The sequence below is a fragment of the Humulus lupulus genome, chromosome 4 (assembly GCF_963169125.1).
Source record: "Humulus lupulus chromosome 4, drHumLupu1.1, whole genome shotgun sequence".
Lineage (NCBI taxonomy): Eukaryota > Viridiplantae > Streptophyta > Magnoliopsida > Rosales > Cannabaceae > Humulus > Humulus lupulus.
Window position 1 is genome coordinate 146,299,803 of NC_084796.1, and position 72,089 is coordinate 146,371,891.

Genomic DNA, 72,089 nt, shown 5'->3' on the forward strand with positions numbered 1-72,089 from the left:
AAACAAAAAGGAGTGAGCCTAATGCCCAGCAAGGAAAATCTAACATATAGCCATATACATAAAAATTCATAATGCAACATAAAAACATACCATAACACTTATGTCACATACATACTATAATGGCCATTATTACTTGGGGTCCCATAAACTAAACAAGGCATATGCCCATTAGATTAGTGGGGTCTTGCTAGCTAAGCAAGTCATATGCCCTTAATCTATTTGGGGCTTGTTAGTCATATAGGTCATATGCCCAAGTCTACAATCATACTTAACATAACATATTACATAACATAAAATCATAAGATAACATATAAAATCATATAACACATAAATCCTATCCTATTTTCCTTACCAAAATAACCGAGATATGAGGACTGATTTGGGACCTTGGAACACTCCTAAAAACCATTTATAACAAGGTGAGAATATTGAAGAAAAGGGATGAAAAGAATGGAAGAACTATACCATTGAGAATATACTTACCAAAAACTTATGCTTAAGAACTTGAATTTCCTAACCAAGAATAAGAATAAGGTTAGAAGGAGTAGAAGACTAAGAGAACTTTAAAGAATATAATACAGAAATGGACTAGAGTTTGTGATACCTTGAGTACTTCTATGATCAATCTAAACCTTGAACCGAAATGTGAATAAACCTTACTTCCCCAAGTGTTTGATAAGCTTATAGTGATCATGCTTATAATTCCTAACCCAAGTGTTTACACTCTCACACTCACCTAGCAACTTGCAGCCTCTGAACTTAGAGTAATAGATGAATAAATGGCTGGGTACTAGGTCCTATTTATAGATTTTAGGAATGAAAAGATCTTCATTTAACTTGAATAAAAATAATGGCTTTTTAAGTGAAAAACATTTGAATTATCGTTCAGCAAAGGCTGAAGACTCGTTCAAAAAGATGCTAGACTTATCAAGAGGTTGAAGGTTTGAATGGAGAATGATTTTGAAAACTTTCAAAATATGCTGAGAGGGGCGATATATCGCCTCCTGTAGGCGATATATCGCCTGGGCCAGTATGCTCGAGGCAATCGTGCAACGTTTCGTGTTTTTCGTGTCTTTGTGCTGCGATATATCGCCTCCTATAGCTGCGATATATCGGCATACGCTGATTATTTAAACACGAAATTACACATTTTTAGCTTAATTTAAATTGAGTAAACAGCCTTGACTAAGCCCTCTAACGTTTTCAAAGCTGCTGACTGACCTTAGAGTATTCAAATTTTAACCTTAATAAATTTAATCCTCAAAATACTTAATCATTAATAAACTCATACATAACATGTGCTATTTATCTAATTGGTTCTTATCTAAACCTTATAGTATAATAAATATTATCCTCAATATCAGTCATATTAATCAAACCTTAGGTTAAAATTAATATTCCTAAACTATAGGTTAAACTTAGAAAATCTACAAGTACTACTATGAGTGTCCAAATAAATCCCGGTCTGAACCAAAAATCCACAGTCATAAACATAATACTATTATTACTATTATACTACTATCTAACTTAGCTAAGTAAAGTTCTTGGACACTACATGGCATAACAAAGGAAGAAGTGTTCTCTGACAAAACCTGTTATCTCAACCACCTGATCTCTTCCTCTTGCCTCTACAATCTTGCTTGCATATCTATAAACACATGCTGCCAATTCTGAGGGGAAGGCAGAGGGCTCTAGCTCTAGCTATAATTTTCGGCCTCAACATGAACACCGCTAGGTACCATTGACTGCCTTGGATACATAACCTCTGAGTTCATGTAGTCAATGACTTGACCTATCAAGCATGATGACCACATCGAGAAGCCTTCCCACAGGAAAACCAACACAGCATCGCACTCACATGCAACAATAGTACTAAAATACATGCCCATAAAATTCATGCATCAATTAATAAGCCCTGCTCTTAACAATATAAATATCATGCTCTCTACTCTAGCGTGTAGGTAAAGCATTTATTTATCAACTAAGCAGGCAAGCACATAATCATATCAATAGTCAAGGACCAAGCCCTATCAAAATATCTCATGCTTCCTAATAAGGCATGCAGATAATGCATTTATATCCTATTTAAGCATTTAAACACATAACCACATAAATAGTTATGAAATCCTGAGTCGAGCTTGTCTTTAGTGGTGAGTGTACATGCCCAGCCAGTCTTCAAGAACCCTTAACCTTGGCACGCTCTAATACCAAGTTGTAACACCCTGAATAACCAAGACAGTTACGATGTGTATTTTAAATAGTGTGAGCTCGCTAATCGAATCATTTGGCCATAAACGTGCAACTAAACGTGATTAACGGCTTAGGGTTAAAAAATTAGGATGAAAGGAATGGTCATTTCATTAAAATGTTTAAGTGCGTACATGGGATCCCAAAATAAACATTTACAAGGTCGTTTACAGTTCCAAAAGGGTAATTACAACTCAAAAGTTACAAACACCCGACCTAAGCGGCAAAATAGGGTTTGACCCTAGTCCCTCTAAGAAACCCCGGCCGTGGTGGTCGAGTAGCCGCATATGTACACGTCGCCACCGAAGCTCTCCAACTCATGGCTGGTCCAACTTCCCTTTCCCCTTACCTGCACCACATAGCACCCGTGAGTCGAGGCTCAACAAGAAAACATAAACATGCTCATAAGCAGTTAATAACATATCATGGAATCATAATAAGCATGGCTAGACGTAATAACCCTACTCGTGAATGCATTTTATGCAGATAAGTGACTACCATGTCATAATGGGGCCCACTACCCTAAATAAATTATTAATAAGTCATACCAGGGCCATGCCCTAGGATATGGGACTAATAAGTCACCCCGAGCCCCATTTCCCTATCCTCTGTATAACAAGCCTTGGATACAGAGCATTCAAGCATGCTTAATCAACGATCACAGGCATAATCATAATCATGTTCATTCTTAGGGGCCCGAGCCATATTCATAACTATATTTAACAACCGAGCCAAGCCCTAATCACATATATCATGTATTGGATGCAGTTTTTTACCTCAGGTCCGAGTGTAACGTATAATAAGAATGGCCCTCGAGCACAAACCCAGTTCCCGAGCCCCTAGCGGTAACCTAGTCACAACCATAATATAGAATCCCATCAATAACTAGCGAATAAAGGCTTCTAGATCGAGTCCTAGCCTCCGAGACGTCGAATTCTACTAAATCAGGTAGTAGAATTGATCTTGACCCCCAAGTCTGAGTTCCCTTACTCAAGACCTTCCCGGGGCTCAAAAGCCCTTCAAGCGTCGCAGCCCGCCCCTTGGCAGAGAGCCCAAGGACACTCCTCTGGAACACACATGTCGCGGCACTCCCTGCAAGCATCGCGGTCCTTATGGAGGTTCAACACCTCCTCTGCCTTTCGTTCATGAGAGTCGCGGTGCCCCAAGAACAGGGTCGCGGCTCGACATGAAAACCCAGTTTTTCCCTCGTTTTCTTCAAGCCAACTCACCAAAATCCCAACCAAACATAGCCAAATCCCAAAAACAAAGTTCCCAATCAACTCAGCACTTCATAAGCCTCAAAACCATCCCCAAAACAAAGTTAAAACTCCTCACATAACCAAATTCATAGTTGAGTTTCCAAAACTCTAAAACTCAACTAAAACCAGAGAAAACATTAAGAGTTGAGGCTAGAAATCAATACCTCTGCTGCCAAAACAACGCTAAGCCTTTCCCCAAGCGACTCTGAGCCTAAGCTAGCTTCGATTCCCCTTAGATCGCAAGAAATTTCAAAGAATTCAGAGAGAGAGAAAAAACGGTTGGGAGAGAGAGAGAGGAAGAGCTAATAGAGTTCTAAGTGTTTTTGTCTTGGGGTTTCCTACAGCTAAAGATACTAGTGACTAAGTCACTACTTTGGCACAAAAAGACCCAAATGCCGATTGCCCTTAGCTTTACTCTCTTATGCCCCCAAGGGCAAACTAGTCCTTGTCACATGTCCCCTTAATCATAATTAATGCCTCATAATTCCTGTTACTTCCAATATCCTCGGATAATCATTAAATAGTTTCCCATTACCCGATAACCCCTGGTAATATACTAAATTACTAAAATACCCATAGTCTCACCCCGAGCCAGGTATTTGATCCCGTTATGACTAGACCACTAACTTGCTCTCTAGGATCGCCTCGTGCCGAGTAACCCAAATATATCCACATAATAATGTGGTCTCACACGTATATCACATATATTCCAAATATACCCGTAACAGGCCAAATTACGAAAATTGATCTTCTAATAAAAAATGGCCCACATGCATATTTAATACACCTAAACATGCATATCTAGTCATATTATAATATAACTCACGTAATCATATAATGATACACATATATATCACATAAACACATATTTCATAATTAAATCACATATATTCAAATAATTCTCCATAATTTGCCCTCCTGGCCCCCTAATCAAGGCCCAAGCCTTATTAGGTAATTTGGGACGTTACAGGGACGCTGCTCATCCCTATTTTGTCTTGGATTTTGCTTGCTGCCTCGAGCAGAACGCTGAGGTTGGCGCTGCTCGTTATGTCTGCCAGAATTATGTGGTTGTCTTTCTGGTTGAGCAGCTCGAGGCTATTCGGGTGATGAGGGTGCTGAGGTGTTGGGGGATTTTTGAGGTTGCTCAGGTTGTTGTGGGTTTTGTGCAGGCCGATATCCTCGAGCTAGCTAAATAGCAGCTTCCAAGGCAAAAATAGCTTTTCTCTGACGGCGGTCCATTTCTGTCTGCTTGGCATTTACCTCTCGCCGCTGTCTGTCAATCTCCATCTGCTGCATAATCATTGTCTCAACCACATTCTCCTTGTTAGCCTTCAAGGTGGCTAACTCATCATGCAACATCTCCATGGTTTGCTCACAAGGTTTTTGCACCAAGCTCCTCACTATCTTCCTCTAACTCCACATGAGGCTCTTCTTTAATGACTCGTGGGGGAGGAGGTGGATTTTGTGGGCCCTCAGACATCTGACTTGCCTGCTGACCTTGAGCCTTCTTATGCTTTGGGAGGCATGGTTCATTAGTTGATTTCTGATTGTTGATCTCCTTGAGTTCAACTCTCAATGAAAGCACCAAAATGTTGACCACAAAATTGGCCAATGGCACGGAGTCAAATAAACGACGTAAATGTAAGAGTTGAACTAGAATAATAATAAACGACACCAAAAACTTATAGTGGTTCGGCCTCGAGAATCGGTAATAACCTACATCCACTTATGCTTTTATTACTGTAGAAAGTCCCAAACCCACGATCAGATTAGCTAGAATCAATTGAGTTTTGTATGCCTAGGAGAATACAAAGATTAGTGTATAAAAGTCTTACATCCTTTCTCTAGAATATTTAATGGGTAAAAAATAATGATTCGCTAAGCTTCCTATTTATAGGCTTAGGAATTTACAAGATGGGTCATTGGCCTTCCTGAAATTGCGTAATAAATTGTAATAAAAATAAATAATTAATTAATACAGTTACACTTTGAATAGAAATATCGCTATAATAACGAATTCTAAGGACTTTGTTCGACATCATCGGCCAACTTTGCTCGTGTGACTATCGACCAGCCTGGTCGATGGTTTCTGTTTCCATGTTGGTTGTTGTTGACTAAAATATGTCCAGTTGTATAATAAACCTTCTTGCGATCTTCTGTCAGCTGGTCAAGTATCGAATAGACCTCTTTGTCTGTTACACCGTTGTTTAACTGCCACGTGTCTCATCTCCTTGCCAAACCATCACACTATTTTTTGGGTAAAACACATTGAAAACATGGTTTTTGACCCAAAAAATGATGCCTAACGATGCAGTTGCGATGCAAATGTGATGTTCTGCACTAAAATTTGATGAAAACTTTGGTGATGCATAACTTTTCACTCATATGTCAGTTTTAGGTGATTTTTGTTTTGATTTTTAGTATTTTTTTTTTATCTACAAGTTTATAATGTATAAAACCTTAAACTTTGGATGTAGAACACAAAATTTCGATGGGTGCTTCAATGGTAGTGTTAATGGTTGGAGGTGCTTCGATGGGTCTTCAATGGTTCTAATGGTCGCGGGTAGAGATCAAAAGGAGAAATGAGAGAGACGATTTGTGAGAGAAAAAAAGAGCTTCAATGGTGGTGGTGGTGGTGTCGTCATAGTAGAGAGAAAGAGTGTGAGAGATAGTTTGAGAGGGAGAGAAGAGTTGTTAATGAAAGGGCACTATGGTCAAAAATTTTTAAAATGCCTATTTTTGTGATGTCTAATAACTTTGTCATATTTTATAATTATGATATATTATCATGCATAAAGCATGGAATTTCCCATTCAATATACCAACCAACTTCCTCAGTTACTATAAAGTATTTTTTTTATTTCATATTTAAGAGTTACTAGATGGTATACTAAATAAGGCTACTTTATAAAGCAATTTCGATACGTTTCTAAAACAACTCATAAGGAAACCAAATGATATCTTAAACATCATAAAATCAGTTACATTATTAACAAAATTCATTGTAATAATTTTGCTAATAAGCTATATAGTAAATTCTTATACTTTATTGCAGCTCATTAATTTCTTAAATATGTTTGAAGGTAACGTAAATATTGCTACAAAATAAAATAAAATAATGTAAATGTATCTTAAACAACAAGATGACACAATATAACCAAAAAATGAAATCATGGTTTAAAAGGGGACTAATCAAAATAGGTAACCAAAATGTATATTAGATAATGTTATCTTAAAAGTCAAGTGCTTTAGTCCATAAAAAAAAAAATTTATGAAAATGTAACAAATTTTTATCTTATTAGCATCATAAGCTACCAAAAGGTAGCTTTTTAAAACCCATAAAAATGTAAAATTTCAGGAAGCAAAATTTTCCTTTTTTTTTTTTTACGGATTTTGGTAGTGATTATTTTGGATTTCTATATATGGTGCTGATGTGGAACCCATATTTGTATAAATAATTTAGTTGAATGTATTTATATAAATATTTTGAATTCTAGGTATATAAATTTAAGAAACGTTAATATTTTGGGCATTATATTTGCATCCAATAATATATATATATAGATATCTCATTAATTAAAAAAAATTTAAATCATTTTAAACACTTTTTCTTAATATTTATTTTAACCTTCTTAATATTTTTTATTAATTTCAATAATTTTATTTTATCTTGTTTTTTAATTTTTTTGTAAAAAATAATGTATACTTTCTTAGAAAAAAACTCATTTTTATATTTTTTGTTTTAATTTTTTTATTTAAATATTTTAAATACATATTATTTATACTAGATACAAGAAACATGCAATGTACGTTTTGCTTAGTTTTATTTATAGAATCTATTAATTATATTTATTAAATTTGTATAATTGTCATATAAATTTCAAATAAATAAACAATATTATATATAAAAGAATGACATAAACATATTAAATGAAAAAATAAACTAAAATATTGTTTATGATTTTATATATATATATAATATGATAACTTTTCTAAACATAAATGATATTCTTTTTAATAAAAATAAAAATTATGTATTATATATTATTATAATGATATTTTATAATATTTAAATTTATATTAATATAAGTATTAAATATCTAGTTTTGTATTAAATATTATTATACTAATAATATTTTATAATATTTGAATTCATATTAATATTAATAGTTAAAAATTAGGATTATATATTATTATCATAATAATATTTTATAACATTTAAATTTATATTAATATAAGGATTAAATATCTAGTATTATATTAAATATTATTATACTAATAATATTTTATAATGTTTGAATTCATATTAATATAATTAGTAAAAAATTAGGATTATATATTATTATCAAAATAATATTTTATAACATTTAAATTTATATTAATATAATTATTAAATATCTAACCTTGTATTATATATTTTTATAATAATGATATTTTTATAATATTTGAATTTAAATTTAAATTATATTAATATTGTTATACCCAGATTTCGAGAATGGAGATTTTTTATCTCGAAACTCAGGCCCGTAAGGTGTGTGCTTGAGATAAGCAAATTCGTCATGTAATCAACATTAATGACAAAGTCAAGGACAGTCTTGCTAAGCAGTAATGCGACAACATCGGAATTGGTGAGCACGGAAACTACGTGGTCTCGGAGGAGTTCTAAGGTTATAAGTTAGGCTCGAAGCCACAATGACAATAGTTCAACACTTATATAAATCTCCTACCATCAGACAAGTCGGTTCGAGCTCGGAGAGGATGATCTCGACAACATTACTTGTTGAGAACATAGGCGAATCGAGGTGTTGAGCTTGCAATGGGTGAACGGTCTCGAAGGCGTGTGAGTCTAGTGTCCACGCTCGTAAGCTGTGTGTGAACATGTTTATTGTTGTAAAATCCCTATGTTTAAGGGATCAGATGTAATCTGTTATTAAATCCCAAATATCATGGGATATATACGCGTACGTAGTAACTGTATGCATTTAATTGCATTGATTTAATTGATTTGTATAATAACTCCCCGAAATCTGTGGGAATATATTCGGTGAACTACACTATAAATAGAGTGGAACAATTCATTTGTAAGGACTGAGAAATTTGTATTGGGAAGACTCTGTAAAATTGCTTCCAGAAAGCTTTGAGAGTGCATAACATAGACTTGTGGAGTAGGCAGATTTTAACTGCTGAAGCACGTAAAAAATCGTGTCTATATTGTTTGTTTCCTCTGATATTTTTTTTAATTGCTCTTCATTTCTAAGTTGACGAAAAACGGCGTCAACAAATATAATTATTATATATGTAGTCTTATATTTAATATTAATATAATAATGATATTTTTTAAGATTTGAATTTATATTAAATATAAATCTATTTTTAGTTAGATTTAAAAGCATCTTCTGTTAAATATTTAGAATATTCTGTTAAAGTTAACAAAAGTGTAGCGTCTCAAATTTGCTAATATGGCTTAGGGCCTTAATTAGTGTGCTGGGAGGGCAATAATTGATTTAATTATGCTAATATGTGAATTAAATGATTATATGATTAGAAATATATGTTTAGTTGAATTAAATATGCATGTGGGCCCCATCTGGTTATTAGGGGCATATTTGTAATTTTGGTCGTTGATGGCATAAATGTGATATGTTTGTGTATTGTGATTGAGACCATGAGGGTACAGTGGTATATTTGTGATGCACGATCCAAGACGATCCTAGGGAGCAGTTTAGCTAAATAGTCACAACGGGGTTGAATATCTTGCTCGGGAGGAGCCTAGGGGTATTTTGGGAATACAATATATGTTCTGGAATTACTGGGTAACATGTAGTAATTTAGCAATTATTTGGGCACGTCGGGATTTATTGAGGATAAATGTAATGACCCACTAATCTAGACTCTTGGACCATTATCGAACTATACATACAAATTCTTACTAAAACATACATTTGCGAAAATACCATAATTTATTATAAACTTGTAGAACCAAAGGTTACTTTCATAAAATTAAGTAGGATATGGGTACCCATTGTCTTTAAAACAAAAATAACTTAAAGTGAAAAGAGTTACATAGAAAATGCGGAAAATACATGTAAAACCATAAAAAAATGTAAAATGAGACTACATCCTCGAATCGAATAACGCTCGGCCCCTTGACTCCATTCACCATCGATACACATCCTCTAAGCGTCACGAATCTTACCGCCTCTAAAGCTATTTTCCTGCACATAAAACAGAAAGGAATGAGCCTAATGCCCAGCAAGGAAAATCTAACATATAATCATAAACATAAATTTCATAATAAACGTAAAGACATATCATAACACTTAATACATACACTTATTATAATGGCCATTATTACTTGGGGTCCCATAGACTAAACAAGCTTATGCCCATGAGATTAGTGGGGTCCTACTAGCGAAGTAGACATATGCCCATAATCTTTTTGGGGTCTTGTTAGTCAAATAGGGCATAAGCCCAAGCCTACAAACATACACATTCATAACATATTCATAACATATCATATTTCATAACATAAGATAACATAAGCAATACACATATAGATTCTATCCTATTTTCCTTACCAAAGTTACCGGGATATGATGGACTGAGTTGGGACTTTTGGAACACTCCTAAAACCATATGAGAATGAGTGAGTCTTAAGAAGAAGAAATGAAAATGAATAGGAAGACTAAACCATTGAGAAATATGCTTACCACAACTTATGTGCTTAAGAACTTGGATTCCCTAACCAAAATAAGAATGAGGTTAAGGGACTGAGTAGAAGATTAAGAGAAGGGAAAAATAACTTAAAACAAATGAACTAGAGTTTTGGTTACCTCAAAGACTTGTAAGATCAATCTACACCACAACCGAAACACTATAGAACCTCACTTCCCAAAGTGTTTGATAAGCTTATGATTTTCCCAAATCAGGTGTTTACACTCTCACACTCACTTAACACTAGCAGCTTCTGAACTTAGAGCAAAAGGTGAATAATGGCTGGGTACTAGGTCCTATTTATAGAGTTTGGGAATGAAAGTATCTTGATTTTACTTGAATAAAAATAATGGCTTTTTAGGTGAAAAATATTTGAATAATCGTTCAGCAGAGGCTGAAGACTCGTTCAAAAGATGCTGGACTTATGAAGGAGTTTGAATGGCTGAAAGGAAAAGAATTCAAAAGTGTTTAAATTTATGCTGGAGGAGGCGATATATCGCCCCCTGTAGGCGATATATCGCCTGGGCTAGTATGCTCGAGGCTCCCGTGCATCGTCTCGTGTTTTCCGTATCTACGTGCTGCGATATATCGCCCCCTATAGCTGCGATATATCAGCATACGCTAATTAATTAAACACGAAATTACACATTTTTAGCTAAGTTTGAATGGAGTAAACAGCCTTGACTAAGCCCTCAACGTATTCAAAGCTGCTGACTGAACCTATAACATTCAAACTTTACTCCTTATTAAATTTAATCCTAAAAAATACTTAATCCTTAATCACCATTCATAACATGTGCTTAAAATCCTATTGGTTGATATCTAAACCTTATAGTATAATAAATATAATCCTTAATATCAGTCACATTAATCAAACCTTAGGTTAACTTAATATTCTTAAACTTAGAAAATCTATAAGTACTACTATGAGTGTCCAAATAATTCTCGGTCTGAACCAAAAATCCACAGTAACAAAGATAATACTAAACATACTATAATACTACTAAACAATTAGCTAAGTAAAGTTCTTGGACTCTACAATTCTCCCCTACTAAAAAGAATTTCGTCCTTGAAATTTACTTACCAAATAACTCCGGATACCGGTTCTGCATGTCCTCCTCCAGCTCCCACGTTGCCTCGCGTTCAGAACTATTGCTCCATAGGACTTTGACTATAGGAAAGCTCTTGGACCGTAACTGCTTCATCCCTCTATCTAGGATGCTAACCGGTCGTTCCTCGTAACTTAAGTCTTTCTGGAGCGCTATGGTATCGTACTTGAGGACGTGAGATGGGTCTGACACATACTTGCGTAGCATCGAAATGTGGAAGACGTTGTGACTATCAGCTAGTGTTAGCGGTAGGGCTAGTCTATACGCAACTGGTCCCACTTTGTCCAATATCTCAAAAGGACCTATGAATCGGGGACTGAGCTTGCCTTTCTTCCCGAACCGCTTGACACCCTTCATAGGAGATATCTTCAGGAAGACTTGATTCCCAACTTGGAACTCCACATCGCGTCGCTTGGTATCCGCATAGCTTTTCTGACGGCTTTAAGCAGCAAGCATACGCTGTCTAATAAGCGCTACTGCTTCTTGAGCTTGTCTAACAGCTTCGGGCCCTAGAAGCTACCTTTCTCCTACCTCATCCCAGTGCAACGGTGATCGGCACCTTCTTCCATATAGCAACTCATAAGGTGCCATTCCGATTGTCGACTGGTAGCTGTTGTTGTACGAGAACTCGATCAGTGGTAAGTACTTGATCCATGATCCTCCGAAATCAAGTACACATGCGCGTAACATATCCTCTAAGATCTGAATCGTACGCTCAGACTGCCCATCTGTCTGAGGATGGAAAGCTGTACTAAGGCTTAACTTAGTACCCATAGCTTGCTGTAAGCTTCTCCAAAATCTTGACGTAAATACTGATCCTCTATCTGACACTATCGTCTTGGGGATTCCATGCAATCGTACAATCTCTTGGATGTAGATGTCTGCATATTGGTCTGCCGTATATGAAGTCTTAACAGGCAGAAAATGAGCCGACTTGGTTAGTCTATCTATGACTATCCAAGCGGAATCATGCTGCTTATTCGTCTTTGGCAGACCCGTCACGAAGTCCATGGCTATATCGTCCCACTTCCATTCCAGTATGCTAAGCGGTTGCAATAATCCTGCAGGCCGCTGATGCTCCGCCTTCACTTGCTGGCATATAAGACACTTAGATACATACTCTGCTATCTCCTTCTTCATCCCTGGCCACCAATAGACTGCCTTGATGTCATGAGTCATCTTGGTAGACCATGGATGAACTGAGTACGGGGTATTGTGCGCTTCTTCTAGGATCGTCTTCTTAATACTTTGATCGTCTGGCACGCATACCCGATCCTTATATCTCAATAAACCTTGACTGGATATTGAGAAATCTGTAGTCTTGCCTTCTCTGACTGCATCCATGTGTGTTGCTAGTGTGTCTTCATGTCCCTGACCAATTCGTATGTCCTATAGCAGATTTGATTGGATAGACAAGTTAGCCAGCTTGCCTACAATCACTTCTATTCCGGCATTGATAAGCTCCTGCTGTAGCGGCTTTTCAATTCCGGATAAGGCTGCTAAATTCCCATAGCTTTTCCGGCTGAGTGCATCGGCAACTACATTTGCCTTTCCCGGGTGGTATAGGATTTCGCAGTCGTAATCCTTTACTAACTCTAACCACCTGCGCTGCCTCATGTTGAGCTCCTTCTGCGTAAAGAAGTATTTTAAACTTTTGTGGTCCGTGTAAATCTCGCACCATTCTCCGTAAAGATAATGGCGCCAGATTTTCAACGCAAAGACCACCGCTGCCAACTCCATATTGTGAGTTGGATAGCGTTGCTCATACTCCTTTAACTGACGTGAGGCATAGGCTATCACTTTGTCGTTTTGCATCAGCACGCATCCCAATCCTAGCTTTGATGCATCACAGTAGACAACGAACTTGTCGTTGGGTGTTGGGACACTAAGTACTGGTGTTGAGCAAAGCTTATCCTTAAGCAACTGGAAGCTTTCTTCACACTTATCGTTCCAGTTAAACTTTTGTTGCTTCCGGGTCAGGTTGGTGAGTGGAGTGGCTATCTTAGAAAAGCCCTCTACAAACTTTCTATAATAACCTGCTAGCCCTAAGAAGCTTCTTACTTCTGACGCGTTCTTTGGTCTAGGCCAATTCTTCACGACCTCTACCTTCGATGGATCTACTGCAACTCCGTCTTTTGATATGATGTGCCCGAGGAACGCCACTTGCAAAAGCCAAAATTCGCATTTCTTGAACTTGGCGTAAAGTTTATGCTCCTTCAATCGCGTCAAAATCAACCTTAAGTGTTCCTTGTGCTCTACTTCGTTTTTGGAGTAAATTAAAATGTCGTCGATGAACACAACGACGAATTTATCCAAATAGTCTTTGAAGACCCTATTCATTAAGTCCATAAACGCGGCTGGCACGTTAGTAAGACCAAAAGACATAACCAAGAACTCGTAATGTCCATAATGAGTCCTAAAGGCTCTCTTAGGAATATCTTCCCCCTTTACCTTGAGCTGATGATACCCGGACCGTAAATCGATCTTAGAAAATACAGTCGCGCCTTGGAGTTGATCGAACAAATCGTCAATCCGAGGTAGCGGGTACTTGTTCTTAATCGTTACTTTGTTCAGCTCACGGTAGTCTATGCACATTCGCATACTTCCGTCCTTCTTCTTCACGAATAGTACCGGAGCTCCCCATGGTGAATGGCTTGGCCTAATGAAACCCAAGTCTAGGAGTTCTTGTAGCTGCGTCTTTAACTCCTTGAGTTCCGTAGGTGCCATCCGGTATGGTGCCTTAGAGATAGGCTCGGTGCCTGGTACTAATTCTATCGTGAAGTCTATTTCTCGATTTGGCGGCAATCCTGGCAAGTCATCGGGAAAAACTTCTGGAAATTCTTGTATAACCCGAACATCTCCAACTTTAAGTGATGTCTCCTTCTCCACATTTGTGATGCTGGCTAAGAACGCTTGGCATCCTTTCTCCATCATTCTCTGAGCTTTGAGAGATGACACTAACGGGGTGCGTAGTCCTAAAGCTTGTCCCATGAAGCACAGTTTCTGGCCGTCAGGAGTCTCGAACACCACCTTCTTGCGTCTGCAGTCGATTGTTGCGCCATGTCGTGCTAGCCAATCCATGCCTAGTATAACGTCGAAGTCTTTGATCACCAACTCTATCAGGTCTCCTTCTAGTTCCTTGTCCTCAATCTTGATTGGTACGCCTCGTACAATTCGTGATGATAGAACTACTTTTCCTGAAGGCAACTCGGTTACAAACCTAGTTCTAAATCTTTCACTAGGTTTGTCTAGTTTATCTATCATTCCTAACGAAATATACGAATGAGTGGCACCCAAATCAAATAATACATGACATAAATTATTGAGGATGGAAACCTGACCTGTGACCACCTTGTTACTAGCATCCGTATCTCCTTGGGTTAAAGCAAAAACCCGAGCAGGAACCATCTTTTCGTCCTTCTTTCCTTCTAGTTTTTGCTGAGGACATTCTTTCTTGCGATGCCCCTCTTGACCACAATTGAAACACTCCTTGGTGTTGGCGCGGCATTCTCCGGGGTGCTTCTTCTGACATTTGGCACATGGCGGGTATTCCACGTAGCCCGACCTATTTCCCCCATTATTTGGTCGTGCCCTTTTATTACTGTCGGTTTGCTTGTTGTCAAGATGCATTCTCTTCTGTCCGTTACCGTTGTTGTTGGACTGATTGTTGCCGCTATTGCTAGACTGATTGTTGTTCCGATTGGCCTGAGGTTGGCTCTGCTGTCTGGGTTCCGGCTTACTGGCTTCTTCTTTGCTTACGTTGGCCTGTAACCTTTCTACTTCAATTGTCGTCTCAAGAACGTCGGCATATGAGGTGTTTCCCGGGTTTGCTAGCTTCACCCCCATCTCGATCTTTGGTCAGAGTCCTCTCACGAATTTGTTCACCCTCAGATAATCGGTTGGAACTAACTCTGCTGCGAACTTGGCTAAGCGGTCGAACTGACGAGCATATTCTGCCACTGTTAAATTCCCTTGCTTCAGATTGGTGAACTCCTCAACTCTCGTAGCAAGTACTGCTGAATTGTAGTACTTCTTGTGGAAGAGCTCCACAAATCGGGTCCACGTCATGGTGGCAGCATCGTGGGATTGCTGGACCAAGTCCCACCATATCCTGGCATCTTTCTTGAGCAAAGATGAGACGCAGGATATGCGGTCTGCATTACTGAGGTTCATGTGGGCTAGAATTGGCTCCACATTCCTTAGCCATTCTTCCGCCTCAAAGGGGTCTGTAGTCCCTTCGAAGTTTGGAGCGTGCTGCTTGCGAAACCTTTCATACACTGGCTCCACGTGCTGTACTGGATATGGAGCGTAGTTCGTCATAGGCCATCCCCCATATGGACCAACTTGTTGGGGTGCTGGGGCCATTGGCTGTGGCTGCGGCTGCGGCTGTGGCGGAGGCTGAGGCTGAGATTGAGCCTGTTGGCGTTGTTGCTGCAGAAGTTCCTCGACTTGCTGTCGCAGTTTGGCAATCTCCGCAGTGTTGTCAGCTGGCTGTGCCGGCGCGTTGCGGCGAGCAGTAGCACGCACTCCCCTTCGGCGAACTGTAGGGACCGCATTGGTCGCTGGAACATTGTTGGAGGCGTTTTCGTTGGTGCGTGCAGATCTTCGAAGAGACATCGTAGCAGAGTTCTAACAGTTGAAAGAAACATGTTAGAACTTTTCCTAATAGGCTCTAAGGCAAAAACTTATTCTAAAACAAACATATCTCGGGCCTATTTATTATGACTTCTTAAGAAAAATTATATAGGTCTTTATTTATTATTAGAGTGGGTTTCTAAACTTAGAAAAACAAATCATCTTTATTTTCTAAGTGTGTTTCTAATCATCCTATATGACTTAATTCTCAGGCTCGACTCTTATCTTTGTTCCAAAGTTAACCATATTGAGGGAGGACTGGGATCAGTAAAATCGTTCCCACTACTATGGCCCCCTAACTCTCAATAAGGAAACTCGGTTCATTGATTTGTATCCACCCTCACCGAACTTTAGTCATTATTCATTTTATTTAGTATTGATTGCGAAAATAAAATCAAACTCACACATGATATTCAAGTAGCATGTTTATTCATTTGGAAAAAAATTTCACTTATTACAATCAAAAGTAAATAAAACAAACACTAAAAACTTCTAATCTAAAAAATCGGGATCTTCTACATCCGATCCGTCATCTAACATATCATCATCTATTGCCTCATAGTCATCATTATCATGAGCATCAAAATGCCCCTAGGAAGGTTGGTGAGAATCCTATGTTTTTGCTCATTTGTGAATTGAAACTCAAATTTGGCGGTGAACCTAACTAAGAGGAAATAGTATCTCATTGCTAACGGTAGTTCATTCTCATCATTCATATCTTCCCATATCTCTTCTAAGGCTGCTATTACAGAATGAAAATCCTTAAACAACCTAATTACTAATACATATTGTTCCGTTGATCTTAACATTATTTGCTTAGCCTCTTGAAGGCCACCTATCTCTTGGTGAAACAAAAGCAACCTTCGAGTGATCCTTTCTAGTGCTCCTACGGTGTTTCTTGGCTCCCTTATTCTTTTTAAGGCCTTAATGGCTCGGATATCTTGGTAGGTTAAAGCTCCGTTCATTCTTAACTGAAACATAAACACTAAAGTTGTTAGCTATACACATAGGCAAAGTAACTTGTAACTTAAACACTTACTTGGCGGTCAGATTCGGAGCTTCGAGCGTGTGTATCGAGGAGAACTTCATGCAAAGGAACCGTTCTCTGATACCAACTGTAATGACCCACTAATCTAGACTCTTGGACCATTATCGAACTATACATACAAATTCTTACTAAAACATACATTTGCGAAAATACCATAATTTATTATAAACTTGTAGAAACAAAGATTACTTTCATAAAATTAAGTAGGATATGGGTACCCATTGTCTTTAAAACAAAAATAACTTAAAGTGAAAAGAGTTACATAGACAATGCGGAAAATACATGTAAAACCATAAAAAGTTTAAAATGAGACTACATCCTCGAATCGAATAACGCTCGGCCCCTTGACTCCATTCACCATCGATACACATCCTCTAAGCGTCACGAATCTTACCGCCTCTAAAGCGATTTTCCTGCACATAAAACAGAAAGGAATGAGCCTAATGCCCAGCAAGGAAAATCTAACACATAATCATAAACATAAATTTCATAATAAACGTAAAGACATATCATAACACTTAATACATACACTTATTATAATGGCCATTATTACTTGGGGTCCCATAGACTAAACAAGCTTATGCCCATGAGATTAGTGGGGTCCTACTAGCGAAGTAGGCATATGCCCATAATCTTTTTGGGGTCTTGTTAGTCAAATAGGGCATAAGCCCAAGCCTACAAACATACACATTCATATCATATTCATAACATAAGATAACATAAGCAATACACATATAGATTCTATCCTATTTTCCTTACCAAAGTTACCGAGATATGATGGACTGAGTTGGGACTTTTGGAACACTCCTAAAACCATATGAGAAAGAGTGAGTCTTAAGAAGAAGAAATGAAAATGAATAGGAAGACTAAACCATTGAGAAATATGCTTACCACAACTTATGTGCTTAAGAACTTGGATTCCCTAACCAAAATAAGAATGAGGTTAGGGGACTGAGTAGAAGATTAAGAGAAGGGAAAAATAACTTAAAACAAATGAACTAGAGTTTTGGTTACCTCAAAGACTTGTAAGATCAATCTACACCACAACCGAAACACTATAGAACCTCACTTCCCAAAGTGTTTGATAAGCTTATGATTTTCCCAAACCAGGTGTTTACACTCTCACACTCACTTAACACTAGCAGCTTCTGAACTTAGAGCAAAAGGTGAATAATGGCTGGGTACTAGGTCCTATTTATAGAGTTTGGGAATGAAAGTATCTTGATTTTACTTGAATAAAAATAATGGCTTTTTAGGTGAAAAATATTTGAATAATCGTTCAGCAGAGGCTGAAGACTCGTTTAAAAGATGCTGGACTTATGAAGGAGTTTGAATGGCTGAAAGGAAAAGAATTCAAAAGTGTTTGAATTTATGCTGGAGGAGGCGATATATCGCCCCCTGTAGGCGATATATCGCCTGGGCCAGTATGCCCGAGGCTCCCGTGCATTGTCTCGTGTTTTCCGTATCTATGTGCTGCGATATATCGCCCCCTATAGCTGCGATATATCGGCATACGCTGATTAATTAAACACGAAATTACACATTTTTAGCTAAGTTTGAATGGAGTAAACAGCCTTGACCAAGCCCTCAACGTATTCAAAGCTGCTGACTGAACCTATAACATTCAAACTTTACTCCTTATTAAATTTAATCCTAAAAAATACTTAATCCTTAATCACCATTCATAACATGTGCTTAAAATCCTATTGGTTGATATCTAAACCTTATAGTATAATAAATATAATCCTTAATATTAGTCACATTAATCAAACCTTAGGTTAACTTAATATTCTTAAACTATAGATTAAACTTAGAAAATCTATAAGTACTACTATGAGTGTCCAAATAATTCCCGGTCTGAACCAAAAATCCACAGTAACAAAGATAATACTAAACATACTATAATACTACTAAACAATTAGCTAAGTAAAGTTCTTGGACTCTACAATAAAGGAGTATTCGAGGAATTACCAGGAATGGTGCGAATGCGGAATTGCCCTTGGTGGGTTAGAAGGGCTAGGCAATTCTCTAGGGGCATATTAGTCTTTTTGGTGAGTAAGCTAACCTTAGGTAACTGGGAACTAACCAGAAACTCAATCACTCAACCCTCTCTCTCTCCTTCACGTTTCCCCCTCTCTCTCTCTTGGTCTTTGGAAGGGTTTTGAGAGTAGTTGAAGAAGATTGTCTAGAAATTGAGGATTCAAGGCTAGAATTTGTGAGGATTGAAGCTTGAAGACTTGTGGCATTAGCTCAGGCCGGATTTATAACAGAGGTAAGGATTTCATATTAAATTCTATGAGTAGTTTGTTGTAGCTTTTGGTATGATGGCCTAGGTTCTAGTTTGATTGAATTTCGGTGTTAAGCTTAGGTTGTGATGATGTTTTGTTAAAGTTTTTGGATGTTTGTATCAATTATGTTGTTTGGATATGAATCCTAAGCAGAATTCTAGGATTAAGGCTCAGAATTGGTGAGTTTCGAGGAGGTTGGCTCGTGAAATGCATGGGAAATTCTGGGTTTAGAGGCTCGAGTCGCGGCCCTGTTCATCAGGCGCTGCGACCTGCTTGAACGAAGAGGCCTAGGGGCCTCAGAAATCTACCTAGGTGCTGCGACGCAGGGTATAGCGCGCTGCAGTCCGTGTCCGCCAGCAGAGAGGGCTTTGCTCTCTGACTTGTAGCGGGCCGCGACCCTAAGGGGGCGAGCCGCGACTCAAAAGGATAAAAAAGGGAAAATAGAGGTTTTAAGCTCGGGAACTCGAATGCTAAGGCTCGGGAAGGATTCTACTACCCGATTTAGTAGAATCCAAGGTCACGGAGGCTAGATTAATATTCTGAAGTTATTTATTGGTTTAAGACTTGATGGATGGTTATTATGAATGCGTTGTGACTAGGTTTTCAATGAGACTCAGATTAGGGGACTGTGCTTGGCATCACATTGACTTATCATCTCGGGACATAGGTAAGAAAACTGTTGTACTCGTAGAGTAGGGCATGACCCTATTCTTTGTATAGTAAGGCGCGATCCTAATGTCTATGTTTAGTATGCGTGTAAATATCTGTGAATGTTATGTTGTTTATGAATGAACGACAAGGACCGAGAACGGCGAAGGCCGAGAACGACGAAGAAGTTGGGTACGACAAGGGGTCGGGATTGGCATTGGGCATGTTGAGTGCAGGCCACTAGGGTGAGACCCTCCTAGGGTGCTGAATCCACCTGCTCGGTGAAGACCGCGAACCCAAGGCCTGGTAAAGCGCCTGGGATGGCGTAGGACGCTATGTGTTTAGCCCGTTGGTTGTTTTGCTGCATATTGTGGATTGTTATGTTATATGTCAAATGTTGAGTTTTCTTGCTGGGCTTCGGCTCATAGGCGCTCTATGGTGTAGGTAAGGGCAAATGGAAGGTCGATCAACTATGAGTATGGAGAGCGTGGAGCAACGGGTACATGTTCGGCCTACCTGGCTACCACGGTCAGAGTTATTTTTGGGAAAAGTCTTGTGTTGGCTTGTTTTGTCGCCTAGGTCGACTATACTTATATTTCTGAGTTGTAATACATTTTCTAAACAGTATTTTTATAGGGAACACAACTATATAATTTTTTATGATTTCAATGAATGTCCAAATTTTTGTAGTTAATGTCATTAAGCGAGTTTTATTTCAGTTTAGTCACACTTTTACCCTAAAACCTCGATTAGCGAGTTAAATGAACATTTTTAACTCACGTAGTAACGAGTCTAAGGAAGTAGGGCGTTACAAAAATAAACCATTAAAACCAAAAATTTCTGTTATGTACACGCTTTTTGTTTATACTAGGTAAAAGCAACGTGCAATATACGTTTGCTTAGTTTTAAAGTTGTAAACATTGTCTATAATTTTAATAAAAAATAATTCACAACTTTTTAAAATAAAATATATATATAATAGAATGAGTTATAGTTCTATAGTATATATAAATATTTATATCAATAATCTCTACATATATAACATCTAAACACAACGTTGACATAGATATATATTTACATGGCTACATGGTATATATAAAGTAGGGTTTTTAGCGGCGAAAAATACTCAATGTTTTCGCAGTGTTCCACTTTTACACCCAATCTTTTTTTTTGGCGGTGAATATACCCAAACCCGCTAAAAGCGTCTCTCCGTTACTACCCACTTGTTAACACCGTTAATGGTGCTTATGTGGCATTGACATAGTCTGACCGAAATAACATGTCATTGCCACATGTACAATATAAAATAAAAATTAATTTAAAATTGCAAATAATTATAAAATAAATAACCAAAATTAAAAAATAATTTCATAAAAAATGAAAAAAATTAAATCAGTTTTAAATTATAATAAAAAAATTTCTTCACTTTCTTGCTATTTTCTCACACTTTCTCTTTAATTTTCTAGCCTATCAAACATTTCAACATACAAAAATTCTATGTTCTCACACTTTTTCTCTCATTTTCTAGCTTACCAAACATATTTTTTTTAAAAAAAACTTGTACAAAGAGAGAGTATAAACATAAATTCATACAAATCATTGATAAACAAATACCCAAATTCATACAAATGAGATCTAAAAGAAAAAATTCATATTTTGTTTTTCTTCTCTCAAACTTTCTCAACATCCAAATACCCATAATAATTTGGGCAAGAGAAAAATAAGAAAAATAAAAAATAAATAAATAAAAAGGGGCTGATAAAATTTGCGCCCGAGAGAAGAAGAAGAAAAAGAAAAATAAAAAGAAAAAAAAGGGGGGTTGGGGGCTGCGAAAATCTGGGTGCAAGAGAAGAAAAAGAAAGAGAAGAAGAAAAGGAAAAAAAGGGTTGGGGGTGTGAAAATCTGGGCAAAGAAAGAGAAGAAAAAAAAAAGAAAGGGGTGGGGGGCTGAGAAAATCTGGGCATAGAAAGAGAAAAAGAATGAAGAAAAAAAAAAATAAAAGAAGAAATTCTGGGCAAAGAAATAGAATACAAAGAAAGAGAAGAAAAAGAAAAAAATGTGGAGGGCTGAGAAAATCTGGGCAACGAAAGAGAAAAAGAAAGAAGAAAAGGAAAAAGACAAAGAAAAATGAAGAAAATCTAGGCAAAGAAGAAGAAGAAAATGTGGGGGTTAGGAAAGACGTAGGGTAGTGGTTGTTTTTTATTTTTTTAATTATAATTATTAATTTTTATTTGATAGATTTTATAATTTAAAAAATAATTTGATTTTGATTATAAAAATATATATTTTTTAATTATTAAATATTATTATATATTGTACACATGGTAATGACACATTATTTCGGTCAGGCCACGTCAATGCCACATAAGCACCATTAACAGTGTTAACAAGTGGATAGTAACGGAGAGACGCTTTTAGCAGGTTTTGGTATATTCACTGCAAAAAAAAAATGATTGGGTGTAAAAGTGAAACACTGCGAAAATATTGAGTCTTTTCGCCGCTAAAATCCCTATAAAGTATAATAATATTTAAAAAAAATTAATAATATAAATAAAATAAGAATAGAAAAAGTCATAGTGTAGACAGTAGTATACATGCATAAACTATTTTTAGCTTCTAATGTATCTAACAATGTCCTTTGTTGAATTTGATGAAGAAAAATAGATCAAATCACTTGATAAAAATAAACTATCACACAAATTTATAAAATATGTATGTCTTTATTATTTTTAAATAAATATGATTTATTTATTTAAATTATCATAGAAATATCTTAAGAATATTTTATTTTAATTAATTTATTTGTTCTATTTTTTGAATTTGACAGTGACAACAAAATATTATATATTATATGTTTAATATAATATTAAGTTTAAGTTTAATTAAATTTTATTTAAGTTATTCAATATATGATTTTATTATTTTTAAATAATTATCATTGTAAAATATCTTAAAAATATCATATTTTAATTTGTTTAATTATTTATTTAAGTTTAAGTTATGTTTACAACCTACTTTTAAATATAAAAATATTTTGTTAAATATAATAATATTTTATTAAAGATAACGAAAAAAATAAAAATAAATTTAAAATTTAAAATTTATGTTATTTACACATTTTTTAATCTATAAAAGATTTATATAGATGGAATTTACTTTTTAGAGTATGATAAAGAAAAAAATTCTAGAAAATGTGAGCATAATTTGAAAAAAATATTATAAATTAATTTTTAATAAAAATGGGTGTCTGATCTTTACCAAATTGCCCCTAAAAAAAGAAAAAAGAAAAAAGAATAAAGAATGAGAACTGTTAGGCAAAATGGCCGGACCCAATTTCATTTTTAAAAGCTTTTGAGAGTGTTTGACTTATTAACTAAAAACTGATTTTTGTTTTTAAACGTTAAAAAGTGTTTTATGAAAACATATAAGGGTGTTTGACATTGTTTTCAGAAAACAATTTTTAAAACAAAGTTACAAAAACACAGAAAATTTTGAAAACAACAAAAGTTGTTCTCAATTTTTTTTTCTCACAGTCTTTTTTATTATTATCATCTCGCATTACTTTCACTCTTATTAATTTATCTCTCTTCACTTTCTCTAACATCACCTTCTCTCTTATCATTTTTTATTTTTTTATTTTCTCTCTCATCATTTATTATATTATTATTTTCTCTTTCATTAATTCCGATATACTCATTTTCTCTATCTTATTTTATCTCTTCTCAATTTTTCTTCTTTTTTATCACTTTTTATTTTGTATTAATGTTTCTCATTATTTATTATAAACTTAAGAAAAAAAACTCTTTGTAAATATATTTATTAATTTTTTATTTAAGATTTTTTAAAAATTATAAAACTAAAAAATAGTTTTAAAAAATATTAACCAAGCACTTATTAATTTTTTTGAAAATTACAAAAATAATTTTTTGTCCTAATTTCTTCTAAATACAATTTTGAAAACAAAATAATGAAAGAATAACAAACACCTTTTTCGTGAAAAAAATAAACAAAGAAAAGAAAAGCCCCATCTTTGAAAGTTAAGAGGACAAAGAAATAAGATAGCAGATCTCTCCTCTTTCAAAGATCTCAATTTTCAGATCGAGCTTTTTACGTAACACCTTCTTCCATAGGGTACCTCTCTCTCATCTCTGTCTCCTCCTGCCACTTAATTTGGGGAATGTTTTCATCTTTGGAATTTACGACAATTGATCCCAATTTCTAGGTTTTCCTTTCATTTTTATGGCGTTGTATTTTTCCTTTACTTCATTTTCCGCGGCAAAAAAGACTCCTTAACAATTAATTTTTTTTTTTGTAAACTATTGTTGAAGATATCATCTGGGATTTTTTAAAATTATTGTTATTCCCAGAATTTTTTCCCCTGTAATGTTGTCAAGCTTTTAATTAGTCCTGCTTGCATATTTTTGGGGTTTTTTTTTTTAAAGACTAATTGTTGTTTGGTTGCTGTGAGAATGAGAAAAAATGAATCTAGGTTATGAAAACGTAAATGGATTCAAATAAACTAATTGATGGGCTAGTCAACGGAAGATTGAGTGGGTTTTCTTTTATTTTACTTTTCATTTCCTTCAATGTTTAATTTATAGAAGACAGAATTGTATTATTGTTTGTTACTAGGTGTAACGATCTTGTGGCGAAACATGGCTATGATCGATGAGCCTTTATACCCGATTGCGGTGTTAATTGATGAGCTCAAGAATGAAGATATTCAGCTTAGATTGAACTCCATTCGCCGGCTGTCCACGATTGCTCGTGCCCTCGGAGAGGAGAGGACTAGGAAAGAATTGATTCCTTTTCTTAGTGAGAACAACGACGATGATGATGAAGTGCTTCTTGCTATGGCTGAAGAATTGGGGGTGTTTATTCCTTACGTGGGAGGTGTAGATCACGCTCATGTGTTGCTTCCACCTCTGGAAACTCTTTGCACGGTGGAGGAAACTTGTGTGAGGGACAAATCAGTTGAGTCCTTGTGTAGGATTGGGTCGCAAATGAAGGAAAAAGACTTGGTTGAGTACTTTATTCCTATGGTTAAGGTCAGATGATTGAATTCCTTTTCCTGATTTTTTTTTCTTTTTCCTTTTGGTTCTTATGATTTTGGTTGTTCTACTAATTTAGAATATTACAGTGTGTACCCAAGATAAAACCTTGAGGGGTTGTTGTGGAAATTGTAGTGGAAATTGTAGTGTGGCCAATAATTTCTAAAATGCAGAATGCTTAGGCTCAGCATATGACTTTACGCTTCTTACATAAAAACAGGGATACGATTTTATGTTCACTCTTTGACCAATTTGACGAAATTTACAGCAATATTCTACTTTTAAACTTTATTCAAACATTGTTTTTGAAGCGTTTCCTATTGTTGTTAGAGCACAGCGTAGCAAACATGTGTAGGCATTGGTCAATTGCTAATTCACTTGTCCACTGGCACATCATTCTCTACCTCGTCAATGTTGCAAATGCCTTGAATTATGGGGTTATGAAGAAACAGGGTTGTAAATATGTGATACAGTAATGTCTCAATTTTATTAATTCGATGGTCTCTAATATTTCTGAAACCATATCTTCATACAGAGACTGGCTGCTGGGGAGTGGTTTACAGCTCGAGTTTCATCATGTGGTTTGTTTCATATTGCCTACCCAAGTGCCTCAGAGACTCTAAAAACTGAACTAAGAACAATATATAGTCAGCTCTGCCAAGATGACATGCCAATGGTTAGGAGATCTGCTGCAACTAACCTAGGGAAATTTGCTGCGACTGTTGAACCTACATATTTGAAAAATGACATCATGTCTATATTTGAGGATCTAACACAGGATGGTGTGTAGTTTATTATTATTATTTCCATAGTCTAATACTAAAATCATGCGCGGTTTATATTCTCATGTTGTTTTCAAACTATCCTAACAAGTTATATTACGTTCAACTTTTTCATAGATCAGGATTCTGTTCGGTTATTAGCAGTTGAGGGTTGTGCTGCTCTTGGGAAGTTATTGGAACCCCAAGATTGTGTTGCTCATATTCTCCCTGTCATTGTAAACTTTTCTCAGGTATAAGTATTGTCTGTGGATCTTTAGTTGAGATATTTGCTTTCTGTTAATCTTCAAATATTGGTTGTATATATTTTTTGTTCTTCTGAATCTGAGTTTGTTTGTTAAAGCTTTTCTCTTTTCTATTGATGACAGATGTTTGCATAGAATTGTAGCTTGGCCATTATTATTTTCAGTTTTGGTTAGTTTAAACAGATTCTCCCTCTATTCTATGTAAATTAGTCTCATAATTCAACATTTCTTCTTTTTTTAATCAATGTAAAATTGTAACCTGGGATTTTGAATCTTCTTAACTGAAACCATTACAACATTTCCCCTAAATGAGTATTATACTGGCCTCATCTATGAAACCAGTTCAATGTTATGTGTTTTTTTCTTTCTAAATTTTCATTGTTTGATCTAGCTCAGATGTTCTTGAATATACATGAAAATGAAATAGTAATCATATATATTTATATGTATGTATATCCGAATTATGTACATATTTATATATTGAAGGGTCAAGGTTATATGTATGTAGATATGTATTATGTACATATTTATATATAGAAGGGTAAGGTTATAGACTCATCCTATAATGAGTCAGCCATCCATTGATTTTATTAATAATTTAATTTTTAATTTCTGTATGTCAGGCATGTATTTGCTGGTGATTCATAAATAACCATAAAATGTGATTCAAATTCTTTGAATAGGATAAATCTTGGCGTGTTCGTTATATGGTTGCAAATCAGTTATATGAGCTATGTGAAGCTGTTGGCCCAGAGCCTACCAGGTAATTATCTTTTTCCCCTGGATTTGCTCGTTGATGGGTTCCTAACTATAGATGACCATCTCTTGTAGAGTAATATTTCTTGATGTAGTTAGTTTAATTGTTACTTCGATGTATTATGATTTGAATATCCTGGTTACTATTCTGCCATTAGTCTTTCTTATCTCATTCTACATCTTCAATTTGTCATCCACAATGGTAATTTGATTACCACGATTCATTTTCTTTAATATGAAATAAATCAAAATGAGTCTTTAATATTCATTTGTATTATAATGATTGTGTATCTTTCTATGTCAATATCCTAGGTCGGATTTGGTACCAGCATATGTCCGGCTACTTCGTGATAATGAGGCTGAAGTACGAATAGCAGCTGCTGGAAAGGTCACCAAGTTTTGTCGGATTTTGAGTCCAGAACTTGCAATTCAGCATATCCTACCGTGTGTTAAGGTATGCTTATTAGATGCTGATGTTATCTTTTTAATCGTTTTATTTTGCATCGAGCAGTTCAATTTTTCTATTTTACGTGTAGAATTTTATGATTATCGATGTTGTGTCTGCTGCAGGAATTGTCAACAGATTCATCTCAGCATGTTCGTTCTGCATTGGCTTCAGTTATAATGGGTATGGCTCCAGTTTTAGGAAAGGTAAGTACCTTGTCTATGCATATGTTTTGATTCTGCTATAAATATTAGTCTCTTGTACTCCATTAGAAATAATCTCTTCTCCCTCTCCTTCACGTAGGCATCCATATGTTTAATTTACTTCTGGTATTTGCAGGACGCAACCATTGAGCAATTGCTGCCTATTTTTCTTTCTCTGCTAAAAGACGAATTCCCTGATGTCCGGTTGAATATAATCAGCAAGCTTGACCAAGTCAACCAGGTTTTGTTCTAAAAACTTTTTTCAAATGTTTGTGAACTTTGACTTGTGAAATTTTATTAGTAATTATTGTTCTTGTTGCTGTTACTTTTAGGTCACATAAATGTAAATGTTAAAGGGTTATGGTTGGATAATTTTATTTGGTGTTGGTTTCAATTCTCTTATTTTCTTTTTTCCAAAGTTGCAGATATTTATTGATTTGATGAAACATTTTGGTAGTAGAATTTAGTGTCTTGTGGTCAGATGTATGACTAGGATCTATAGTTATGTGTTGATGTGTTCTATTCGTTAGTCTTTTCACATTCTTGTCGAAGCCTTTGATTGCCTGCTTAATGGCTGATCCATTAATTAGATTGTGTCATTGGCCTTGTTCTGTTTCATGTATTGATGTGTTTCTAAGGCCTGTATCTATTAGCTATACTCTGTTTAATTTTATAACTTTTCACTGTTGATGTAGGTGATTGGAATTGATTTGCTGTCTCAGTCTCTGTTACCTGCAATTGTTGAGCTCGCAGAAGATAGACACTGGAGGGTTCGTCTTGCAATAATAGAATATATACCTTTACTGGCAAGTCAGTTGGGTGTGGGGTTCTTTGATGATAAGCTTGGTGCTCTTTGCATGCAGTGGCTAAAGGACAAGGTTTGTGAGGCTTGGGTTATGAAGTCATCCTCTTGTAACTTATAGAATGAGTCATGCTCTAATGTGGTTGGGTGTGTGTAGTATGTAAGACGCCTGGGACTCAAAACCCAGGTGCGCTAATTTAAAATATGGGTAACTACTAGCTGTTAGAGAAAAAGAGTTGTGCTTTTGCCCTTGTTTATATATTGGTATCACATTTAAGCTCAAAAGAAGTTGTTCTTAGCAATCATACTTGGTATGTGAAAGGCCATTGAATCATGATGGTTTACCATAATACTGGGTAGTGCATTTCTTTCTTTAGTTTCATTATTTCAATTTTTTCCAAAGCTTTGGTGAAGAAATTCTAGTTAGATTTTTTGTTGAATGAAATTTTTAGTCACCTTATTACTAGATAAATGAAAACAAAACCAAGCAGAAGAAAGTAATTCAAATTGGCAGCTGTTTCATCATGTTTAAGTGATTGCTTTCCTTATGGCAAATTGAGTTCACATGGTAGTTAAATTTAGTTATTAGAACTACTAATAAAGGTAGAAAGCACATGCTAATTGTTTTTGGTTACTATCTAGTTTCTTATGTATTCATTTTGTCAGCTCAAACGTTTTGATGATTAAGAACTGTCATGTTGTACTGCTTAGAACTGTTGCATTTTTGAGTAGCAATAATGTGATTTGTGATTGTAGGTTTACTCAATTCGTGATGCCGCTGCTAATAATGTAAAGCGCCTTGCTGAAGAATTTGGGCCAGACTGGGCAATGCAGCACATCATTCCACAGGTTTATTGAATCATTGCTAACTTTATTTCTGATACACTAAGATAGTATATCGTGAAAATATAGAGCAAGAATAAGAAATAAGAAAGAAAGTTTTATTGAAATAATAAAGAACAATCCAGGATATTCGAGACCTGGGGCTTGTTTGGTATTGTTTTCTGTTTTCAAAACTGTGTTCTCAGAAATGAGAACAGAAAATAGTTTTTGTAGTTTTCAAAAAACAAGAGATGTTTGGTTAATGTTTTCTAAAATTAATTTTTTAGTTTTTTTTAAATCTTAAATAAAAAATTAACAAATATATTTACAAAGAGAAAAATCTTTTAAAAGTTTGTAATAAATAATGAGATAAAATAATTTGAAAGAAAAAATGATGAAAAATAAGGAGTGAGAAAGTAAGTAGAGAAAATTTGAAGAAATAGAAATTGAGAAGAGAATGTGGTGAGAAAGAAAAGTGAAGAGAGAGAAGTGAGTAGATAAAAAATGATGAGAGAGAAAATAGCGAGAGAAAAAAATGATGAGAGAGAAAATGAGGATATATTAAGTGATGAGAGAGAAAGTGAAGATATAGTAAGTGATAAAAGAGAAAATGATGGCATAATAAGTAATGCAAGAGAAAATGATAAGATAGAAAGTGAGAAGAGAGAAAATAGTGAGAGAGAAAGTGAAGAGAGAAAATGTAAGGAGAGGGAAAGTGATGAGAGAGAAAATAAGAAGATAGAAAGTGATGAGAGAGAAAATAAGAAGATAGAGTGATGAGAGAGAAATTAATGTGACAATAAATGATGTTAGATAATAATAATTAAAAAAGTGATGTAAGAAAAAAAAAGATAGAAAAAAAATTTGAGAACAACAGAAAACTACTTTTTGTTGTTGTCAAAATTTTCTGTTTTTTGTAACTTTGTTTTTAAAAATTGTTTTCTGAAAATAAAACCAAACAACCTAACTTGTTTTCAAAAAATAGTTTTTAGCTTTTAAAAACAAAAAGCAGTTTTTTAGTTAAGGAGCCAAACACCCTCCTGGTTTCTCTCCAAGAGCTAAGCGCATAATTACACAAAATCAGACATGCCCTCACTCTTCATTCTCGTCCCTTTTTATTCTCCTGACTTACCCAAACACGTTTGACCCCAAACGGGAAACAAACCAAAACAGAAACAACCAGCAACCCAAATCACTAAACTTTCCTAAAGAATCCAATCCCCAATTCTAATCATTAATTGCGCTGCCTCCTTATGTAGGTGTACCGTATATAGGAGGTTTATCATTACTCGCCGCCCAAACTTTTACCTTGAGGACAAGGTGAAATTGAGGAAATTGTTGCTGCAGGTTGTTGTAGTTCATTTTTGCGAACACCCAACACTTCAACTGGTTCCACTAGTAATTCTAGATCTGGACAAAGTTGCGGAGGAAGCAATGACGAAGAGTGAGTGACCCCGTGAGCCTGACTAAGTTGTGAAATGTGGAAGACGGGGTGAACCGAGGAAGTAGCAGGCAGTTTCAACTTGTATGATACCTCCCCCACACGAGCCAACACTTCAAATGGTCCATAAAAACAAGGAGAAAGTTTCTCATTGTGTCTAGCAGCAAGGGCTTTCTGACGGCAAGGCTTGAGCTTAACAAATACCTTCTCCCCAACCACAAATTGCTTATCTCTGCGCTTCTTGTCCGCTGAGTCCATTTTCTGTTGAGCCCAAAGCAAATGCATAGTAAGATCGTCTAGTTGAGCATCCCTTTCTTCCAATAACTCATCCACTAAAGAGACTTGAGTGGTTCCACGCTTATAGCGAATAAGGGCGGGAGGGTCACGACCTTACAAAATTTTAAATGGAGTGTGTTGTGGTGCCGTATGAAAGGAAGTATTATACCAATATTCTGCCCACAGCAGCCAACGCCACCAAGAACGTGGTTGTTCAGAAGTATAACACCGCAAGTACATTTCCAAGCAACGATTCACAACTTCTGATTGCCCATTTGTTAAGGGAGGATAGACAGTGCTATGGCGGAGTTTTGTACCATGCAACTTGAATAACTCTTGCCAAAAGTGACTCATAAATACATTGTCTCAATCCGAGATGATAGACGAAGGGATCCCATGAAGGCGTACCACTTCCTTCAAGAACAGTTCAGCCACTGTGCAAGCAGTAAAAGGATGTTTCATTGAGAGAAAAGGAGCGTACTTGCTGAGCCTATCCACCACTACCAAAATTGTATCCATACCATGTGATCACGGCAACCTCTCTATGAAATCTATAGTCAAAGCGTCCCAAACCAGTGAAGGCAAGGCAATGGGCTGTAACAACCCAGTAGGGGACAGATTCAAAGACTTATTCTTTTGACAAATGTCACACTCACGAACCCGTGCCGCCACTGATTTCCACATCCCCGCCCAATAAGAGTCGGTAGAGATCCTTTTGAAAGTCTTGCCCTCTCCTGAGTGGCCGCCAACTAAAGAATTGTATTACACGTAAAATGGTGGAAATAAGGGAACAATCCTTCGACAACATTAACCGCCCTTTATACATCAATTTGCCATGGTCCAAAGAAAATCCAGTAGCTCGTTGTTGCCCTTGCTGCAAATCAGAAGTAATTTTAGCCAAAAATGTGTCTTGTTGCGAAGCATCCCAATCAATGCTTTGAGAAAGAAGCAGGTTGTTACATTCTGCTGGTGGACTGACTTGTGAAAGCGAATCTGCCACCCTATTACTAGCCTCTAGTTCGTACTAATATCAAAGTTATAGCCCATGAGCTTGGCCATCCAATGTTGGTACTCCGTAGCGACAATACGTTCTAACAAAAACTTCAGACTTTCCTGATCTGTACGCACCTCAAAGCACCGTCCAAATAATTAAGGACGCCATTTCTGGACGGCAAAGGCAATTGCCAATCAACTCCTTCTCATAAATAGGCTTTAGGTGCGCATGCTAACCCAAAACTTGAATGTAAAAATCTATGGAACGCTATCCTTGCATTAAAACAACCCCCAACCCATACCCCGAAGCATCGGTTTCCACCACAAAAGGTTGGTTAAAATCCGGAAGTGCAAGGCCCGAAACTTGGGTCATTGCCTGTTTGAGAGCCTTAAATGCTCCTGTCGCTGCCTCATTCCACCCAAACCTATCTTTCTTTAACTGCTTCGTCAATGGCCACACTATCTCACTATACCCCTTGACGAACTTGCGGTAATATCCCGTTAGACCCAAAATTCCCCGCGAAGCTTTGATGTTTTTAGGTTCAGGCCAATCTAACATGGCTTGCACCTTGGACTGGTCCACCGTGACCCCATCCCGTGACATAATGAAATACTTCATGTGAATGGAGGTTGCAAGAACAAAACAAGGTATTGTGGTGTTACAAAGAAAATATATATTGGATCTCCTCAAAGAAACCAGAATGAGTGGTTGTAAATATGTGGCAACACCACTCGAATCGAAGGGTAAGTACAAGAAGAAAGTCAGAGGAAACTATTGACAAAGTAATGTATCAACGATTAGTGGGCAAGCTAATCTATTTGTTTCATACAAGGCCCGATATTGCGTTTGCTGTGAGTTTAGTTAGTCAGTACACGCACAATCCTCTAGAAGAACACTTGGAAGCGGTGTACAGAATCCTACGCTACCCAAAGAAAAACACCAGGGATTGGGTTATTATTCAAGAAAAACGAGGAACGAGGAGTTGGGGCCTTCACGGATGCAGGTTGGGCAGGATCTATTGAAGATAGAAGGTCAACAACGGGCTATTGTACTAAAGTTTGGGGGAACTTGGTTACTTGGAGGAGTAAAAAACAGCGCGTGGTAGCTTGAAGTAGTGCTGAAGTGGAATTTAGAGCTCTTGCCCAAGGTGTATGGGAATTAATTTGGATTAAACGTATACTTGAAGAACTAAAGCTTTAAAGAACTGAGCCAATAAAGCTGTATAGTGACAGCAAATTAGCCATCAACATGGCACATAATCAAGTTCATCACGACAGAACGAAGCATGTTGAAGTGGACAGCACTTCATTAAAGAAAAAATTGATGACATTTTGACATGGAATCCAGGGTAGTTCGAGACTTGGTTTCTCTCCAAGAGCTAGCGCTCAGTTACACAAAATCAGACATGTCCTCCCTCTTCATTCTCATCCTTCTTTATTACCCTCAATTACACAAAATCAGACATGTCCTCACTCATCATTCTCATCCCTCTTTAATACCCTTACTTACCCAAACACGGTTGACCCCAAATAGGAAACAAACCAAAACAGAAACAACTAAAATAGATACAGCCAGCAACCCAGATCAAACCAAATCACTAAACTTCCCTAAAGAATCCAATCCCCAAATCTAATCATTAATTGCGCTACCTCCTTACGTAGGTGTACCGTATAGGAGGTTTATCAATTTTTCATTCAAGCGAAACTATTTTGTAAGGGACAAAATGTTGTTGAATCAAAGTGCTTACTAACTAATAAAGTATGACAACTCATGTGTTGGGCACCAGGGGTGTCCCTTAACATTACTTTTTATTTAAATGGCATTTTGTGTGTGTTTGGTCCTGGAATATGTGTACTGTATTTGTGGCCTAACGTATTTTTGGCATTATTTTATGACGTTTAGTTTTAGTCTCTGAACTGGACTTGCTTTCTAGATTCTAGGATTAACATGAAACAATTTGAAATATGAAGTGGACGTGGTGTTATTTGGGGTCAGATATGCAATACTCCCATACCAGATGGATGTGGGCGATATCTTTTATTATGTATGATTGTTTTGCACATATGCCTACCTTGAGCATATTTTCTCTTGGATGTGGGTGATTCTTTTATTATGTATGATTGTTTTGCACATATGTCTACCTTGAGCATATGTTCTCTTGGATTACAAGCACATCTTGTTGAGGAATTATCTCCATGATCATCAACAGTTGATCACTTGCTATATAATAAGTTTGGAAAGTTCTAAAGATAACCCATCTTAAATTATATAATTATGTTTTATTTACAACTCATTATTTATTTTTTCCTTGATATATATTAAGATGTGTTGTTAACTTAAGTTGGTCTTCGGACAGGTGTTGGACATGATCAACAACCCACACTACCTTTATCGAATGACCATTTTACACGCAATTTCTCTTCTTGCCCCTGTTATTGGACCAGAGATTACTTGTTCCAAACTTTTGCCTGTGGTTGTTAATGCATCTAAAGATAGGTAAAGATTTTGGGTTCTATTGTTTGGTTGCTCTTTTTGTTTGATATGACTTGGGTGGTGCTGAGCGTTGTATTTACAGGGTACCCAACATCAAGTTTAATGTGGCTAAGGTGCTGCAGTCTCTTATTCCAATTGTTGATCAATCTGTAAGTAATTTGGCTGTGTATAATTTATATTTATATATGTATATATATATGGGGTCACTTTTAATAGTTACTATTCATGAATGGTTTCTTTAATATTAACTATTTGATCAAGATTAATTGTCCATATTTATAATTGTTAATTAGTATTTTTAATAATAAATTTTGATTTTTCAAACTTTTGGATAGATTAGCTAATGATATGACGGTCACATATTTATTAAATAAAGAATAAAATTTTTTTTATTTAATATTCATTCTCTATTCGCTTTTCATTCCTAATTCATTTTTTTTATTCATTCTATGAGAAAAAAATATTTTGAAAATATTGAGAATAATTAATATGACTATTATCTTTTCAATTAATGTTTATTAACTAATTAATCTAAAATATTTGAAATTATTGATTTTATATATTTTATGTAACCCTCTAGAGTCTTCCATGTATATAAATATATACTTGCTACTTTTAACTGAGCAAGAATCCTATTCCTGTTGATTCACTATGGATGAACGTTGGAAGAGAACCTAGTCACTATTTTTTCACCTAACCATACAGTCAACTATAAAAATATCTTAAAACATGGTGAACATGCGACATTTCTTACATTACAACTGTTTCAATTTCATTTCTGATTTGAAATGGACAACATCTAATGACGTAGGTTGTGGAGAAGACAATCCGACCCTGTTTGGTAGAGCTTAGTGAGGATCCGGATGTTGATGTTAGGTTTTTTGCTAATCAAGCACTCCAATCAAGCGATCAGGTGATGATGTCTAGTTAGATGGGTTTTCCACACACTTCTTTGCTTATTAGAATGATCTTCTTTTCTCACGTATCTTTTTGGTTTTCTTAAAGTTGGCAAGTTAAGGTACACATTATTATTGTGTATGTAATGTCTTAAGGTAAAGATAGTTAACTATTGTTGCCATTTGCATACTGTTTGAGTGCATTGTTTATCCCAACCTACACTTTCCATTCCTAGCTGAATATTTTCAAAATATTTATTGAATTAGTTTGATTGTACGTTCTCCCAAATGTGTACTTCCTTTTTATGTAAATATGTTGAAAGTTTATCCCATTTCCTCGCGTTGCTTAAATATTCCTTCACACATTGCAGTAATAATACCAAATTACATTCTTGATGTACAAAATAGTACAAATTGCTCTCTTGAATCAAATTTTGGACTCTTAATTTATTTATTTTTAATATTTTCTAACATATTATAAAAATCTTTTAAAAAAATATTATATTAAAATTAAGCATAAATGCTTTTAAAAATATATTTTGAAATGAAAATTTATTTCCAAATGTACAATAATGTATATGTTATATATATGTATATGTTAAATATTATGTTTTACTTAAATTTATTATTTTAAATATTTTTATGAAATATTTAAAAAATATAAATATAATTTTGAATAAATAAAGGATATTATTATCTTGTTAAAATTGATGTTGATCAATAAATTGGTGTTTATCCTCTAGGTGACATTCAGCAATTGAATCAATAAAAATATACAAAATAATTTGTTTAGGGGTGTTTTGTACTGGTAAAACATTTAGGTGTAACTATAAGGGTGTAATTTAGTATTGAAACAAAACACCTACCCTATATATAATAAAGGGTTTTGTTTTTCGCTATTTGGCGATTCAGTCTTAGAGATTTCTTTTTATTTTCTCTTTGTATTAAAATAGTAGCAATTAATTTCTTAACAAAATTTCAAGTTCTATATAATTTTGACAATTTTTTTTTTCAATATACTCCATATATTTTTACAAATCATATTATATAGAATTTTTATTTATTTTTAAATAAAAATCCATTTAAAAACTTATTCTTAATTTATCTCTTCCAAGAACTTGAAATGAGAGTAGTTTTGTGGGGAAATGTAATGAAACAAATTGCTTGGTATGAGACTATTTAATCTGTTATTCCCAAATAAAAATGACAATTTGAGAAGATTTTAGAGGTTTCGGGAAGAATGAGAACAGAGAGAATAAGGACAAAGTATAAAGGAGCATTAATGGTCCAAAAGGAAGTATTGGTTTGTTTTTTAAAGTTGTGAAACATGGTGCATATTCCCCTAATTTCTCATTTAAATAATAATAACTTAACATGATAATAAATTATAAATTCTCTAGATTTTAGTGAGGGAACTTGTCTCCATGTAACAATAATTATTTGAATATTTTTTAATATGTATAATTACATTTTATTTAAAATTTAAGAAAAAATAATTTTATTTCAGATTATTTAAGATAATAATTTATTATTTACCGTTGATATCAATACTTTCTACAAGACCAACTCGGTGCTTTTAATATGTATAGTTTTTACACAAGATATATACCGGTTATATAAAAAAAATTAAAAGGAAAGAAAATAATAATAATAAGGCTGTCTTAGAGTTTTCATATTTTTTTGGGACAAAAACTATGTTTAATTCTGTATGCTTCATTTAAAGAAAGGAAGACTGTCAAATCGTTGTGGCTTGGCACAACCTGAATTGGTCCACCCAATCTTGTGGTTTTCATTGTCATATACAACCAGATGCCCACGCATTGATATGTCTGCACAACCATATTCACAATTACTGTTCTGTATACAACAATGATTTATATGGAACAAGAAAAAAAAAATAAAGGACTTTAACCAGTATGATCCCAGCCAACAAAACATTATGATTCATACAATTGATGAGTTTAACTTAACAAAGTGAACAGAAATAGAAAATGAACATGTGCTAATACTTGATAAAACTTAACAAATCGACATGATCAAAATTATAAGAGAGTCAACTAAATCAATTTCTAATCAAATTAATTATTTCTTTGTTTCATATTTGATAAATAATATGTACCTCCAAGTATGGTTGATGATCCATCATGTACTTTGCTTCCATCTAAGATACCCAAGCACACATTCCCTTTGCTCTACAGAAGTTTTGAGTCGTATTAGACAAATGCGTACTTGATAAGAAATTATAAGAAACCAGAAATAGTTGTATGCCAAAGTAATGAATTGAAATCCTTACACTAATACTCAAGTAGCCCTCGGGAGGAATTTGAAGCCTTGTGGAGACAAGCCACCATGAGCTCCCAAACTGAAGAGTTATAGTCTTGAAGAATTGCTTTACATCAGCAACAGATCTGCAGAGCATGTGCATGCGTCTTTTAGAGCATATATATGATTAAGGAAGTTATAGAGTGAGGAAAGATGGGCAAGAAAAACGGTTTGTTTTGTAGAGGGTCATTTGTGTGTTACATGGGGAGAAGCATGCTGCCGTGTTCATCAATAAGGATTCAACAGTATGCCATACCTGAAGGGCATTTTAGCTTGCCAACAAATAGGCAACAAAGGATCTGAAAAATCTCGGACTAGTCCTACAGCTGAAAGTTCTTCAAGCTGCACCAGTTGTTTATTGAATAATCAACAAAACACAAGACCTTGTTTCTCATGAAATTCATTGTCGTTTTTAAAAGGATGTGGGCTGAATACTTACAGAAGCAACCAGATCTGAGTATGGCTCTTTTGAGAAGTATGTATAAGAACTACCACTGTCAAACACCACCTGTTCCGCTCTGCTGCTCCCTGATCCTAGATTCAGTTGCTTGTTTCCATAATTTATTCTAACTATCTCTGAATGATAGAAATCCCTGAGGAGAGAGAAAAATCAAATTCAAATATGTGTTACAAAAAAGAAAAGGGTATCTTTATAAGTTCATGAAAAAACAAGAAAGAGTGGTGGATAATGCAGAATGCTGAAAGACATAACATGTTTCTAGGTGCAAATTTGAGCTAGTAGCAAAACAGAAACATCATACTTGGTTTTGTTTCAGAAGAAACCATGAGGCAACATATAACTACATGAAGAGTAGACTTGGAACATTTGAGTGTGATCCTTTTCTTGTATTAAAAAGAAAGGTAGGATAAAATTTTGACAGCAACAACTATTTTGATGAAGAATTTCTATAGAAGAATGAGTATTCCATAGATTGAAATATTGTTGCCTCCAAACAGAATCTTCTAAATATATATCCTACCAAAGTTTCCAGGTACAGAGAAAAATGACCACTTTAAGAACACGTTTTAAAGGAAATAATGCTAACAAAACTGATGAAAAGATGTTTACTTACACAGAAGGGGTGTTAAGCATGGGTATCCAGGACATTCCCCAATGTGGTACAAAATCTTCGCCTAAGAACATATATCCGCCGCCACCAGCGTCAATGGAAAGACAATGGCCTACAACATTCTTAATGATGCCCTTGCTTGCTAATTGGGATGATAAACTAACTTTAGCCCTGCTTAAGCCTAGGATTCCATCAGTCTTTGCAAGAGAATTCAAAAGTAAGCCTTGCTGATCGTATCCACAACTTAAAGACAAAAAGACATTTGTCCAGTCAGTAATGTCCAGTCAGTAATGTAAGAAATAAAAAACGAAAAAAAGAAACAGAAATTCTCCAACTTGTAGAGAGCAGTACCCAAAAACAATATTCACATTGGTCAAAGACCCATTTTTCAATTTTAAATGAAGTTCATCTTTTGCAAGAACACCCAAGGATGAGCTACTGTCCGCATATTGAATCTCGTAGTCACACTGTCGACATGTTTCACAATGTCCAGTTTTCTGATTTCTCTGGATCACTGAACACAATGAGTCTTTAGAAGGTAGTATATTACCTCTGGTGGGTTTATATAATGGATTTGGTCCCTGCATAAATGGCAGTCATTAGATAATAGTTAGTTTTCTCCTTTCAATGCAGCTTACACATTTTGTTATGCTCATTGCATAGCTGATTATAAAATGTCTATTACAAGGATTTATTTATTTTATTATTATTATTATTATTTTATGTTCCAGTAAAAATTACAAATTAAAAAGCTGGAGAACACCATATTCAGAATTATCAATAAAATTGCAATCAACCTTTTTCCATCAATAATAAATTTCCAATCATAAAAATCATCTTAGTGGTCCTAGAGGAAACGATTTAATAAAAGCAGAGAATTAGGCATTACCTTGGCACAGCTACTGCATGGTGCATCACACTGGATCCATGTTAAGTCACTACCCGTATCCATGTCCAAAAAATAACGTCTTGGGGGATTCCCAACTAGAATATACGTGTAATACAACCTGAATGGAAGAGTAAGTAAACAATTAACCGCCAAAATCACTATCCATAATTTCACAAGTGTGGAGGCAATAACAGTCCTTCATAATGATTTGTCATTTAGGGAAAAATGGCAAAGCATATTTAAATAGTTACACAAAAAAGTGAAGTAGACGTAGCTCTACTCGATCATTGAAAACAGTTTGACATTGTTAGTAGAATTTTATCTGATTAATATTGAGAAAATGATATATCACAACATCCTGATAAAAACTAGAATGTTGAAATCTTTTGGATTATACTTAATTGCCAGCTGAACTACAATATCTTTATATTTTAAGTAGTCCAATCTATAACATTTGTTTTTAGAAAAAATATGCGAGTACAAACAACTCAATAACAAGATTCTTCCATACCCATCTGGATCAACATTGCCCCTCACAGGAAAAATGGTTGATGAGTCAACTTTAGCAGCCGAAGAAGCCAATTTGTTGACTTTCTGGGTTCTAATCCCATTGCCAAATGAAGCACCCACAACATCCCCCTGGTCAAAATCCACAAACCTCCCCAGTTTAAGCTCCGCATCGTTTTTCCCAGGCCTCCCCAATTTGGGATACAAAGGTAATATAAAAGACTGGGGTCTATCATCATCATCCTCATTGGATTTTCGAAACTCTTCAACCAGCGTTGGATACACATGAGTATACAAAGCCAGGGCAAAAATAGAGATGCCCAAAAAGAGAAGCAGCTTTCTTGGAACCCCATGAAAGAGACTGAACCTCGGAAACGAGACTTGGAGTTGTGGGTTTTGTGGGGATTGAGTAGGTAGTTGGTGAAGATCATGGTTATAGAGTTGTTCTTGGTGGGTTTGGTAAGGAGCAGATTCAGAGAGTGTGAAAGCAGTAATGGTCTTGCCTAAGGAGGGATTATCTGGTGGCGGAAGAGAGATTATAACGACCCCTGTTAGCTGAGGTGAGCGATCGGAATCCAAATCCATTTTCTCTCTCCCAAGAATTTGCAGAGTATCTTGCAATCTGCTGGAGAGAGAGAGAAAGAAATGAAAAGTGTTAAGGTTCTTCTCTAGTTGACATGGTGGTTTCGAATTCGGTGGGTTTCGAATTCGATGGCTTCGAAGCTCCGTCGTAGCGCGCAAGTCAAACCAACTAATGCAGAGTATGACAAATGTGAAAACAGAAAGTTCTAAGAAATGTCTCACTCCTTCATTAACAAAGAATTAACGTTTGACCCACCAGATCAAGAAAAAATTAACGTTTGACCCAAGTCATTTAGCTTTTTAGACTCTAAATGGTGAGCTTTAACAATTTTTGTTTGCTACATTTCTCATCTAAATTTGTCTAGATGCATTTTTTATTTGAATAATGCTAGGTATCCACTAAAATAGAAGCAATGATGTGAAATATATTTTACACCATTCAAATGGTGGAGTCAGTGGCGGACCCAGGATTTGATACTAGGAGGCATAAAAAAAAATTTCTAACAAAAAAAATTTCTTAATGCCGAAAAAAAAAAAAAAAAACTAATTTACTGTGTAAATATTTAAAAAGTTTATACTGATTACAAACTCATTCAAACCGATGCTTAAAAAGCATTCTCAATATTCCAAAAAGTTAACAAAATAAAGTAATCATTCAACACATATATTTAAAGTTGTCCTCAACGAGTTTTCATGTTTTGAAAACGATGAATAATAGTCTCATTGTCAATAATATTGAATATATCTTTTTCAAGATACACAGTCAAGCTATCATTCAACCATTCATCTCCCATTTTGTTGCGCATTTGATTTTTCACAATGTTCATAGCTGAAAATGCCCTTTCTACTGAAGCTATTGCAACTGGGAGTGTTAATGCCAATTTAATAAGCAAATATACCAATGGATATACCTCACGTTTATTTGTCTCCACTAATCTTTTTGAAAGGTCAGCAATTCCTTTCAATTCTGAAAATTCAGTATGTGAACGCAGATCACAACATAAGTTTGAAGTTGAAATTCAAGTACCCTCAAATTCACTGTAGAAAAATCATGAGGATAGAGCTGAGCAAGACGAATTAGCTTTTCCTTGTCAAAAGCATCAAAAGAATTATTTGGAGACAAACATGCTACACAAAGTAGCAACTCAGTGTTAGCCTCATTAAAACGACTATGTAGCTCTTGTAGTTGTAAATCTATCACACTGTTGAAAAAATCAATACGAAAATAGTGAAAATTTGTAAGCTTCGGAGCTCTACGTCGTGATTTTCCTTGAGCACAATACATTCCATCCATATTTAGAACATCGATATTGAATTCCACACAAAACTTAGAAACTTCTTCTACTAAGGAATCCCATCCATTATCTCTCATTATTTGTAATTGCTCCTTGCATACTTTAACTAAATCCATGGCATTCACAATATCTTGATCACCTTTTTGTAAGACTTGCGACAACTCATTTGTGATTCCAAGTATATTTTTTACCAAATGCAAACTAAACACAAAGTCATATGATTGCACCACTTGTAACATAATAAATGCTTCATATTTTTGGTCACTATTCAAACTATCATTTGTAATTTCCTCAAGTACATCAAGGATAGATGAAAACATGATAGTGAAGCTTACCAAAGTGCCAAAGTGTGATCCCCATCGTGTATCACATGGACGCTTAATCCCATTTTCTTGATTTAAGCCTTTTCCACTTGAAAGTTGTCCACTTTTTAAGGCTTCAATGACTTTCTGAGCTTGTTTTTCTCGAAGAATGCCACGACGCTTAGATGATGCTCCAACAATATTCACCACATTGGATACCACAGTGAGAAAAGTACCTAATTTTTTTATTAAATACAAATCATTAAATGGAAACATAGTTACATAGTTTATTAAATAACACGTATTAATATATAATTACAAGAAAAGAAAATACCTATTAAATCATGTTTTTTGGCTACACCCATGAGTGCTAATTGAAGTTGATGAGCAAAACAGTGAACAAAAAAAACACATTCATTCTCCTTCATGATAATACTCCTCAAACCATTGAATTCTCCACTCATGTTACTAGCTCCATCATATCCCTGACCTCGTAGTCTAGATATGCCCAACCCATGCTTTGAAAATAGCTTATCAATTGCTATTTTTAGTGAGATTGCTGTTGTATTTGGAACATGTTCAATGCCTATGAATCGTTCAATCACATACCCTCTCTTGTCCACATAACGAAACATTACAACCATTTGCTCCTTTATAGATACATCACGAGATTCATCAACTAAAATAGAAAATATAGCATCTCCCATGTCTTTAATAATAACATCAATTGTTTCAATAGCACATGCATTTACAATGTCTTTCTGAATCCTTGGGGAAGTCAATCTAAGGTTTTCAGGAGCATTTTTCAAAGCAACAGCTCTAACTTCCTCATTATGATCAGCCAAAAAATTTAGAAGTTCAAGAAAGTTACCTTGATTATTAGAATCTTCAGACTCATCATGACCACGAAATGCAAGACCTTGTCGTAGAAGAAATCGAATACTGTCAACTGATGCAGTTAATCGAACACGATAACTTTTTCGATCTTTGTCGTTTTTCTTGACAAAAATGTGTTGAATTTGTTGTTTTTCATTCATCAAGGCTTCACATTTCTTGTAACATTCGTAATGAGAACTATCATGTTTTCCAACATGATTTGCAAATGTTTCTGTTTTATTCCAATTTGAAAAACCCTTACTAACAAATATCTCACCACCACCTTGTTTTCCATTATTTTGCTTAAAAAGATAACAATATAGATAAAATGCAGAATTTTTATCGATGATATACTCTAACCAAGTAGGAAATTGATCATACCATTCAATGTTGAACCGACGCTCCACGCCTCCAAAAAGTTTCGGAAGAAATTTATGATTTTTTGGTTGACAAGGCCCTTGCTGCAAATAATGTCTTCGGATTTGATCTTGAATATTCAGGCTATAATCTGAAATTGGAATTCGCAGTCCAGGATCAGTAGGAAGATCACTCATATCAATTGAGATGCAATGTCTCTTTGTACTGCAATGGCTTTTTGGTACTGCAATCAATATCTACTTTCGGTGCCGGAGGATGTGATAAATTTGGATCAATTCTTTTATAATATCTTTTCATACCTGTTTCAAATATGAAATAAAAATAAATTTATAAAACAAGAAATTATTATCTGTAAAATATATTAATAATGGTCTATATTGAATAATTTGTTTATAGAAGAAACATGGACAATGAGGCATAATTATAATTATAAAGCTGCAAATATATATATATATAGCACATAAACATAAACATATTACATATATATTAATTGTTAATAAATTAATGTCAATTTGTCTATTAATATAAATCCAATCTATGATCTGTTATATTTATATATTATTCTTGTCCAATTTATTGGCTTTTTTTTAGGATAAGTAATCAAAAATAAATTTTCCAAAACAATAAAAAAAAATGGGCATGCATTTCAATTCAAAGCCCATCTGAAACTAACTGAAAAAAAAAAATTATTGTCTATTTAAAACCTATTGACAATTGCAATGTAGATAAAGAATTAAAGATAACTCCAATGTCTAAGCATCAAATATTCTAAAAAGTAAAATATTATATTATATATTATAAACTTACCTTTTGAAAATGTGGTCCCAGATCCAATCATGGAGTCTTGGAGTAGGTTTAGATTTTAGTCTTTGAGACTTTGAGTTAAAAGATTCGTACAGGGAATAGATTAGAAGTAAATAGCATTATAGAGAAGTGTTAGAAGATAAAGAACTGATAAGTGATATGTTAGAAGATAAAAAAAAATAATAAAGATTAGAGAGAGAGAGTAGTAGGATTATAGAGAAGTGTGATAGTCTGATAATGATTAGTGATAGATAGAAAAATGTGGTGTGAGTGGAAAGATGTGTATTGATAGAAGTTTAAGAGTTTATTTTATTATATTATTATTTTTTTTGAAGTATTATATTATTATTTTTAATTTATGTAGAAAGTTACTTTTTGAGATATTTGAGGGGGGCACTACACGTGATTGAAGTAATTGGCATTAAAATTTTATATTTTTAGCAAATAACTAAAAGAGATTTGGAAAAGTCAGCAGGGGCAATTGCCCCTGGGTAATACGTAGGTCCGCCTATGGGTGGAGTTACATTATTTTAATTTGTGATTTAAAATGCTTGTCATCATCTTATTATATACATTTTAAGAGTGCTGACTAGTATTTTTATAATTGTATATTTTAGTGTTGTCTCAAATTATTCCATTTCACTTTCAGTGAAGTTCATCAAGGTATTCATTAGTGTTTTTCCCAAATCCCAAGCATAACGGTCGACGTATAGGACTAGCTTGGGGGATCCTTTTCGTTGGAGGACAACATGTATCAAAGAACCAAGAACAATAAAGACGAAAACTAGGTAGAGTTTACAAAACTAAGAAAAGAATCTGCAATAGAAGAATCACATCAACTTCCAATTAGAAGGAGGAATCAGATCGACAATAATAAAAAACCGAGCAAGTTTACAAAGATAAATACAACAAAAGGACAATCACCCCACAGGCATGACGTAGGCTAGGTGAAGTACAACTTGCAAAATGATACCTTACTAAGAGGCTCTCTATGAGTTATCTAAAATAACTAAATAGGTAAAATTATACAAAAATATACTAAAATAAGTTTCCAATAAATGCTTTATCTTTAAAAAAATTTACTTCATCTATAGTACATAACTATATTTATAACACACTATTCTTCTATGTAAACATATAATATTAATTTTTCATATTCTTTCTTACATTATTTACAAACACGTAAATTACACACACAAATATATATATGCTCTTTTTTTTTCCTTTCTCTTTTTATATATTTATATACCTAGTAAATGAGTTTTATTTATATATTATAACATTATTATATTTCATTTTTTAATAAATTTTTTTTTTTTTTTTTATGGGTAGTATTATGTGATATGATATGTGTAGATTTTATAAATATTAAAAGATATTATGATATTATTGATAGTTAAAGAAAATATTTAAAATTAATAGAAAATATTTAAAAATATAGTATTTAAATGATATAGAGAAAAAAAAATAGAGAAATTGATGTATGGTGTAATGCAAAAGTTATAGATAAAATAAAAAAATGTGTGTTTTGGAGAGGTATTGTAGCGTCCCAAATTTGCTAATAAGGCTTAGGAACTTGATTAGCGTGCCTAGAGGGCAATAAGTGATTTATTATATTAATATGTGAATTTGATGAGCATGTGAATATAAATACATGTTTATGTGAATTAAGTATGCATGTGGGCCTCATTTGGGGCATGTTTGCAATTTTAGCCGCTGTGGGCCATAAACGCAATATTTGTGTATATTGTGATTGACACCACGTGTGAGTGGTGATATATTTGTAATGCACGATCTGAGATAGTCCTAGGGAACTGTTTAGCTAGAAAGTCAATACATGGTCAAATACTTAGCTTGGGAGGAGCCTAGGGGTATTTTGGGTATATAATGTGTGTTTGGAATTTATGGAGTAACGGGTAGTAATTTAGTAATCATTTGGACATGTCGGAGATTTATACGAACATTCGAGGGATTAGCAGGACATGACAAATGGCCTGCACCACTGCACCACTACGTCCTGCACCTATATGTCCTGCACCACTGCCCTAGCAACGTACCTCTGTACGTTCTTGTCCCCTAGGACCACCGTGTATTAGGGGCCATTAGAGCCCAGTTATAAATAGACCTCCATCCCTCAGATGAAGGGGTTGGAAAATTTCTTTGTACACAAACTCTTTCTCTCTTGTCGTTCTGCAAGCTTTTCATAAGTTCTATCTACTTAGTTTTCATAATACGCTTTGAGTTTTCTGACCTTATATCATTGATGAGTTCTCACCGTCAACAGTTTGGCGCCGGCTGTGGAAAGAACAAGTAACAAACTGTTGTTCTTCCATCAATTTTGACAAGAAGAAATGCCAAGGTGTTCAAGACGCCTACAAGAATATCATGATGCTCACAGATTCACCTGGACGGAGACCAACTAAGAGCCTCCAAAAGAGACCCTCTACCACTTGCGAATGGAGATATGTCAGAGGAACCTCTAGTCCTTGGAGAGGAGAAAGAGGCATCATCCCTGGCTATCCTACCTAACGGAGGTCGTCCAGAACCATCAGTCGCCCCCATTGGTGGCCTGGATACGCACCCTCCTCCTCAACCACCGATTATACCATGCTCCGACCACCTGGATCCAGGTCCCTTTATGCACAGGCCTAGCAAGAGTCCTCGGGTACATTCCGTGAGCTCCAGCTCCAAAACTTGCTTTTATGAAGAAGAGATATGTGAGTCGCACAAAAAGAATCAAAGGTGGAAACCACATTAGAAAACATGCAGGAGGTGCTGAACGACATGCTGCAAGGAAAGGAAAGCATACCCCTTCCCAAGCACAGGGAGTTGGAGCGTGGGAGAGGAGAGACCACCATCCCCGTGGACGACAGGAGGATCCGACATTCCACTAGCCACACTCCTCGGACAAAGCTCCATGAAGGCCCTAGGCTAGGGAAGTACCCCCAAGAGCAAAGGTGGAGGGACGACGCTGGTCATAGAAATGAAGTCGAGGTCACCTCTAAGGAGACTCCCCCTGACCTAAGAGAAAAGCTCAATAGAAGAAGGTCAGATGTAAGGACAACACCCCCTATGGTCCCTGCGGAGGACAAGGGGAAAGGAAAGGCCAACCCTACAGATTTGAGGGACTTCTTCAATAAAATGAGGCAAGATCTAGACACCGAGATGAGGAGCCTTCATAGCAAAATAGTCATTGCATCTGGGGGCACATGATCGATGATGAATTTGACTACGAGTCACCTTTCACAAGAGAGATTCAAGTTGAACGACTCCCATCCAATTTCAAAGAGCCTAATATGATCCCTTATAAGGGCACTACGGACCCTAAGTACCACCTGGATGCCTTCAATGATTTAATGAAACTGAGAGGGGTCATTAGTAGAGCAAGGTGTCACTGTTTCGCTGTCACACTAAAGGGAGTTGTGTACAAGTGCTTCAAGAGGCTAAGACTTGGAACAATCAGGTCATGGCAACAAGTTTTTGATTAATTTCTCCAGCAGCACCATGCAGTGCACGATTACACCATGCCAAGTACCAGCCTTGCTAACATAGAGCAAGGTGAAGGAGAAAGCATGAAGAGCTATATCCACAGGTTCAACATGGAAGCGGCTAAGGTAGGAAGCTTGACTCGAGGAGAACTCAAGATGGCAATCATGGTTGGAGTGCGCCCAGTCAGTAAGATATGGGATAATATGCTCAAAAGAGAGGTCACCGACTTAGGCGACTTCTATGAAAGAGCACAAAATTACATTCATGTAGAAGATGGTCATGAGAACCTTAAGGCGGGAAGAAGTGAACTCCTATCCAAGCCATCGACCCATGAGGGCTTGAATGATGTAAAGAAGAAAAGAGCGTACGAAGGGCCGAGGGAAGACCAATAGAGAAAATACATATACGGAAGTGAACCTAGGAAAACGCCACACACCTTCTATACATACTTGACAAATACCAGGGAACATATCTTCCTCACAAATGAAAATCAGGTCCCCTTCAAGAGACCCCCGACGATGAAGAGAGACCGATCCAAAAGGGACCCTAGTAAGTATTGCCAGTACCACAAATATATTGTCCACACCACGGTGGAGTCTACCCATTTGAAAGTTGAAATCGAGGAACTCACACATAGGGGGCACCTAGGCAGGTAGGCCAGGGAAGCGAGATAGCCCTCCAAATCACTGGCCCATGTGGTCAACTTGTTTTTCTCTGCCTTAGCCAATGAGAGGCCCTTCATTGCCACCTTAAGCTCGAACTGTAATCTTTGCATTGATGAAGAACTCGAGGTGACAAAACAGTAACCCAAGATGGAGGCCTAATTAAAAACAAAGAAATGCAACAATACATCAATGATCGGGCGATATCAAAACAGAAAAACATACAATAAGTGTTTTGACACGCACATGCATAGAGGTTCGCATATAAGCCTCACCCAACTTGGTATCTGGAATGTCATACATAGACCCCCATTCGTCTTTAGGAATATTCCCCATGTAATGGCTCATGGCCTCTCCATATTGGGTTGCCAAAGGATGCCCCCAAGGAGTGGAGGTATGGGCTTGATGGGGGGAGGCATGTATACTTGTTGACACATGCCTAGATAAGGAAGGGGACTGGGAAGGTCCTGATCCATCAACAGAGGCACGGGGAGCAGAGGGGCCTGGAGTCGCCTATTTAGGAAGTGAGGCACCCAACGGCACCTGTCCCAAATATGTCCCCAAAGGAGGAAGAGCATCATTGAAGGAAGGCAGAATAAAATTCCTCTTTGGAATAGAAGAAGCAAGAGGAGGGGTGGTGAAGGCAAACTCGCCACCTACGACAGACGACGGGATCTGGCAAGTGACGTCATCCGTGCATCCATCATCTGCAACCTCCTCAGCCCCATTAGCCAAGGATCTTAAACAAGAATAGTTCTTGGACTCCACCTCAACCTCATCTTCGGTATCCATCATGTCATCCTCAGAGTAGTGATAGTCATCATCATCATCATTGTAACGACCCGAATTCACTAATATGGCTTAAGGATAGCCTAGATGATTAGTGTGCCAGGAGGGCATAATTAGTTTATGTGTGAATTTATTAAGTTTAATGCATGATTTTATGATAAGCATGCTTGAATGGTTATATGAATGTAAATGTAATTATATGCTATAATTGTGAGAACCACATTATCATGTGGGTAAATCTGCAGCATGCGACTTGAGGCGATCCTAGGGAGCTAGCTAGCGGGAAAGTCACAACGGGACTTAATACTTGACTTGGGGCAAGTCAAGGGGTATTTCGGGTATTGGATGGTTATTTGGGTTATCGGGTTATAGAAATAAATAATTGGAGATATATTTGAGGTTAGGAAGCTTAGGTGGGAATACTGGGGAATTTTACCATTTTGCCCTCGGGGAACGTTTCCAGTACCCTGAGCCTCGGGATTAACTTAATTGCTTAAGGATAGAGTACGTAAACTTTAGAAGATAGTAGAACAAAATTTAAACCGACCCTTCCCTCTCTCTCCCTTTCAAGGAAAACCATAGAAAATTGAGAAGAACTTGGCTGGAATTCAGAGAATTAGAGCTGAGATTTAGGAGATTAGCTAAGGATTCAATCAAGAATTAAGGTAAGTCATAAGCTTTGTGCATGGTGGTTAAATTCTATGTTTATGGCTGGGTTTTGAGGTGTTTATGGGTTTTGACATTGAAGGACTGAATTGAAGCTTGGAACTTGGAAGTTAGCTCAGAAATCTCTAAGAGAGTTGGTTCATCAGAGAAGGTAAGCTCGAATTTATGATTTAATGACTGAATCTTAGTGTTTTCTTGACAGGTTTTGATGTTTAAAGCTTTTGGGTTTCAGAGATTGAAGTGGGATTTTGGTGAGTTTCTAGGCTAAGTTTTTGCTGGGTTGTGTTGCTGGAATCGTATTAGAAGTTTTGTGATAATTGAGTTGTGGAATGGGGATGGTTTTGGATGGTTTTGAGTGAGGTTTGAGAGTTAAAAATGGAGGTTTTTCTGGGTTCGAAGGGGTCGGGCTGCGACATAGTTCTTGGTGAGCCGCGGCCCTCTGAAGCTGATGAATGCTAGAGAGGGAGGGCGGGCCGCGACATGGGCTATGTAAGGCCGTGGCTCATGTCTGGTTCTGGGCGTGGGTGAGTGTAACGACCCAAATTTACTAATAAGGCGTAAGGGCCTTGATTAGTGTGCCGGGAGGGCATAATTGAATTATATGTGATTTAATGATTAAAAGCATGTTATATGATTATTTGAATATATGAGATGCATGACTATGTGTATTAGTATGCATGTAGGCCCTGATTAGGTTCCAAGGGCATAATCATAATTTTGGCCCGTTGAGGGCATAACTGTATATATTTGTGATAAATTGATGAGACCACATTATTATGTGGATATATTTGTAATATATGATTCGAGGCGATCCTAGTGAGCGGTTTAGCGAAAAAGTCACGGCGGGGATTTATACCCGGCTCGGGTCGAGCCTGGGGGTCTTTCTAGGAATTTAGAGAATATATTGGAGTCTATTTTGATATTGGGGAATATAGTTGGTGATTGGTTAGGTGTCGGGAAGTAAGCGGTAAATATTAGAGACACTCGAGGAATTAGCGGGAATTGGGAATAAATGACCAGAATGCCCTTGGATGGGTTAAGGGCTTAAATTTTAATGGGAGGGTATTGTGGTCATTTGGTTTATAAGGGATAAGTATTATTAAGTTTTATACTTTAGTGGATTGTGTAGAAAGAGCTGGAAGTCTGAAGGAAAGAAAGGAAAGAAAAGAAAGAAAAGAAGGAAAAGGAAAGAAAGGAAAAACAGGGCAATTTCTAAGAACAGTTTGGGGCTTCTCCACCAATTTCTTCTGGAGATTTGAGGCTAGAATCCAAAGGAGCTTAAGAATGAGATTGTATACTTGAGGTCTTGATCAGGTTGGGGAAACTAGCTGAGGTTGTTCATCAGTTGAGGTAAGACTTTGAGGTTAATATTTCAGTTCTTGGTATTAGTGTTGAATTGGTTTTCTAAGCAGAATTCTGTGGGAATTCTAGGGAGTTGAGGCTGAAGCTTTGAGGGGGTGAAGGCTAAGCTAGTGTGGAGAATAACCTAGGTTGGGCTCACCCATGAAAGGTAAGGAATTCTAGTTCAAGTTCTGTGGTTTCAGTTGTTGTTTTTATAGAGTTTCTGAGCTTTAGGTTCAGCTATGGTGATTTCCTTGATTTGGGGTGCATGTGATTGAGTTATGTGTGGTTGGGATGTGTGGGGTGAGTTGGAGATGTTGGTAGGCTTGTTTTTATGTTTGGTTGAAGTTTGGAAGAGTTTTGGTAAGGTTTGGCTCGGGGAAAATCGAAGGAGGAAAATGCAGGATTTGCTGTGCTGTGACTAACGCTACAGCACTAGTCACTGGGCGCTGTAGCGCTAGGCTATGTGGTCTGGGGCGTTTTAGGCTCTGTTTGTAGCACTGTAGCGCTACCCTGTTTCCAAAAAGGGGATTTGGGTTATTTTCAAGGGTTTTTGCCCTGGGGTTCGAGGTTTGATTCCACCACCCCGTTTGGTGGAATTAGGGCTTCCCGAGGGCTCGGGATTGGTCCCGAGGCTAGGTTTTGGACTTGAGGTTTGGTGATGATTCTGATCTATGGCTGTGACTAGGTGTACACTAGGGCTCAGGAGGGACTGTGCTCGAGGATCAAATTGAATAAAGCTAGCGAATCTAAAGGTAAGAAAACTGCACCCGGTTATGTGTTTGTGATGGGACTAAGAGCTCCCTATATTTGTATGATGTCATAGATGGTATTATGCCATGGGACATGTGATATACGACCTAAGGGTGCCGTAAATAATACGTGCGCACAGGGCGTGGCTCGGCCACTGGTAGCTGAGGACAGATTAACATTCAATGAGCTCGGTTTAAGCGGGCCAGAGTCAGTGGGATAAATAGAGGGTGCGGCCTAAGGTCGTTAACCCTAGTTATCATATGTGAATTGATTGTTGATATGGAATGATATACTTGGTATGCTGAATACTTGATTAACATGAATGCTTAGACTATTGAGTTATGCGGTATGAGTTATTTGAATGTCTGTTGAATGATTATGCTCTGTGATTGTGTTTTCTTGCTGGGTGTCTTCCTAATGAAAACCGAAAATTAAAGACAAAAGGACTCTTGGAGCACAAGTCAAGTGTTTGACTTTTCACAAAAAAAACAAAGACTAAATAAAAAATACAAGATGACAAAATACAATAAGACTCATCAAGCTCCTAAACTGAGTCTTTTGGCTCGCGCCCTCGTCACCAGACCAACTGGAACTATACTTGGATCTTTAGCCTTGGTGTCCTCATCATTCCCCCCCTCTTGAGAAGGATTTGTCCTCAAATCTTCACCTGCATCAGAAGGACTCAAATCAGAAACATTAAAAGTAGCACTAACAGTATACTCACCTGGTAAATCGAGTCTGTAGACATTGTCATTGATCCTTTCTAGCACTTGAAACGGACCATCTCCTAGAGGTAGTAATTTGGAACGTCTTTGTGCTGGGAATCGCTCTTTGCTCATGTGTACACATACCCAATCACCGGGGCCAAAAACCTACTTGTGACGACCCTTGTTAGCATCAAGTTGGTTAGTGTTTAAAAGAGCCTCCTTAACCTCACTTTTTTTTGCATAAAAATTATTTTGTTTTCTCTCTAATTTTCCCTCATTGATCGAACTCTTCTCTTTCTTTTCTCTCTCACTTGATTCGACCCTTTTCTCTCTTTGTCTCTCTTTTTTCTCACTCTCATTCATCTTTTCACTCTCCTTCTTTTGCTCACTCAATTTTTTTTGATCACTCAATTTTTTCAACCTCACTTGGTCTTCATATACTTGCTTTGGCGTCAATGGAGCTAGAGTGATTGTTCGTTGACGGAACGTGAATGAGTACTTGTTGGTGAAGCCATCCTGCTGGACTCGGCGATCAAATAGCCAAGGCCTTCCTAGAAGGAGGTGTCCAGCTTGCATGGGAACCACATCGCACAATACCTCATCCTCATACTTGCCAATTCGAAATGATACCAGCACCTGTTTTGTAACCCTCACTTCACCACTATCATTCAACCACTGCAACTTGTATGGACAAGGATGTTTAAGCGTTGGGAGCCCTAGCTTTTCAACCATGGAAGAACTAGCAACGTTAGTGCAACTACCACCATCAATAATAACACTGCATACCTTGTCTTTCACATGACAACGAGTGTGAAAGATGTTCTCCCGCTGCACCTCTTCTTCCTCTTCTTTGTCTTGCAAATTTAAGGCTCGTCGTGTGACTAGTGCAAGCATCTCACCAGATTCTGCCCCAAACTCCTCATCATCGATAGAAGCATCTTCCAATGGTGGCATGTCAGCAAGATCATCTTCATCTTCAGAATCGAGCTCGCCACTTTCTCGAATCACCATAACTCTCTTGTGGCGCCTTAGGGTCGGTCAAATTAATTTTAGAGAATTTATAAGACATTCTTATCTTTATTGTTTAATACTTAAAATAACTCTTTCTTTTCTCTTTTAAACATTAAAGTACCGCTTAGTTTGGTCAAGTTATGATTATCCACTCTCAAGCTTAATCAAAACTTTGTGAGTGTAACCCATTATTTCGGAGTTCATGACTTAACTTAGGACATGCCGCCTTAGGGTCGGTCAAGCCTAAAATACATCATTAGTTCCTATCTATGTAAGAAATATAACCTTGCTATTGATATGTCCAGACACCTTCCTTAGGGGGACGAAAACAAAGCCGTCGCGAGGCGCTATTCATATCTCACGGTGTTATATTAATAATGGAGACCATGGGTTATGTTTGAGATATCAACCCTCTCCCACTCACTATTTTGAAATAAGTGTTTTTAACCTAATTAATTCCAAATTAATTATAGTTTCTTTAAACTTTATGAACACAATTAAAATTGGAAAGAAAGCGAGTTTCTAGGTCCATGTCCAATTTTAAATTACCAATCATGTTCATCTAAACTTTACTAAAACACTTTTTAAAATAAAGTTGGTTTAAAGAAATTAAGTCATAAAGACTTAAAAAAATTGGTGTGATATTTTACCAAGTTTTCAAAATAAAACTAAGTAATTTACATGCAATTGATTTCACAAAACAATTCATATAAACATATAGGACAATCCTAATAATCATGTTTCTACTGATGAGATGCATGATTATAACTGTGTGGGTTTTTATGTATGGCATACAATGCATGAACATGTTATCAATCACATTAACCACATGAAAATAATTATTTAAATAAATAAATAAGCAATAAATGTTGAACCGGGTGCTTTTGGGTATTTCTAATTTTACAACCACTTTATAAAATTAAAATAAATAAAATAAAATGCCTTGATCTCCATCGGGCTTCTTTACTTTACTGTCGGTAGGATTTGTGGCATTGTTGGTCCAGAACAATAATAAGAAAACAATTTTCAAACTATTTTTTGATTAATTAAAACAAACTTTTAAATAATCAATATTTTTCTTTTTCTTTTTAATTAAAAAAACTTTTAATTAAATCTGAAATGAATTTAAATTAAAATCTGTTATTTTGTAAAAAATAAATTTTAAATAAGATATTCAAAAAAGTTTGTTAAGACAACAAAAATATCTCATTATTTAAATATCAAATTTCAAAAATAGGATATTTAAACATTTTAAAATTAAAAAAAATAACAGATTAATTTCAGAAAAAAAAAAAAAAATTTGGACCGACAGGCGGGGACACACGGCGTCAAAACGGGGTCGCCGGGCTCGGACCGTACGGATCTGTACGGACACGTCTGTACGGCTGTCCGTACGGCGTCCGTACGACGTCGGGCAGCGGCTCGGAGGTGCGGTGGCTGATTTCTGAATTCCGGGCTCCGTTATGACTTTTGTGTGATCGGAATTACAATTTTATGGTATCAAAAACCAAATAAAATTACATAAATCCTATGCCCTTTAATGGATTACACAATGATCTAATCATAAACAAATCCTAACCCAAAAACACCATACAATTAACGATTCAACATTCCCACGCATTCAATCACATTAAGCCATCCATTCATAAATAAATGCATAAAATTAAACCCACACAGATTCAATACATATATATGTGAAGATGGCTCTGGTACCATTTGTTGGTTTTTATTGATCAAATCAGAGATTATGCGCAGCGGAACAACAATCAAATTGTCAGATTAATCCCATAAGATTTCTAGATCTACTTCTTCACACTCATATATATATTGAATCAAGGACAAGAATAGAAACATTACCTCAGGTCCTTCCTTGCTGCTATCTTTTCGTATGGCTGAATCCTTGAGATCTCACACCAAGATCTTCCAAAATGTTCTCAGTCACCCAAAGAACGAGTGTGGGCTCGCTATACAAATAATAGGCAATAACTATTTATCAGATATTCTCAACACATGAGATCTGATAAAGTTTGGACCTAGGTTTTGTGAAGAACAATGACCTTTGTTTTGTCACTGATCTTTTTCTCTAAGAGAATCCTAGATATTTTTCTATCCCTGAAAACTTACGTTCTATGAAAACTAATATTCAATATTTAATAATATCCAATATATTAAAATATTTGTTATTTTAAACAAATTCAAAATAACTGATCAGTTATCAGATTTTTGTTTATTTAAATAACTAAAATTGTGGAATCAAGAGACCAAGTCTATCTCTTATGCGTGTTGCACAGTGCATGTGCACTGTGCCACACGTGTACCACATGCATGTGCATGCATGTGATTTTTCCCAATTTTTATTATTATTTAAATACCAAAAATCCCAAAAATAAATTAATTCAAAATTAATTATATTTTTGTTAAATCAAATAATTAATTAATTCTTAATTAATTAATTACACATAATTAAACAATAATTATGTTTGATACATAGAAAAATATTTTACTTATCACATAAGTCCTTTTTACCCATTTTTGTATTTGCCTTTGACAGTGATTGTTTGAGCCATTCTGGGGACCATGGACCTATAACATTAAGCTCCAATAAATTGAAACTAAATAATTAAACTCTTTAATTATAATAGTTAATTTATTAATTCTGATATTACTCCACTATAAATTCAGAATTGCACTCTTTATGTTATAGATATACTTTTACAGAAATCTTTTTCTTAAGTCGTCCATTGATATAACCATCTTACAATAGTTCAACCCTCTAATTAATTAGTTCATAAATTAGAATGGAAGAATTACCATTTAACCTTTCTAATTTATTTCTTATTCCTTAAGTACCATTAATTCACTAGTGAATAATTAATCTATAATCTAATTATAGATTTGAGCTCAAAATCATTCAGTTCCAGAATTAACCCTTAAGGGAACTAATATACGATCCGTTAGGAAAGATTAGATTCCGTGTTGTTGATACATGTTCCCAGCCATCCATGATATTAAATCTCCAAAACAAAAGTCATTAGCCTCATTCTTTGAAGAGACCTTAACGAGTGAATCAAAAGATTTAATAAACATGAACAGGAGTTCATGAACACTCAGGATTTAGGTTGATCTATAAATGATCATCTGTTATGATATGAATTACAAGTCTTTATTGTTAAATGGTTTTTGGATAAAGACTTTAATTCACATCGATCCATGTCATATATAATCATATTATATAAAGCACCTTTACCGAGATGTCTTACCACATCAATAATCCGAATCTAGATTATTTGTATCATTATGATACTCAGTAAACCGTACTTACAACTCCAATTGAAGAATTTCATAACTTTAATTTGTCGTTGTTGACCATTTTTATTCATTCATGTGATCTTAATTCTCTCGTACTAATACAAGATCACATCCTCAATAATGAATATGGAATTGTTCTGATATTTACAAAATTATTCATACAATAATTTAACAATCTAAATATGACAATAATAATAAACCATTGTATTTATTTATTCACAGAAAAAACAAATGTCTTTACATGCTTTTAGGACACACTCCTAACAGGCATGTCATCAAGATCATCTTCCTCTTCGGAATCTATCTCCCCATTATCCCGAATTACCATAACTCGCTTGTTTGGACATTGGCTAGCTATGTGTCCTCGCCCCTGACATTTGAAACATTTTATCTCACTAGAATGGGACGAAGTAGGGGCTGTTTTACCTTGAGGGGTCGTGGCTGGTTTTGGTGTAAAGGATGAAGTAGGTTGGTCTTCTTCCTTCTTTGGATAGTTCGACCGCCAAGGTGTTGCACTTGAATTGTGTGGGCTCGGTCTTGGCTTTGAACTTGTACTACCCCTCTTGAGCTGCCTCTCAACTTTGATTGCCATATGCACCAAATCTTCCAATTCCACATAATGGTGTAGCTCAATTGGATTAGCAATCTCTTGGTTCAACCCATTCAAAAACCTTGCCATTGTTGCCTCCCGATCCTCTTCCACATTGGCTCTAATCATAGCCATCTCCATCTCCTTGTAATACTCATCAACACTCTTGGAACCTTGACGAAGACCCTGCAACTTAAGGTATAGATCTCGATAATAATGAGATGGTACAAACCGTCGCCTCATCACCCTCTTCATAGCCTCCCAAGTGTCAATGGCACGATCTCCATTTCGCCTCCTATTGATGCACAACTGATCCCACCAAACAATAGCATAATTAGTAAATTCAATGACAGCTAGTTTTACCTTCTTCATGTCAGAGTAGTTGTGACAATCGAAAACCAACTCCATCTTCTTTTCCCACTCAAGGTATGCCTCGGGATCACTCTTGCCTTGAAATGCGGGGATTCTCATCTTGATATTTCCCAAATTATTGTCTACCCAGTTCCTAGCTTCTCTATCTCGGCCATACCTCCTATGGTTACCCTCTGACATTCCATCATATTCTTCCTCTAAATCGCCCCCATCATACTCTCTTTCACCCTCAACATCCCGTTGTTGCACCCTGTTCCTCCGTGCCCTCCATTGCGTTCCCTCTTCTACCCTATCCAACCTCTCATGTATCTGCTCACACTCTGCCCTCATCATCCTTCGCATCTCCCCAATTAATGCTTGCATTTGTAGATTCGGAACCTCAGGTGGCGGAATATCATTGCTTGCATCTTTCTCTGGATTTTGTGCCATGATGGAAATCTGCAAAATAAGGTTAGAATAATATGGAGAAAAGACCTCACCACACTCCCTCACGTGTTTCGCTCGAACAATATTTTCACTCAAATCCCCTCGTGTTTCACTCAATTTCAATGGCTTTTACCCTCAAAATAGGCTCACACCTCTGCCTTTTTCCACTTGTATTCTTCTTTAAGTTCTTTCAAAACTAATCACACAATATCATGGAGGATTCAAGTAGCAAATCAAACCAGAACAAACCAAATGAACATAGAAAAACTGATGAAAAAATGATGATTTTTGGATCACTTGTGTGAGGTTTTGGCCAAAAGGCCTCTAGACCATAAGGAACAAGATTAGAATTTTTTTTTTTAAGAGAGGTTTCCAGACTTGATTTTTTTTTTAGTTCGGGTCCTCTTGATTTTTCTTCTTCTTTCTTCAAGAACAAGAGCCAACCCGAACAAAAAAAAATGAATACCAAAGAGCCAACCCGAAAACCAAGCAATTTGTGTTACTAAAACAGATTCAAGAACAAAACAATCTATGATTCAACAACACTCCCAATAACATGAAAACCAATCTGTGAAAACCAATAACAATCTGTGGTACACGCCCAATAACAGAGAACCAATATTCCCCAAAACCAATAATAGAGAACCAATCAATCCGTGGCACTAAAACAATCTCAGATTTCACCACAACTAAAGCAACAATTGAGACCAGGGACACAATTGAAACAAGGGAATTAACAATACCAATTTGTGGCTCTAGAGTACTTTCGGATTTCACAAAAAAAATCAATTGAAACAAGGGATAACAAAGGAATTGAAACTTTGTGTAGACTAGTTTCGATTTTCAAGGGATTTCACAAAGAAATAATGGAAACTTTGGAAATAAGGAAATGATTGAACAAGGAAACAATTCGGTTTTTACAATAAGAACCCTAATTCACGAATTCAGAAACAAAAAGAAAACAAATTAGGGGAAATTTCAGAAACCCTAATTCAATTGCACGATTTGAACAATGAAACGAAAAAAGAAAAACAAGGAAACAAATGAAATAAGGAAATTAACTATATAGTAGTTTCGGATTTCACAACAAATAAGGGAAACAACGAAAACAATTGAAACAAGGAAATTAACAAGCTCTAGAATAGAAAAACATGAATTGAATATAGGAACACAAATTGATTTTTTTTTTTTTTAGAAACCCTAATAAGAACACGAATTGAATAGAAAAACACAAAGGAAAGGATAGGCCAAACAGGATGATCCTAATCTCTGATACCAACTGATACGAACCACACCAACGATTGTGGTGAAACCCGACACCAAATATGGCAGCCACCAAGAACACACGAAATTGGAATGAAGAACCGCGACCCAATGCTTAGCCAAGCACGAACCTTGGTATGAGGAAGACGCCACAAATGGGGATGGGAATCCGTTTGATAAGTCAGGTTGAACGCCACAAGGAACCCCTTGATAAGTTCTAATAGTTTCTTCAAGAACTCAAGAAGAAAAAAACTCACAAATTTCATTTCATCATAATCTGCCTTTCCCAAATGTTTACAAGGCCTAATATAGCCGAAAAATTACATCAAACAAGCCCCTTTGTCTTCCTAATGAAAACCAAAAATTAAAGACAACCCTTTGTCTTCCTAATGAAAACCGAAAATTAAAGACAAAAGGACTATTGGACTCACACAAGTCAAATGTTTGACTTTTCACAAAATAAACAAAGACTAAATAAAAAACGTGATTAAAAATAAAAAGACAAGATGAAAAAATACAATAAGACTCATTAAAAGAGGCTAAATATTGAACAAGCTCCTAAACTGAGTCTTTTGGCTCGCGCCCTCGTCACCGGACCAACTGGAACTATACTTGGATCTTTAGTCTTGGTGTCCTCATCAGGTTGTCCTCATACAAAACAACACAAGGGACTCAAGAGCCTCGCTATGCAAGGTTGTCCCTATGCAAAGGCCGCGAGGGACTTAAAGGCCTCGCTATGTGAGGTCATCCCCTACACAAAGGTCGCGACAGACTCAAGGGCCTCGCTATGGGAGGTTATCCTTATGCGAGACCCCCTTGCGTCTCTCCTAGGTGGTCATGTGGGATGCCTCATAGGACAATGATAGCCCATCTTGTCATTCCTCGCATTATTCCTTGTAGCCTCGAGAGACCATGGGAGAAACCCTTGCATCCCCTATGCAAAGGCCGCAACAGACTCAAGGGCCTTGCTATGCGAGGTTGTCCTTATGCGAGACCCCATCGCATCTCTCCTAGGTAGCCTCGTGGGATGCCTTGCATGACCAAGAGAGCCCCTTCACCTATGTGGCCCCACGAGATTCTCGTCTCGCCATTCCTTACGTCATGCTGCGAAGCCTCTCAAGACCATGCGAGACACCCTAGCATCCACTACACAAAGGCCGCGACGGACTCAGGGGCCTCGCTATGCGAGGCTATCCTTATGCGAGACCCCATTGCGTCTCTCCTACGTGGCCCCATTAGATGCCTCACATGACCATTAGAGACCCCTCACGACTCAGCCTGGAGACCACCTCGCAAGGCCATTGTACCCTAAACCCAACTTGGATCCGAGGAATATTTTGGAGGAACAAGAACAGCCACAATTATAGAATGTGCTGGCGTGAAGAGGTTAGAGGCATGGCCCTGACATTCATATCCGACAAGTAGTAGTAGTACGATTTAGTATGAGAAGTGGTGACATGATCTGCATACCCCTGACTATGTACCAAGGTCGACACCATGCCCCACTTCACCACTGCATTTGACACCACTACCCTGATAATGTACCTATGTACGTTCTTGTCCCCTGCGACCACCCTGTATCAGGGGCCATTAGAGCCCTACTATAAATAGGCTTCAACCCGTCAAACCAAGGGGTTGGAAAATTCATTGTATACACATTTTGGTAAGAAATATATGTGTTTTCCTCCATTGTTACTGTTCTACACTCTTCTTTTTAAAGCTTCTCATAAATTCTATCTACTTGGATTTTTATAAAACGCTTTGAGTGTTCTGACCTTATATCGTTGATGAGTTCTCACCGTCAACAATATAATTCTATAAACACTTTGAGTGCAATTCCATATTTACAATAGAGTAATCATGGAATTAATAAATAAGATTATTAGATTAAAGTGTTCAATTAATAATCTGGTTTATTCGAGCTTCGTATTACAGGTCCATTGTCCCCAGGTCAATTCTGTCCTACACTGTCAAGGGTAAGGATGTCATAAGGAACATTTTTAGAGAGAAGAACTTTATTGCAAACTAAATAACTTTCCAGGGTAAGGAAATAATTGTGTGATAGTTATGGACAATTAATTAATTGTGAATTAATTGTTATTTAACTTTATTTTTAAAAACTTTATGTTCAAATAAATATTCATCATGTTTGAATTAACATAGAGAGAGAATAATAATGATCTTATTTATAATAAGATATTTATTCATTTATTTAAAACTAGTGTTTTAAGATAAAATTAATTTTGAATTAACTTATATTTATTTTGGGATAATTATATTATCTTAAATATTAATTAAAGAAACAAATGAGAAAATTAGGAAAATTCCTAATGTGGCTCACGACACACACTCACTGTACAGGGAGTGTGTGGCGCCACTCGAGGATAGAAAATATCCCTGGGATTTGAATTTTGAATTTAAAACTTATTTGATTATTTAATTATTAAGAAAATACACATTTTAGAAGTTGTTTTGACTATCAGACTTTCTCTCAAAAAAACAATAGAATTTCCTAAACCTGAAATTCTAATCATAACATCCTCTCTCTTCTCAATCCTCTCTAGATCTCATGTGTTGAGTACATCTAGAGAGTTCCAAATCTACCTTTGAATCCTACATGCCCACACAGGTCCTTGGGTGTTTAAGGATTGATCTGGAAGATCAAGGTGCGAGCTTTTAGAATAAGGATAGGAAGATCGTTGATTTATACAAAAAGATTCAAGGACACTTGATACGCTTAAAGAGGTAATATTTTATCTATGTGTATGTGATTTAATATATCTATATATGTATGATCCTAGCTCATATTAACGAATTTTTAAAAAATCACATTCTGCTGTGTATTCTGAATTTTATATTTAAGACAAACAATTAGAAAGATACCACAAGAATTGCATACTTCTGTTGATCGACAACACAAGTACGCATACCGACGAAGAAGGTTGTTTGCTTTTGAAGTAAGAGAAAAGGTGTTCTTGAAAGTAGCAGCGCTAAAATGGGCTATGTGTTTCAGTAGAAAGGGAAAACTAAGCCCGCAGTATATCAAACCTTTAGAGATACTAGAAAGAATCTTGGATGTGGCATACCGATTAGCATTTCCAACTGCCTTGTCTCTGGTAAATGATCTTTTTCATGTATCCATACCAAGAAAATATATTGATGACCAATCATGTACTCAGCCATGAGGAAATAAGCATGGATCCAAAGCATTGCTATGAGGAGAAGTTAGTGGCAATCTTTGATCAAAAGGACAAAGTGTTTGTAAACAAGTCCATACCCTTGGTAAAAGTGCAGTGGTGTAACCACAGGGTCGAAGAGGCAACTTGGCTGCGATAAGATTCAAGAGTTATATCCTCAGCTACTTTGAGTTTCAGGGATGCAACTTTTATAAAATGTAGGTATTGTAATGCCCCGCGTTTTGGGCACGTGATAATAGAAATTAAGATTGGAATTTTATTCCCATAATATATATCATACTGGGGTTGAATAATGATTTGAAAATCAAAGTTCGATGTGGCATTATTATGAATTTAATTGACTTTTGGTCAAACTAAGGATCTCGTAGTCAGTGAACGCAGAGACTAAAGGTAAGAAAACTGCACCCGATTGTGTATTTGTAATGGGACTAAGGGCTCCCTAATATGTATGCTTTGAAAGGATGGTATTATGCCATGTAAATGGTAAACAACCGACCTAAGAGTGCCAAGGGTTACACTAGCGCACAGGGCGCGGCTTGGCCACTGGTAGCCAAGGACAGCTTATTATGCACTGAGCTCGGTTTAAGCGGGCTGGAGTCAGTGGGGTAAACAGAGGGTGCGGCTTAAGTTGTCGGCCCTAGTTATTATGTGATTTGACTGTTAGAACGATTAATTGCATTGTTGATTATGAATATGTGTTAAGTGATTAATGTGGAATAACAAGTGTTTGGTCATGCTTGATGAATTAATTATCTGTTGCTATTGGTTGCATTGCCTATTATGTTTTCTTGCTAGGCTTGGCTCACGGGTGCTATGTGGTGCAGGTAAAGGCAAGGGCAAACTTGATCAGCCCTGATTTGGAGAGCTCTGTGAGCGGAATGTACATGACCAGCTGCTCAGCCGCCACGGTTGAGGTTTAGGCAGGGACGCGAGACCCAGAAATGTTCATTTTGCCTTAGTATGGCTGACAGTTGTCTGTCTTTTGGGATCCCATGTATATAACTGTTTAATTATATAAAGTGAAACTTTTGAGACCAAAACCTTTTTAACCCTAGCTCATACATGTATAGTGACACGTTTTTAAATTAATGACTTGATTAGCAAATCTTGCACCTTTATAAGTACACAGTGTAGCGGTCTTGGCTATCCAGGGCGTTACACCTAGTCACAACCATGATAAAGGATTCCATGAATAATTGTATAAGGATTTTTGGATAGATTTCTAGCCTCTGGGACATCGAATTCCACCAAACACGGTAGTGGGATCGATCCCGAGCACCCTAGGTTAGGTTCCCACGCTTAAAAACTCCAAAAGGCCAAAAAAATGCCCTTAAGGGCCATGACCCTTAAAACCCATGCCGCGGCCCGCCCCTGAAACAGAGGCTAGGCCTCCCTGAACACAGACACGCGCCGCGGCCCTGACCCTGTGGCGTCGCGGTGCTCCCTCATCTTAGAGCCTTCCTGGCTCTTCCTTGCTCCGAAGGGCTACAACAGTCTAGAACAGAGCAGCGGACCAGCCCCGCGAACCTAGAAAAACCACCATTTTTAACATTCGAACCTCACCCAAATCCACCCTAAACCATCCCAATAACACAAGTCAATTATCACAACTCTCTAACATGCTTCCAGCAGAAAAATCCAACAGATATCTAGTCTAGAAACTCATCAAAACAACATTTCAATCTTTGAAACCGCAAGCTCAAGAACACTCAAACCAGTCAAAGAAAACATAGAATTTAATGACCAAGAATATATTTAGAAGCTTACCTCAACTCCTGGTTGATTTCCCTTAGTTAACATTGAGCTAACCCCAAATCCTTAGCCTCAAATTGATCTTCAAAATCTAGACCCAAAAAAAAATCCTTAGTACTCAGCAAAGACCACAAAATTCAGCTAGCTAAACTAAAATTAAATGCTTACCTAAATTCCCTTTTAAACCTCCAGATTGCCACTGAAATTTCCCTCAAGATTCCAGCTCAAGTCTCTGCAAGTATTATCAATAAACGATTCTTTTTAAAGAGTTGGCTTGTACTAATTTTACTTTTTACAAGTTTGTGAACAAAGGCTGGTCAGTTAATGACTGGTCGCTTATAAGTGTAAAATCAATTTTGATCACTTGTACATACACGATTTTGTCCATTCTATTACGAGAAATAAGAGGAATTGTGAGCAACTAGTTATTCTTGCCAATTATTGTATTTATTACAAGTATTTGCTCATTACGTGTGTTGTTTTGCTATATTATAATTAATTGTTTATAAAGTACGCGAGCAGTATTATTCGAACAGGAATTGGTCATGGCAAGTGATCGAGAACTGTAATGCCATACTTCCTTAGAGTCATTACTAAGTGAGTTTAAAACGTGCACTTAACTCGCTAATCGAGGTTTTAGGTTAAAAGTGTTGCTAAACTGTAATAAAAGTCATATAATTTGAAAATGTAGTCATTCATTTGAAATTATAAAGCGTTATACATTTGGGATCCCGAAATTACTGTTTAGAAATATTTACAACTCAAAAATGTGATTAAAGGTTACTAAACGACAAAATTTAGATTAATACATAGCATTTCCCAAAAATACCCCTGGTCATGACAGCCAGGCAGGCCAAACATTTACACATCACTCCACGCTTTTCGTACTCATGGTTGGTCGACCTTTCCCTTGCCCTTACCTGCACCACAGAGCACCCGTGAGCCAAAGCCCAGTAAGAAAACTAAATATTAACAATCAACATATGCATAACTATCAATCATCATATAATAGGGCAGCCAACGGGATAAACACATAACGTCCATGCCGTTCCAGGTGCTTTACAAGGCCCTGGGTCCGTGGTCTACACCGTGAGGATGACTCACGCATCCGAGAAGGGTCTCACCCTAGCAGCTTGCACTCTGCGTGCTCAACGTCGCCCCTGGCCCTTTGCCATACTCGGCCTTGCAATCCATGTGCTTAACATCGTTCCCAGCCCGTTGCCGTACTCGGCTTCCTGCTGTTCTCGGCCTTCGCCGTTCATTCACAAATATGCAACACATAGCATATAATCAACAAATACTTAAACAAATACAAACACAAACCATAGAGCTACACCCTACAACACAATCACATAGGGTCGTGCCCTACAATACAAACTATAGGGCCACACCTTACTCCACGGGTACAACAGCTTTCTTACCTGTGTCCCAAGCTTCCCGAGCACCGATATCCTGAGCACAGTTCCCTAGTCCGAGCCTCGCTGAAAACCTAGTCACAACGTATTAACAATGTCCATCCATCAAGCTCTAATCCATTAAATAACTTTGGGATATAATTCTAGTCCTCGTGACTATGGATTCCACCAATCTGGGTGATAAAATCCATCCCGAGCCCTAATAATTGGGTTCTCGAGCCAAAAAAACCCTAAAATGGCCAACACTTTGAACTAGGGCCACGGCCCAGCCCCTTAAGGGCCGCGACATGCCTCAAAATAGAGGCAAAATCCCTCCGTGTTGGGAGGCACGGGCCGCAGCATGCCCTTCTTAGGGCCGCTGTGTGCCTCAAGAACATAGGCCTCCCTAAGCCTCCACACACACACGGGTCGCGGCATGCCCAGCCTTGGGCCGCGGCTCGCCCCCCCAAACCCAGAAAACCTCCATTTCTTCCTGCGTTTCCTTCGAACCAATTCTTCTAAAATCAACCCAACTCAATATCTAAACCCATAATTATGCTTGGACTTCCCCACCACACCATCTAGGCTCCATAACAAGTCAAAAAATAATCACATAAACTTAGACCATAACCAAACTTAACTTAAGAATATAATTCACATGCAACTTGCAATTCTAGCAAAAACTCAGCAGAAACTCAAAGATTTTAGTGTTAGGCTCCTTACCTCAATGATGAATTCAAGCTTACACCTTGCAAGCTCCAAGCCTTACATTTCTGGTCTAGAGTCTCTCAAAATCAAGCACCAAGGAGAGAAGTGTTGAACTGACTAAGAGAAGAGAAGCTGAGAATTTGTTTCCTTTACTTAGTTCCAGTAGTTTCTCAAATCATCTGAGTTAAATAATACCCCTGTCGAATGATCAAACTGCCCCTTAAGCTTAACCTTTACCCTTAAGTGATCCAAGGGCACTTCTGTCATTTGTCATGTCCCGCTAATCCCTCGAGTGTTCGTATAAATCCCCAACATGTCCAAATGATTACTAAATTACTACCCGTTGCTCCATAAATTCCAAACACACATTATATACCCAAAATACCCCTAGGCTCCTCCCGAGCCGAGTATTTGACCCCGTTGTAACTTTCTAGCTAAACTGTTCCCTAGGACTGTCTCGGATCGTGCATTACAAATATATCACCACTCACACATGGTGTCAATCACAATATACACAAATATAGCATTTATGGCCCACAGTGGCTAAAATTGCAAACATGCCCCTAATAACCAAATGGGGCCCACGTGCATAATTAATTCACCTAAACATGCATTTCTATTCACATGCTCATCAAATTCACATATTAATATAATAAATCACTTATTGCCCTCCAGGCATGCTAATCAAGGCCCTGAGCCTTATTAGAAAATTTTGGACGCTACAAGAACCTTGAGCTCCTCGATCACTTGGGGGCATATAAGATACTAAGCGAGGAAAGCATATCAACAGACATATGTATACACACGAGCAATATAAGGGAAAGCATACTACGACACTTAGAGTATTTTAAAAAAATTTAGTTAATTTTGTGAAATCTCAAGTGTTATGCTAAGTTTGGTCATATGAGCGGATGTTATAATAGCAATGAGTATATTATAATATCACAATGAAATGTCTGTACACCACGAGCAATTGCTGCTCGGATGTAATTAAAATAATTAAAAGGAAAAAGATGCCTTAGGCAGCAAAATTATCTTAACATTACGAATTGTTGTTCGTATGTTCTACTTACATAAAAAAACATATTGTGCAGTTGGAGGTGGGTCTTTCTCAGACTGTTGGTCGAATGATGTTCCAGCATCTTCTTCTATACCTTCGATGCCTGTCGCTAGAGAGATTTCAGGAGAGTCTGAGGCATTCTGAGCATTCCTTTCCTCTTTTTGGCGAGCAGCGCACTTCACGAGTTTGACCTGTCTCATTTGCTCAGTAAGGTAGTCAAAATTTCCCTCTGGGTTGTTCTTCCAAAACAGGTAGAAGCAGTTAAAGGTAGCTCCTCTGAACCTCTCCAGGTTTTGGGAATTGGTTTCCTCGAGTAGCTTGACCCGTTCCTCTAGTCCAATAGCCTCCTTCATACTGGCCACTAGATCTTTTTGAAGTTTGGCTACTTCCTTCAAGTTGTTCTCTGAAGCTTCCTTGAACTTCTCCTTGGAAGCAATGTCTTTGGCTAGTTCTTCCTAGGTCCTCTTTAGCTCCTCAAATAAACTAGCAACTTTTCCTTCAGCCGCCTTAATCTCCTCAGTGTGTATGGCCTCGACTCCTCAACGGGACTCCATCCATTGCTCAAGGTCAGGATACCCTGCGAACAAGGAAAAAATGAAGTTGTTAGAGACAATAAGAGGAAATGTTGTTCGACTAAAACACAATACAGAAGAAACTTACACTGAGGACTTCGATAATCCCGCAACTAAGGACCTGGCTATGCTTCAATGGGGGAAGATTGGCGAAGGCTTCTTGGCTGTGACAGTGCTTGGACAATTTTTGCAACTATTCGTAGGTAAAATTAAAGGCATTATTCAGTAGATTAGCAGCCAAAGATCTTCCTGCTTACTCGAAGGGAGGGGTACTGCGAGGAGGAGGAGGAGGCGTTATAGTTCTGGATGGAGCAGGAGTCGAGGGTCTTCTGGCCGAGTCATTTTCTAGAATGCTCACCACTACGCCCCCCCGGGGTGTTTTCTGCTTGACTATTTCCTGCTATAAAGGAGCGCCTGCAGAGGCGTACATATCAAAAGCATCGTTAGATGATAGTAAAACAAAAACAAACAAGCAGATATGTTAAGAAATAGTTTGGAGTAATAATGGAATAATGTAAAGAGAAATTCTAAAGTAGTATACCTGAACTAAAATTACACTCACTATCTGCCTCGAAGAAGTCCAAGCGAAAATTACTGGTCGTAAATTTAAAGTTGCCATCCCTATCAAATAAGTGACAAGGGGTGGGCAAGTTATCTAGAAGAGAGAAGTCTATATCGTTCTCATCTGAGGATTTGAGTATAGGACTGGTGTATTCCAGTAGTTTTTGCTTTCTTCGCCCATGATGGGTAGGAGTATTGGCAGTTCGAGGGTTGGTGGTTGGCTCTCGAATGGTCACTCCCGTTGGTTGTTGTCTCTGGGGTTGTGACACATCCTACAGCAGCTCGGGGATTTCTTGTCCTTTGGTGCCCTCTCCAGTGGCACTCCCCGCAGTGGATTCCCTCACTTCTTGATGAGGTTCCAAAAGGCTGATTAGCCTTAAATTTATTTCCATGACCAGCTCCTTGACGCTTTAATCTATGTTGGTCATGCTGGCCAATGCTGCGACTCTTATCTCCATCTCTAGAGTGAGGTCTAGTCGGTACCATGGACCTAGATGCAGCACAAGACGACTAAGGGCAAGAAAAGTAAAAAAATAACTTGAAGACTCGATCAGAGGTTAGAAAGTTTACCGCCTCGTGTGAAGGCCAATTTATCGGCAACCAGGTCGGTAGTAAGGAAGTACTCTTGGAAGTACTTTCCTACGTTGGACTTATGGGTAACATCGCTCAGGAACGTGCGAGCAGGTTTGTGGTGGCAAAAGTTGAAAAACCCCGTGTTGTTTTGATTGGGGTTGGATTTGAGATCGAACAGATAGTTGATCTCATGCGGAGTTGGCACAGGCCATTTGTAACGACCCAAAATCACTAATATGGCTTAAGGGCCTTGATTAGTGTGTCGGGAGGGCATAATTGGTTTATGTGTGAATTTATTGATCTAATGCATTGATTGTCTGATAAGCATGCTTGTGTGATTATATGAATGTAAGTGTGGTTAAATATTATATCTGTGAGAACCACATTATTATGTGGGTAGATCTGCAGAGGGCGACTTGAGGCGGTCCTAGGGAGCTAGATAGCGGGAAAGTCACAACGAGGCTTGATATTTGACTTTGGTCAAGTCAGGGGTATTTCAGGTATCAGGTGGTTATTTAGACTATCGGGTTATGGAAATAAATATATTTGAGGTTAGGAAGCATAAGCCGGAATTTTGGGGAATTTTACCATTTTTCCCTCGGGGACGTTTCCGGTACCCCGAGCCTTGGGATTAGCTTAATCACTTAAGGATAGACTTAAGAGGCTTTAGAAAACAGTAGAAAAAATTAGACCGATACTTTGCTCTTCCTCTCTTTCTCTCTCAAAGGAAAAACACAGAACCTAGAGATTGTAACTGAAATTCTGAGGATTGAAGCTGGGATTTAGAGGATTAGCTCAAGGGTTAATTGATGATTCAATCAAGGACTAAGGTAAGGATTGATTCCCACTCTCTGTTGTTGAAATTCTGTGATTTTGGTTGTTCTAAGTGGTTTTTGGGTCTTGGATTTGAAGATTAAATTGAAGCTAGAACCTTGGAAGTTAGCCTAGAAATCTTTTGGAGGATTGATTCTGCAGTTAAGGTAAGCTCAAATTTATGGTTTAATGGCTGAATTTTGGTGTTTCCATGGCTGGTTTTTGTGTTCTTAAGTTAATAAGTTTCAGAGATTGAAATAGGTTTTTGATGGGTTTCTAATCTAGGTTTCAGCTGGGTTGTGTTGCTGGAATTGTGTGGGAAGTCTTTGGGTAATTGAGTTGTGGAGTTGGGGTAGATTTGGAGGAGTTTGAGTGAGGTTTGAGAGTCAAAAATGGAGGTTTTTCTGGGCACGAAGGGTTGGGCCGCAGCTCTGTTCTAGAGCGTTGTGGCCCTATGAAGCAAAGGAACCAGGGAACCTCGGCCAAACGGGAGCGCCGCGGCGCCACAGGGCAGGGCAGGGCCGCGGCGTGTGTCCACCTTCTGAGGGGCGTGGTTTCTGTTTCTGGGGAGGGCCGCGGCTAGGTTTCATGGGCCGCAAGCCTTAGGTGCATTTTTTATCTTTTGGGGATTTTAAGCGCGAATACCTAACCTAGGGTGCTTGGGATCGATTTCACCACCGTGTTTGGTGGAATTCGATGACCCGGAAGCTAGCATTGTACCTGGAAACCTTTATTTGAATATTAATGGAATCCATTTCCTTGGTTGTGACTAGGTGCTAAACTAGGGCTTGGGAAGCGGGTCGTGCTTGAGAGTCGTCGCTCGTAGTCAGTGAACGTGGAAATTAAAGGTAAGAAAACTGCACCCGGTAGTGTATTTGTAATGGGACTAAGGGTTCCCTAATATGTATGCTTTGAAAGGATGGTATTATGCCAGTAAACAGTATACCAATGGCCTAAGAGTGCCAAGGTTACACTAGCGCACAAGGCGCGGCTCGGCTCGGCCACTGGTAGCCGAGGACAGCTTATTATGCCTTGAGCTCAATTTAAGCGGGCCGGAGTCAGTGGAGTAAACAGAGGGTGTGGCCTAAGTTGTTGGCCATGTTAATCAAGTAACTTGATTATTATAAGTCCATGGTTACAGCTTTGATTTTGAATACGTGCTATGCGGTTAATATGGGTGCTAAGTGTTTGATCATGCTCAATTGATTATTCATATGTTATTGTTGTTTGTGATGCATATTGTGTTTTCTTGCTGGGCCTTGGCTCACGGGTGCTACGTGGTGCAGGTAAAGGCAAGGGCAAACTTGATTAGCCCTGACTTGGAGGGCTCTGTGAGCTGAATGTACATGACCAGCTGCTCAGCCGCCATGGTTGTGAAGACAACAGGAACAAGAGAGCTATAAACATCTGTTTTTCCTTAGAACGGCTGATGGTTGTCTGTATTTTGGAGATTCTGTAGACCGGCTTTTAAAAACTGTATCTTTTTGGGATCCCATGTGTAAAACTGTTTAATTATATAAATTGTATCTTTTGAGACCAAAACCCTTTTAAACCCTAGCACACTTATGGTTAGTGACACACTTTTAACTAAATGACTTGATTAGCAAGTCCTGCACCTTTATAAGTACATAGTGTAGCGGTCCTGGCTATCCAGGGTGTTACAACTTGGTATCAGAGCATCCTAGGTTTAAGGGTTCTTGAAGACCGGCTAGACATGTACATTCACTGCTAGAGACAAGCTCGATTCAGGGTTTGGTAATGTGTATATGTGCATATATATACACATTAAGGAAACATTAAGGCATGCTTATTAGCATCGCAGTGTATAGCGAGCATGGATGAATGCTTTTATCTTAGCTATTGTGTGGTAATGTTGGGACATGCTTATTAGCAGCCGGTGCATGCA

The 72,089-nt window shown here is 36.9% G+C and overlaps 3 protein-coding genes across 5 annotated transcripts; 1 reads left to right on the forward strand and 2 right to left on the reverse strand.

Annotated features, from left to right (window-relative positions):
- Nucleotides 1–23,924: 23,924 nt before the first annotated feature.
- On the forward strand, nt 23,925–35,433 carry LOC133830883 (serine/threonine-protein phosphatase 2A 65 kDa regulatory subunit A beta isoform-like). Of its 3 annotated transcripts, none has more exons than XM_062260985.1 (13): nt 23,925–24,079; nt 24,581–24,996; nt 25,535–25,781; nt 25,899–26,011; nt 26,707–26,786; nt 27,092–27,233; nt 27,350–27,430; nt 27,564–27,668; nt 28,123–28,305; nt 28,986–29,078; nt 34,119–34,258; nt 34,338–34,404; nt 35,067–35,433. In XM_062260985.1, the coding sequence occupies exons 2-13, from the start codon at nt 24,604–24,606 to the stop codon at nt 35,184–35,186; spliced, it is 1,764 nt and encodes a 587-aa protein (XP_062116969.1). In that variant the 5' UTR covers nt 23,925–24,079; nt 24,581–24,603; the 3' UTR covers nt 35,187–35,433. The 3 variants fall into 3 exon arrangements, with proteins under 3 accessions (XP_062116969.1, XP_062116970.1, XP_062116971.1); XM_062260986.1 differs by having other exon boundaries at nt 23,941–24,079; nt 24,557–24,996; XM_062260987.1 differs by having other exon boundaries at nt 24,003–24,170.
- A 1,269-nt stretch (nt 35,434–36,702) lies between these two features.
- On the reverse strand, nt 36,703–40,674 carry LOC133830884 (aspartyl protease APCB1). Its single transcript, XM_062260988.1, has 9 exons — nt 39,944–40,674; nt 39,433–39,550; nt 38,895–39,124; nt 38,547–38,786; nt 37,913–38,066; nt 37,730–37,815; nt 37,445–37,559; nt 37,271–37,343; nt 36,703–36,980 (listed from the first exon to the last, which is right to left on the reverse strand). The coding sequence occupies exons 1-9, from the start codon at nt 40,522–40,524 to the stop codon at nt 36,865–36,867; spliced, it is 1,713 nt and encodes a 570-aa protein (XP_062116972.1). The 5' UTR covers nt 40,525–40,674; the 3' UTR covers nt 36,703–36,864.
- Nucleotides 40,675–41,201: 527 nt separating this feature from the next.
- On the reverse strand, nt 41,202–43,548 carry LOC133832590 (uncharacterized). The gene is made up of 4 exons (XM_062262911.1): nt 42,453–43,548; nt 41,805–42,354; nt 41,596–41,723; nt 41,202–41,488 (listed from the first exon to the last, which is right to left on the reverse strand). Exons 1-4 carry the CDS (start codon nt 43,546–43,548, stop codon nt 41,202–41,204), a joined length of 2,061 nt encoding a protein of 686 aa, XP_062118895.1.
- Between the last annotated feature and the right edge of the window lie 28,541 nt (nt 43,549–72,089).

What these genes read in the sequence shown, in the direction of transcription:
- LOC133830884 (XM_062260988.1), bottom strand. Translation starts at nt 40,524, where the DNA reads ATGGATTTGGATTCCGATCGCTCACCTCAGCTAACAGGGGTCGTTATA. An exon ending in AGGGCTACTTGAGTATTAGT is followed by an intron (nt 37,344 to 37,444) that starts GTAAGGATTTCA and finishes AAACTTCTGTAG; the next exon opens with AGCAAAGGGAATGTGTGCTT. An exon ending in ATCATCAACCATACTTGGAG is followed by an intron (nt 36,981 to 37,270) that starts GTACATATTATT and finishes ATGGTTGTGCAG; the next exon opens with ACATATCAATGCGTGGGCAT.
- LOC133832590 (XM_062262911.1), bottom strand. Translation starts at nt 43,548, where the DNA reads ATGAGTGATCTTCCTACTGATCCTGGACTGCGAATTCCAATTTCAGAT. An exon ending in CAAAAAACATGATTTAATAG is followed by an intron (nt 42,355 to 42,452) that starts GTATTTTCTTTT and finishes TAAAAAAATTAG; the next exon opens with GTACTTTTCTCACTGTGGTA. An exon ending in GTTCTAAATATGGATGGAAT is followed by an intron (nt 41,724 to 41,804) that starts GTATTGTGCTCA and finishes TTTTTTCAACAG; the next exon opens with TGTGATAGATTTACAACTAC.
- LOC133830883 (XM_062260985.1), top strand. Translation starts at nt 24,604, where the DNA reads ATGGCTATGATCGATGAGCCTTTATACCCGATTGCGGTGTTAATTGAT. An exon ending in ACTTTATTCCTATGGTTAAG is followed by an intron (nt 24,997 to 25,534) that starts GTCAGATGATTG and finishes ATCTTCATACAG; the next exon opens with AGACTGGCTGCTGGGGAGTG. An exon ending in TGGCTCCAGTTTTAGGAAAG is followed by an intron (nt 27,431 to 27,563) that starts GTAAGTACCTTG and finishes TGGTATTTGCAG; the next exon opens with GACGCAACCATTGAGCAATT.